This window comes from Diabrotica undecimpunctata, chromosome 10 (genome assembly GCF_040954645.1).
Source record: "Diabrotica undecimpunctata isolate CICGRU chromosome 10, icDiaUnde3, whole genome shotgun sequence".
Taxonomy (NCBI): Eukaryota; Metazoa; Arthropoda; class Insecta; order Coleoptera; family Chrysomelidae; genus Diabrotica; species Diabrotica undecimpunctata.
In genome coordinates, this window is record NC_092812.1 from 25,975,424 (window position 1) to 26,047,512 (window position 72,089).

The window sequence follows — 72,089 nt, forward strand, 5'->3', positions numbered from 1 at the left end:
TATAAGCGGCCTTTAAGTGGAAGTTTTAAATTTGTCGAAGAATATTCCAATACATTTTTGATTAAGGTAGAAGGATTCATGTACACTGCTTTCTAGGTCTATAATATTGTCTAAATTGATCTATTGTTGATATATATTGTATAGTTGATCTATTTTGTCGGAAACCACTTTGTTCTGGAATTATAATATTTCGATCTTCAAGTGTCCAGAGGAGACGACGGTTGACATGTTTGCATGCAGTACATGTGAGTGCAATTGGTCTATAAGACTCAGGATCTGTTTTGGGACATTTTGGTTTTATTATTTTTATTATAATAGAATCTCTCCACGCTGTTGGAAATTTCTGTTCTGTCCAAATGATATTAAATATGTTAAGAAGATGATTGTGTGCATTCTCAGGTAAATGCTTAAGAAAAACCGTTGTAATATTATCTGGACCCTCACTAGTCTCTTTAAATTAGTTTAATGCATCTTTGTATTCATTTATATTAAATTTGGAGTTTAAATCATATGTGTCATCTACAAACGGTAAAATTACATTGCATTCTTCGTTCTGTTTAAAGTCGATAAAATTATTATTATAATTGCATGTTTTAGATCTATTTTTATACGTATAAGCAAATTCTTCTACTACTTCTAGGTCATCTGTGATTATTCTATTATCTTTCTTTAGTTGAGTGATTTTGTTATAAGCCGGTATTCCAGATATTTTTTTGACATTTTTCCACATTTCAGACATAGGGGTGTTACTGTTTATACTGGACACAAATTGAACCCACGAATTTCTTTTTGAAGTTTTTATTGTTAACTGATCTTTAGCTTTAAGTTTTTGAAATCCTATTTTATTGATGTGTTTAAGCTTTGATCGATGTCTTACATTGTTCATTTCACCAAGGAACTGGTTTATGTTTTGTAACAAGTGCAGTTTTTAATGGTTACCTCGGCTGCATCTAAGATGATCCTAAAGAAGGTTTCGATATCTGTGTCAATATTTTTGGATATTTAACAGTTTGTGACATGTTTTTTTATAATATCTTCAAATAATGTCCAATTTGCTACCTTCCTTTTCCACTTAGAGATGTGCTTTCTATTTTTGGGCTTGAACAAGTTACTGGTGATTATTATTGGGTAATGATCACTGTTATAAGTGTAGTCTAATCTGTTCCATGTCATTAATGTAGAGAAGTTATTATCCGCTATCATTAAGTCCAAGTGCGTTGATTCGCCTATTTGTATATTGAATCTTGTAGGGCGTCCATCATTCAACAGTGATAAGTTATACTGATCTATTAATTCTTCAATAATAAGACCTCTTTTGTTATCATATGTTGAACCCCAAATACTGTTGTAAGCATTAAAATTACCTATTAAAATACGCGGAGAAAGTATTTGTCTCACGAGGTTAAAAAGGTCCTGTTTATCAATTAGTTGTCCTGGGGGTGAGTAAATCGTGCAAATATTTATTTGTGTGGTTCCTTCTAGGGAAATAGCTACAGCCTCTAAATGTGTTTGTCGGTAGAAGAAAGTTCATCATTTAGGTTTTGTGATTTTTTTTAAGTTTGGTACATTTGGTTTTAAGAGATCTATCTGTTATGTGAACATATTAGTTACTAATCATTCATCAATAGTAATATAGTAAAATCGTGTGTATAATTAGTTATAGTGGTGATAATATTTGGAAAACCTGGTGCGTTTTCTAACAGATCTATAAATTGGTCGTGATTAAGGATATATGGTGGTGAATGTTCATTTATTATTGTTTTTAGGTCAGTATCAGAACTATTTTTAAGTTTTTTGTTGGGTTTTTGTGTAGGTTTCCCAAAGTTTATTTCTGTTTGTTTGTCTTTTTCTGACAGAGCTGGTGTATATGTTGGTGAAGGTGATAGAATTTCATCTACGTCATGTTTACGGCTTGTCTGTTAAGTGATATAGCGCTGTTATTTTCTGGAGGTGTAATGGTATTGGTAACTGAGGATTCTTTTGGTTCGATATGTTCAGGATTTGTATTGTTTGTAACGGAAGTAGATTTCTGATTGGGAAGTTTTTCTATGGTGTCCATTTGTGAAGGAGTGTTTAACGATGTTGAAATAGTTGAAGTTGTGGGTGTTTGTTGAGAGTTTGTGGGATTTTTACAATTATTAGCATTAAGTCCTTGCTGTTTGCAGTTAAAGCATAACTGATTATCTTGGGATAAGAAAATTCGATAAGATTTGTTAACTTAATTAATCAAAAAAGATTCTGGTAAAGGATTTATAACAGGGTTGATAAAAACTTGTCTTCTAAAATTGTAAATATAATTGAATTCCGGTAGGGTAGAGCTAATACGAAGAAAGGTCATTTATGACATTATCTTGAGCCCCAGGTTTTTTAATTCGTGAATAAGAATATCATGGGGAATTGAGGGGCATACATTTGATCGAACTAACCAATCCGCTGGAGTAATATATTTTCTAGCTTGAACTAGTCCCATCATTTATTAGTATTACACCATCATGTACCTGCATAAAGTTATCCACAATTTCTTTGCTCGCTAAATACATGCATACTCGATTATTGGACAGCCTTGAAGAAAATAAGATGTTTTTGGGCTGTATAAGTGCTCCTAGTGGTATGAGGTAGTCCTGTAGACGTAATCTATCCTTTGAAGAGAAAACGATCGCTTGTTTAGGATTAGGGTATGTATGTTGGCTTAGAACTTTTGAGTAGGATTTAACTGTGTTGGTATGTTGTGGTACAGAACTAATTACGTTGGAACTTCAATCTGATGTTACGGACATGATGAATCCTATATATGCAATCTTAACAGGACATTATTTTATATATAGATTAAATCAGATAAAGTCCGACTCTGTTTATTTTAAAATTAGTTGGTCGGTGTGGTAATTACCAAATTAGCTGAATAACGATAAGAGTACTAGTTTTTTGGTTAATTTGTAACTACAATTATTGATGAGAATATTTGTTTTTTGATGCTTTCTTCTTCTTTAGGTGCCGTCTTCTTAGCGAAGGTTGGCGATGACCTCTGCAAAGTCTTCCCTATTTTGGGCTTTCCTTATTAAACTTTGAAAGTCTAAACCTGTCCAATCTTTGATGTTGCGCAGCCAGGTCATTTTTAGTCTACCCGGGCCACGTCTGCCTTCTATTTTCCCTTCTATAATAAGCTGAAATTGCTGAATTGATTCTTAAAAGTGATATTCCTAATTAAACTATGATTAATTGGAAAGAAGTACTTACGGCACTTAACAAACCACAGTAAACTTCTTTACTCACAAAAATCTTATTTCAGAACAGATGATGTAAAACACATTAATCACTTAAATATTGTTAAATCCAACTTACAATCTTTTACATCTTTATTTACGCCTAAATTTTTATTTTTAAAGTATTTTTACACTATGTCTGAATTACTGTTCACATGATCTAAATTTAATAAAAAGATTTATTAATAATTGTAATATAACTCCGGTTTAATACTGTAAAAATTTGAATTACTTAAAATTCTTGAAATTATTTGGTGTATCGAATGGCCTTATTTTTTCTTATTAAAAAAAAACATCGACGACTTTATCATCACACGATGTAGCGAATCAAAAGAAAATCTGAGAGAACGAGCGTTTGGAATTAAAAATCGATGTGTTTTTAACGGCACTCGACGAGATACGACGTAGTTTATTTCTTTTATTTGCACCATCTTAATACGATCCTGTGTATTAGAAAAAAGATTTCGTCCTAACTCTTAACTCCTAGCTCCAATAAATATAAATAAAATTTATGAGCCAGCTGTTCCTTTTCCTAATGAACCGTGTGTTCTGCGTAAATTAATAAATAAAAACCAACCGCCTTTTTATGTTCTTGTTCATTCTTTTTAGTGGCATATTCTGGAAGTATTAATGTTTCTGTCAAAACAATTCAGGAATTTACGTCGTGTAAATATTTGGTAAATTCGTTAGTTGATGGCAAATGGACAAAATAAGACAGACATAAAATTTTTATCTGACGATTCTTTAATTTTACCAGTGCTTTTGCCCGTCGAGTGCGACGAGAAATCCAATCAAGTGCCTTCTGCAGTCACTCAATAATTTTATATATATATATATATATATATATATATATATATATATATATATATATATATATATATATATATATTGGTAGTAATTGTTTGTTCCCGTGTAGATGACTTTTGATTTAAAACGATATCGAGATACGCTAATTAAAAAAAATTACGAAATTCTGTTTAAATTTGGTGCCAGTCAAAAATATTAAAACCGGTATGCAAAGCAGTATGAATATTTTACTGTACGGCCGCCAAGGGGTCCTTTCCATAAAAAATGAAAATTGAATAAAAAGAGTTTTATTTAAAATATTTTATGGGGTTTAAGGGATACCGCAGTGTAAGACAGCGACTGTAGAAGGTTTGATAAATTAAAAGTTTGAACAAAAAGTTACAGCCATAAAAATTTTCAACTCTCGTAAAACCGATTCTCAAGTCCTCTTTTATCTTAAAAAATAATACAATGACAACGAATAAGGGTGCTTTCAGTCTTCGGCACAAGCTTTAAAGCTTATTAAATAAGTTGTCGCCGCAGTGTCTGCTTATAAATATTGGCTTTTTAGAAAAATCAGTTTTTTACAGCTTTTTATTATAATTAACGAATGTTCAGACTATATGTACAAGGTGAATTACCAAAACATTCGTAGTATTTTATAGCTAAACATTAATTGGTCTCTGGATTTTTTAAAGTGAGCAGTTATGTAGATTGCTTAGACTATTGATGCTACAATATGTTGTGTCTACAGAGTGCTTTCAAAATGTCTTACCAAACAGGTGAGACAGGCTTTTAAACTACTGGTGAATGTTGCAATTTTCAAAATATATTAAAACAAAGAAAAGTAAATAAATAGCTAGTGTCTATATTTAATCAAATAATTTTTCTAAACATTACTGGAAATACACTCTAGACCAAAAGTAACCGGCCACCTTTAAAATGGGTAATTTTAGATTTCTTATATCTCCTAAACCTGTTGTCCAATTTAAGTGATTTTTTTAATATATTATAGCCTTATTCCTTGTCAATATCTTTATAATAATATTGTTGCTAAACAGGTGGAATGGAAACAGGCTCGTTTAAAGAATTAAAGGCAGAAGGACCACCAGCCCAGGGGCTGGAATGAAAAACAGATTAAACACTAACTTATCTTTAATGCTAAGATTAAATAGTAATTTCTGATAACCGTCCGAAAACACTGTGATATGGGATATCTCACTACACTTTTCACTGACGCTATTTTCACTATTATATATAATTACAAATAGAATTGCTTAGCGGAATGTCGTTTCTATGTTTAAAGCGAACTACTGGCAACTCTGCTAGTTTGAATAGATCAACTGTTTATATAAAAACTATAACTGCGGATTCAAAAAACACTGGTTACTATAAATGAGTTACTTGATAATTTCTATGAATAATGCGATGCGAGTGTAACTACTTAGTTACAAATACATATGATATATAAGCGAAGAGAGTATTTGCGAGCTATATATAGCGAGTTTTGCTTACGAGATTTTGCGACCGACTTTGGTAATAGCTTGTTATGAACTGACTGGTAATATCCAAATTATGTAGGCAGGTAGTGCAGGGCTCGTACCCCTAAAAGTACCGTTAAATATCTTTCTTTATTCCTTCTAAGAATTTCAATATCGTCATGGTTAAACATTAATATCAAGTGGAATGGAATTTCACCATTCTGGGGGGCGGCGGCGAACAAATAGGCTAACAACTAAATATTTAACTAAACCTAAGTTATATACAAGAACAGTCTATTGTCTAACAACTAACTTTATCGCCTATAGGTAAAACGATAACTTTGGTGATAGAACGCGTATATTCTCCATCAGCAATTTTTAATCGTACAACTCTTACTTTACCGGGTATAGTGGCAATCACTCGTCCAGGAGGCCAGCGCAATGGGATTGTGTCCTCACTCTTCACTAAGACTAAATCATTAACCTGAATATTAGGCAATGAACGTAGCCATTTAGGACGATTTTGCAAATTATTTAGATAATCGACTGACCAACGCTTCCAAAAGGATTGTTGGATTTGCTGACATTGTTGCCAAGCAGTTAGTCGATTGGTATTTGTACACGTTAAATCAAAATCAGGATATGCAGTCAAAGAACTGCCTATTAAAAAATGTCCTGGGGTTAGCGGCTGCAGATCATTAGGATCATTTGACAGCGGATATAGTGGGCGAGAATTTAACACAGCTTCTATCTGAGTTAGAATAGTATACATCTCTTCGAATGTGAACCGTGAGTTTCCAACCAAGCGAACTAAATGATATTTAGCACTCTTAATAGCAGATTTCCACAATCCACCCCAATGGGGAGAGCGGGGTGGAATAAACTTCCAACGTATTTCGTTTGGATCTAAATAGGAGCGTATGTTATCAAAATTTGACTGAGACTTAAAAAAATCATATAAGTCACGAAGCTGATTATTAGCGCCAACGAAATTGGTTCCGTTATCACTAAAAATTATTTGCGGATTTCCTCGCCGTGAAATAAACCGTTTTAGAGATGCTATATAATAAGGCAATATAACATTTTAAATTTGGAGCTTTGCGTAAGCGGGAAGAACGAATATACACGGGTCCAGCAAAGTCTACACCGGTTTTACTAAAAACACGAGTATTCTGTACCCTATCTATAGGAAGCGGAGCCATAATTTGAGAAGCAGTATGTGCGTTAAAGCGGTAGCACGTTAAACACTGCTTTATAATTCTTTTAACTTGTTTTAGGCCGCTGAGCGGCCAGTATCGTAGTCTTAAATTACCGAGAACATTTTGGGGACCAGTATGTCCCAGTCGGCAATGTTCTCTTTTTATTAAGAGAGAAACTACATGATTATTAGCGGGCAAGAGAATTGAAAATTTTTGACTGTCATCAATCGTTGCATTCTGAAGTCTACCACCTACTCTTAAGATACCAGTTTGGTCGATGAAGGGATTAAGCGATAGCAATTGTTTGTTATCTATAGGTTTATTGCTTGTCAAAAGTAAAAATTCTTTAGAAAAGTTTTCTGACTGAACTTGGCGTACAATGAACATATGCGCATGCGAGAGTTCATCGACCGTTAAAGGACCTAACATTTTTGTTTGTTTATTTTTTAAATTGTAAATGGACCGAAAAACATAAGCTACTGAATGTTGTAGCTTGGAAAATTTGGAAAAGCGTGCGAACATTATTGTCCACGAGTTCTCCACCTTATCTGAGATTACAAGAGAAATCTTTTTGATTTCGGGAAGATTTTCTTTTTGAAAAAAAGTCATTTGTTACAGTAAAAATCTAATAAATAAAATCTTCGAAGAAAATTCAAATTAACAATATTTTGGAAATCAAAGTCGAATTAAAAAAATTGGGTATCAATAATGGGTGTTGCCGCCTCTAACCCTTAGGACTTCTTGGAAGCGGTTTGGCAATCCAGTCATGATATCCTGGATATCAGATTGGAGGATATTGTGCCACTCCTCTACCGCAGGTGTCTTCAGCTCTTCAAAAGATGCAGGGGCTGGTACTCTTGCTCTTACCCATCTTTTGAGGTTGTCCCAGATATGCTCAATTGGGTTAAGATCGGGACTGTGTGCTGGCCATGGTAGAACTTGAATCCCGACCTCATTAAGGTACTCACGGGTAGATCTTGCTGTATGGCAACGTGCATTGTCATGCATTAGTCTGAAGTTATCACCAATGAATAGTGCAAAAGGCATGACATGGTCTTGGGGAACTTCTTGGGCGTATATTTGGGCATTCACACTGCCTCTGCCGAGGCAATTTTTTGACTGGCACCAAATGATGCCTAATGATTATCACGAGATTCAGAAATTTACTAAGGTACATGCGAACTGATGGTATTAATACAAGGCATGATAGAGTTAGTTTGGATAAATTAACGCCGATAAGAGATCGAAACGAAAATCAGAAAAAATGTTTCTCTCATTCGCAATACGTAACCGTGGACGAAAAGTTGGAGGCTTTTAGAGGTGCTCGTTCCGCCAGTACATACCAAGCAAACCCAATAGACACAGTATAAAAATATTTCCACTATTAAAAATCAAGTGGGTGGTCCATACTATCTAGACACTAGTACCAAGGCAGTGACGAGACGGGCCTCTCAACATATCTACGGATCTAAGAGAAATGTTACCACCGACAATTGGTACACCAGCTTTGATCATAGTATAAGCTTGAAGGAAAATGGTTTAACTCTCTTGGGAAGAATAAAAGTAAATAGAAGAGAAATTCCTGCATATTTCTCTAAAAATCAAGGACGACCTATTGGTTCTAGTACATTTAGGTTTGGTTCAAGAGGAACACTAAATTCATATAAACCAAAAAAAAATACAAAAACGTTCTGTTATTTTTTACTATACACCATGGGGACGGCGTTGACCCTGTAACTGGAAAACCGGAAATCATTTAAAATCATTTAAATCGTTTAAATACAAAAAAGTAGATAAAAGACAGATACTTATGGAATCCAATCATTTACGGATATGGCGAATGGAATATTTAAACAAAATTAAACAGTATCGTCGAGAGAATCGACCTATTATTTATTTAGATGAAACGTGGTTTGATACTCACGATACGCCATCTAAAGGTTGGGTAGAGTAGTATCTAGTATAGTAGTAGTAGGGTAGTCAATCTTGTTTAACAAAAGCGCCTTCTAATAGAGGAAAAAGAATAACAATATTCCATGCTGGATCAGTCGATGGATGGGTTCCAAATGCCTTATCTCTATCAGCTAAAAACATCAGTGATTCATGTCTCGATTACCATGACAACACAACTTCAGATATATTTGAAGACTGGTTCAAAAATAAGTTAATACCCAACATAACCCCTAATAGTGTTATAGTTATGAACAATGCAACATATCATAGCAGGCAATTAAATAAAATTCCCAGTTCAAGCGATATGAAAATAACAATAAAGAATTACTTGTATGACAAAGATATTTATTTTCACATAGGTAATACTAAGAAGGATTTATTGGACATTTTAAAAAGTTTCGCATTGAAAAAAGAATACTTTTGTGATAATTATGCCGAAAATATGGGTCATACGATTTTAAGACTTCCATCATATTACTGTGTATTTAACCTAATCGAACATAATGTGGCATCAACTCAGAAGTACTCAGAATTAATGCGAATAGTTGGAAAAATGCAGTCTCACATATCATGAAAGATGAGAATTCATGTTTTCCTACATATAATATACAAAATATTATCATCAATTTAAAAGACGACAGTGATAGTGACACAGATTTAACATAATATCTATGTGATGTAATATTTATACTCGTTTTGTGTGTGTGTGTGTGTTTTGTGTTTTATTGGCACTGGTTTTCACAACCAACTGGCCAGTCAATTTCATAATGATTTTTTTAGACTATAACTTATCACTAACTTAGGGGAGTAATATGTAGTGTCTGTGTTAATTAAATGTCTTGTTACTTTAGTAAAGTCGACGTCATTGTCTTTACAAAGAGACGCTAATTGTATCCGAACGTCTGCGGTCCCTCAGGTGAGTACCGATTTACCCGTTTTAAAAGGTTCATATTCATGTTGACTCGTTATGTTTAACTTTTCCGTTTTATTTCTGAAAAAGTTGGCAAAAAATGATAAATTTATTTATTAATAATTGCACGAAAAAAAATTATTCTTCACTAAAGGTTGTGCATCACATAAAATTATTAATCAATAATCTTATAAAATATTAAGTGGTAGATAGAGAAAATTATAATTATTAATTAATACTGAAAAAGAAAGTGATTTTAAATTTAGATATACAAGAAAATGTTATTTTAAAATGTTTGTAGGTATTAAAAATTATGTCCAAGTTGGCCTTCTAATAATTAAATAATACATTTAAAGTAAAAAGTAAATAAAAAAATACTTTTGCATTTGTTGATTTTGTATATTGAATAAGTTATCCTTGTATGTATTTTCCCTTAATTATCTAGATATTTATTTAAATTAAATATGTAATGTAAATGCCAAATAAAATATAAAATTCGTTAAGCCGGCCCTTTTTACTATTTACCTGAAGAGGCAAATCTCTTTATGGCGTCGGCTTTATCAGCGGAATACTTTTAAATTCTGCATAACTCAGTTCTTATAATTGTGAATGAAGTTTACCAATTTTTTAAATCTCAACCAAGCTCGTGTTACGTAGTCAGTTTGATAAAGGATTATGCAATCTTTCACCACTTCTTATGAGGTTGGCTTTTGATGTGTGAACAAATTCCCCTTCGTTGGCTCAGTGAAGTTCGTTCAGTTGTAATGGAAACATCAAATAATAGTAGCAGAGTATATTGTTGAGACGTACACTATAGGTGTTGACCAGGGATTACTTTGAGTAGAGACTGATGAAGTTGATCGTTGAAGACTATCAAGTTTGTTGAGTGAATATTGATTGAATGCTTCTCTAGGCAAGAGATCTTAGTTTTATATAAGTTTTAATTGGGTCAATATATTCGCGAACGTCGCGTGATATGTGTATTTAATTTATGTAAATTGTTTAACTTTGTCAGCACTTTTGACTGATGTCCAAATTATATTATTGATAATTGACCAAATGTGTATGTAACCTAATTAACTACGTGTGTGTATTTAATAACAAATAGATTCATTCGGTCTACTGGGTGATAAAATTCTACTGTCCAATTTCGGATATGAATTCTGAAGATTTGATATTGGACAATGTGTCATCTCTACTGGAAGGGTTTAAACAGATACCTTATAATTTCTTTCCATCAGTACAATGCGACATCAAGAATATTTAAATATATCTCTGGTGGGTGAGTCAAATAAGTTATATAATAATGAGTTGCTCTACATTTTACTATAATTTTTTAAATAAAAACTACCTTGAGCATACAAGAATTGTACAGGGAGATCTAAAAACTAAAGTAAATCAACCAATAAAGAAAGAGCTTAAAATTATAACCCTAGTAGTTGTGTAGTAGAAAATGAAATAAGAGAGAAAAGTAATCAAACTGAAATATTTTAACATTGCTAGAATATCTAAAAAAAATGACAATCAAATAGATAAATTTGACGCAGATAAATACAAAGATTTTGTAACATTTTTGATTAGTGCATTTGACGAAATTAGCTTTAATGACAAAATACAAGAGATAACAAAAAGGGAAACGGGAATAATAAGCTTTTATGACTCTATAACAAAAGACGAAATCCCTAAAATAGGTGCTAAAAATACCAAAGCTGCTGACTTAAATGATTTACCATTAGAAATAACCAGAACATAACCGAGAAATAACAGATAATAAGCGAGTGTATTATTAGGAAATGAGTCTAACACAAGTGAAGTCGTTTGGGTTTACGAGCGGACTAGGGAGAAAGATGATATATTATCAAAATAGACTGAAGTTAATAAAAATGATACAAGTTATAATAAATCCTTTTATTGATATTAAAGTGTACATGTATAGTATTAGTAATATAATTTTAAACTGTATTTAATTGTAATTTTCGTTAAATTTCTGTCGAAGTACTAGGTACACAGATAATCTCTAATTGGCATACATATCAATAACCATAATGTGACTAAGAATGAAAAAGATAAAGACAAAAAGGATTTTTACGACAAAGCCGAAAAAATATAGGAAAAGATCTTCAAAAACGACTACTAATAATTATTCTAGATCATTTTAAGCCAATGATAGGAGATTGGTCAATGAGTACACGATAAAAACTTAAAAAAGAACATTCTGCCCTCATAAGCTAAAAAGCCCTATCTCCAAAGAACAAAATTTTACAGGAGACAAGTAAAACCAATTTTTTCTCCAAATCACATTTTTATATTTTTAAATGAATTTAGTTATGCGCTCTGTTTACGCGCTCCCGCATTCACAGCGAGTTGACCGTGCGCGTCAGAGCGCGTTATTAAAAGTTCCATATCATGGTCAAAAATTAACATAGAAACATTTTCCAAAGCTTAAAATATTTATTTTGAGTTTTTCTATAACTTCCATTAGCCAGATTTTCAAAGTTTAAATATAAATTTTGTTTAAATCTCTTATAAACAAATTTATTCACAACTGTTTAGTGAAATTTTTAAAGTTTAATTGTTGTTACTTTTATATTAATAAAAATAAAGTAATTTTGCAAAGCTTTTTTTAAAGCTAAAACAATTACTTCTAAAAAGAGAGGTTTTAAAATTTAATCGCACCTATAAAAGCTTATACTTGGAAAAACCCTATTTTGTTTATTGTTTTAATGCGAATAATTTGCATTTTAGTAAAATTAAATATCTCTAATATTTTAGGAGATATGATAATTTAAAATACGATAAAATATAAATTTATATTTATATATTATATATTATATTATAACAAAAAACATAAAAAAAAACATCAAGATACCGAGGGGGCATAAAAGTGAATACCCAATTATCCCACTAGCTCCTAGACTATTAAGTTATATCTACTGCAACAGTAATACTCCAAATATTTTAAATTAACTTTTCTGTTAAACAACACAATTTTAACCGTCCTGTATATTTTTAACATATATATATATATATATATATATATATATATATATATATATATATATATATATATATATATATATGAATGAACCAGAAGTATTTGCTGACAACGTAAGGAAGTAAACGTTAAATAGTGGGTTTGCAGCAATAAAAAATGAAACGTATACTCTTTTAAATTTTTATTCCAAGCTTTCGGACATTGGTTATGTCCTTCATCAGGGAGCTACAAATGTAATTAATAAATTGTTGGCGTTGGTATAATTAATTAAAAATTGTTTCTAATTACAAACTTAATGAGGTTGTATCAAAGAAGATGTATTATGTTGATAAAATTTATCATAGTCTCTCATCTTTTTTAATATATAAAAACTATTTTTATGTTTAAAAATTTTAAAAAAATTACTGTAAATCCAAAAACACTTAATTATTCTAAATATATATATATATATATATATATATATATATATATATATATATATATATATATATATATATATATATATATATATATATATATATATTTAGAATATATATATATATATATATATATATATATATATATATATATATTAGAAGTGATCGACCAAAAAATAATTTATAAATATGTTCAAATTATCGGGTAAAGTGGTCTGTAATAAAAATCTTTCTTTTTTCTAAATTACTTAATATTTCGCCATTTATTTAAAAGCTTCCTCAGGAGTAAACTAAAAACAATTTGAATTTTACAAAATTGCGTACAAATACATTTTAAAACACTCACAGAATTTAAAAGATTTCGCAAATAAAAACTGACATTGAAGTATTTGAAATATTGAATGTCAAGATTAAATTGTCTTAAGCACGTTCGTTACAGCTATACGATAAAAAATTAAAATTATTTCAAATGTAAAAATAAAAATAAAAATAAAAGAAAAGTTAGAAGAATAATATTTATTTGATGAATTATTAAGGTTAGTTGTTATTAAGATGAATGTTGGCTATTTTTAATATTTATAAATTTTGTTCAATATGTTACAATATAATATGTTACTTAACTGTCCAGTGTCCGTTTTATAATTTAAAGTGTTTTTATTTTTGTTAATGTAATACATTTCAAGAAATAATCTACTTTTGTAGTTATCAGTCTGTGCCAAAATATGAGCTTTGTTATAGTCTAGCATATGACCAGTGTTTTCATAGTGCTCAACCACTGTATTTTTTCTCAAGCAGCAATCACTTTTATGTTGTGTGATGCGTTGTTTTAGCCATTGTGATGTTTGACCAATATAGCTATTTTGACATCCTAAACACGGTATTTCATAAACGACATTACTTTTATATAAGGTTGGTACTGGGTCTTTGATTTTTGAAAATAGTTGTTTGCTGTTCATGGTATTATATTTAGCTATACTAATATTAGGAACATTTTTGAATATGGATATGACACAATGAGTTAGACCATTAATAAAGGGAAGTTTTTTTATATTTGATTGATTTGTTATTAGAATCATGGACGGGACCGTCATAGAAATTAGTGCTGTAAATCAGTTTTTTTAAAATTTATTTAGGATATCCGTTGTTACGAAAAATTTTTTATATTATATTTTATGTTATAAAAATTACTATTCAAACCATACCAACGGTCAAAAATATAATACCGTACTAGGTATGAAAAACAGGATAATGTCCATTGTTGATGACAACTTTTTACAAAAAAATCTGATTGCCGCTTGAGAAAAAATACTTGCGCAGTGGTTGAGCACTATGAAAACACTGGTCATATGCTAGACTATAACAAAGCTCATATTTTGGCACAGACTGATAACTACAAAAGTAGATTATTTCTTGAAATGTATTACATTAACAAAAATAAAAACACTTTAAATTATAAAACGGACACTGGACAGTTAAGTAACATATTATATTGTAACATATTGAACAAAATTTATAAATATTAAAAATAGCCAACATTCATCTTAATAACAACTAACCTTAATAATTCATCAAATAAATATTATTCTTCTAACTTTTCTTTTATTGTTATTTTTATTTTTACATTTGAAATAATTTTAATTTTTTATCGTATAGCTGTAACGAACGTGCTTAAGACAATTTAATCTTGACATTCAATATTTCAAATACTTCAATGTCAGTTTTTATTTGCGAAATCTTTTAAATTCTGTAAGTGTTTTAAAATTTTTTGTAATGTTCAAATTGTTTTTAGTTTACTCCTGAGGAAGCTTTTAAATAAATGGCGAAATATTGAGTAATTTAGAAAAAATAAAGATTTTTATTACAGACCACTTTACCCGATAATTTGAACGTATTTAAATATATATATATATATATATATATATATATATATATATATATATATATATATATATATATATATATATATATATATGTATACCCTAATAGCACACGTACGTCCAGTGGACGTCCATAGTATGTCCCTCACGGACTTTAAGGACGTCCCTCGAACGTCCGCTTTGGTCCCAAGTACGTCCATTTAACGTCCTATATTGGTCCGAATGTCGCTGCGCCGAACGTCCTAAGGACGTCCATTTTACGTCCGGAGAGGACGTAAAATGTAACATCTCGATAAGATTCCCCAGAATTCTCGTTACAACCATATTATTTAGACCCTTCTTCAGTTTCATTGAAAGAAGAGCTTTGTAAATAATCACCAGAATGGTCGTCCACGTGGTAATTTGGATTATTTTAGGTACTTAACATGTTAATAAAAAGTTTAAATCGGAAGTATTGTAACCTGAACTATTTGAACTGAAACTCTCGTCAAAATGATCAGTTAGGGATTCCGAAGAAAGGTTTGAAGAAGATGGAATATCGGAGCAAAAACCAAACTCGGAAGTAACCTAACAAGTGGTACCAAACCTTTAACGATATACCAAAGAATATAGACGCTTAATATTCTTTGGATATACTATAACCAAAGCAAGCATCAAAAAAGGTTGCTAATTCACACCATTTGCACTTTATACTGCTTAAATAGAATTCTTTTAAGCATTAATAATATTATAATTAAACTGTGCCATTTGTTTAAATAGGTATGACATGACAATGACCATTAATATAAAATATAATCACCATTCATTACTTTGCCCAGCTAGAGTATATACCACCCACTTGTTCATATTTTCAAATATGATTTCAGGATTCATTTTGTTGATAAAAATCATATTTTTACTCATTAGCATTAGCAAACATATATCATCGTGATAACTAGAATAATAAAACAATTGTAACGAATTATCTAGAAATAAAAGATTTTTAATTTACCTAAAAACAAAAATATGTTTTGGATATATTAAACTATACAATTTTTAATTAACCATGAGTTATTCATTCATTTTCACTTTTAATTATTTTATTAAAGTAAATAATTTTTTATTCTATTGAAATATTTGTCATTTAATCCCATAATTGGTAAATGTCGGACGACCAGAAAACGTCCGAGTTCGGACGTCCAGGAAACGTCCGAGTACGGACGTCCAGAGAACGTCCATATTTAGTCCACCCAAAGTACGTCCCACTTCGTACGTCCAAAGTACGTCCATTTTACGTCCAGGGACGTCCGGACCAAAACTGGACGTATATTGGACGTTCATAGGACGTCGTGTGTTACTAGGGTATATACCTTGTTTTATTTTGTGTTAAATGTGTTACTTGCGAACCTCCACTGAGACAAAGACTCCTTTTCAATTACTTTGCAAAGGTCTCTGTTAACCACTTAAATCCTGCTGCCAATCTTGTGGCCATACACAATTTGTGTCCATAGAAAAACCTAGGTCGGTATGCCCAATTGACCATCAATTGCACCAGTTAATTGACAAAATATATAGATTTCTCAAATATGACTCCTATTTATTTATATCTCTCATACACCGCCTTGGACCAGAAAGCTGCCTACTTTTAATACTAGTCTATGTAACTATGATAAAAAGGAATCTCCCACCCTTCTACTTAGACAAAAATTCGATAAAATGATAGATATGGAAAAGTTTGACACAATATTCTACACTGAAGCCAGTAAGGATGAATATGGTAAACGCTGCGCAGATACTGGAACAAAACAAACAATAGCACCATTTCGTCTTCCTACAATCTCTTCAAAACAAAAATTAAAGAAAAAGGCGCCTATATAGGCAAAGATTTTTATTAAAAAAGGCAGAAATATTAACATTTAGGCAAAATATAGGCAATAAAGGAATATAACTTATTTTTTATTGTACAAAGTGAATTAACGTAATATTAATTTAATGCAGATATATTTACACATCATAATCATAACATTAGTATAAATATAAACTAAATGTTTTTCAATATTTTCGGTCTTAAACTATGTCTTCGATCACTTAAAATTAATTTGTACATTGAAAACGAACTTTCGACATCGACAGATGTAATTGGAGCATATTTCAGAGCGGATAATAAATCTGGCATAATTTGAAATTCCTCAGAAAATGTCCCATTCAAAACTTTAGCAACATTAGATAAAAACAAAAAACCTTCATTCTTGTCGAAAACATATTTCATTTTTTTTTTTTAATTAATTGACCGTTACTTCCAGGTGCCGATTTAATTTTCGTCTTTAAATTATCTATTAATTTTACTGACTCACATAAATTTATCTCGTTTTTCTAATAAGGTAATTGTGGTAACTATTAATTTATAGTTGTCATTGATATAAGCGAGTTCCTGTTTCAATTTGGGATTTTTTAATATTTTTTTTGCTTCTCGAATGGCTTCGGAAATATCATCATCAAATTCTGACGTAACTAATTCTATTTCATTGCAGTGTTCAAAGTAAAAAAACTGCTTCGAGCCAGGTTCCCCACCTTGTAATTAGTGGTTTAGGTGGCAAAGGGACACCGAGAAGTCCTTCTTTATATATTTGCACCCTCAACGGAGCCATTGCAAAAACTTTTTTCATAAAATTTATAAAATTATTTACCAACGGAAACAGATTTCTTATTTTTTCAGCAATTCTATTTACCCCGTGGGCTACACAAGTGCAATGAATTAAATTAGGATAAAAAATCTTTAAATTAACAGCAGCTTTTAACCTATATGCCGCAGCATCTGAAAGCATTAAAACTATTTTATTCACTGGTATAGCGTTGGTTAAAAAGAGGTTTGTTAAACTATCTTGTATAAATCGACTTATTGTTAAATTGTTTGTTTTTTCCAATTCTTTAACGGCAACTAAATAATGTTTTCTCGCAAAGTTTTCGTTCAAAATACCAATCATTAAATTAGCTATATACCTGCCGCATACACCTGTCGTTTCATCCACGATAATATACAAAAAATTGCCCTCTAACGCCCTCTATGTTTTCTCAATGTACTCTCGTCCGGTAAGGATTTATTAAGATATTTTTCGAAAAAGCATTTAAAACTAGGGTTATTAACTTTATATAGAGGAATGTTGGATGCAATCATCATTTGGCATAAATCAAATTTAAATGCGTCTTCCTCCTTTTTTTTTGAACTGCTTCAACTATCCCGCAGAGATATTTGGGCTAACTTAGAGGAATTTAATTTTTCCAAATTACGTTTATGAAGTGGGGTTCCACAATGCTGGTCAATAAAGTACTTTTTTCTACTTGAAATCTGAGAATTAAAAAAATAATAATAAGAATTCTAAAGCCGCTTTAGAATTTAGTTATGTTGTGGGACGAGAAAAAAAGAGAAAAAATAAAACTTACCGATTTGCTGCATGGTTTACAAAATGCTCCATCTCCTTCTAGAGAAAGTTCTGAATAAGATGCGATCCATAGCCTTAATTTAGAGAAAAGTCATCTTTTCACACAAATGTCTAAAACGTTTTAAAACGTGTTCTTTGCTTTTCGGTATACGCAATAAAACTAAACTAGGATATAGCAATTTTTGACTAAACTCTGATACAGTAACCGACTGTACAACTGATAATAAACTAAGAAAGCTTAGGGATTTCCAAATAGTTAACCCTCAAGTCTCGATCAGGTACATTTTCCTAGAAATCTGTTATATAAACAAACCATTGATATTTTATTATTGACCCAAAATTTTATTATAGAATGGTTTAGTAATAGAATAATATCATGGGTAGTACCATGAAATTTTAAAAAAGGCACAAATAGGTGGAATTTACGAAAAAAGGCAAAAAGTGCAAATTAGAATAGGCAAAAAAGGCATTTTGCCTATAATCCGAGCTTTACACATAGCCATATGCTCCGACTTACTGTCATCGATTCACTCCCTTGGGTTGGATATTTTTTTAATTGAATTTTTTTGGGTCAAAAAAATATTTTAGAATAAGTTTTTGTACTTAAAATGTGCTATAATATAAATAAAAACAACTTATGCATATTAAAATATTTATTTCATCATTAAACAACATTGGATACCTTCTCCAAAATTAGGAAACTATTTTTAAATACAAAAATCACACACGTAAGTTTTTTTGTCACTACCAGCACACTCTTCATGTGACCATCTAAAGCAACTTGAACACTGTACCCACTTTTCTCCATGTTGGTCCTTTGATAATGTTCAGTGTAGAAAATACACTCTGCGTCACTTTCTTGATTCCATATCTGAATCATCATCACAAGGGACGTTTGAGGGATCTGAGGATTCACTTTCTTTATGTACTTCAGTACTTTTAGTTTCATCCGACGACAGCATAATATAAGTGGTACCCTTAGTGATATTTATACTTAATTCATCCGGTTTATTGAACTCTTTAATTAGTTTTTTGAGAGACCATACCTTATATAATTTAATGTAAGATGTGAAAATTTTAACTTATGTTGTAAAAATTGTGTTTAGTTCCCGTGTCAATGACCATTAGTTGTCGAGACACGTTAATTTAAATTAAAAAATTTGGTACTTTTTTTTTGGTCTGTGTGTTTTTATTAACAAATAATTATATACCTCAGTGATATTGTGATTACTATTTTTAATGAACGTGCAAATGTTTGAAGACATTTTACTCCAAGTCTTCTGAGGATGCTAACAAATAATTAGCGAAAGATTGAGCAATAAAGATTTTCCAAATATCAGACCGCATACCTGATATTCCACTACAATAATTGTAACAACATTTGTCACAGACATTCTGTAAATATTTTTACAATTGAAATTGCTCTGTTAATCCCCCAGAATATTTATTAAGGACTATTTTTCCAGTTTTCCGTACGTATGCATTGACTTTTATAAAACATACTTACCTTAAATATCATCTACCAAACAATGGAAAGTTTTATCGTTATACCAAATAATTTGAATAGCAATAGTCGTTCCGCGACGGTAAACATAGTTGAGTGACTAGCTGTTGATAAGACCAAAGGGTTATTGAGGAAACGTAATTGGAAGAGTAGAAGAGAATAGCATATAACTGGAGACAAATGTTTTTGTATCTACCATTTCGCCGTAAGCCTTTTCTTGTCTTTATCTATACCTACTATCTTTTGATCGTATCACCGATAAAATTTGCCTGTGTTTCTGTTCGCCGGTGTAAGCAGTAGCTGTTTGACAAAACACCTCATCTCGCGTCGCTCTGCCTGACTTTTCCGCCTGCCGTTAGAATATCGATGAGGCAATAATTTATAAATTGTTATCGAGTTCGTTTAGTCGATAATGAAAAGCAAATATGCCGAAAAATGCTTCACCACCTTTATAGTAGACCAGGGAAGAGAAAAAAAATTCGCACAATTTTTAAAAAGATGTTTGAGATCTATGATAAATTAATATATTTATATATTTTCAAAACCCCTTATACCATACAGTGGTGTAGGGCGACTATACATTATAACACAAATACAATTCAATATTAATATCATACTTAATGGTATTTGTTCACTTTACTATATTCTATTCTATATTTACATTATGTATAAATTTGACCCATTCCCTCTTATGTCTGGCCAGCGTCCTGGCTTCTGTCTATGTTTTTCCCTTTTTTGATAATGTTTCCCTAGGATTCTTATCCATTTTTATCGTGGTCTACCTTTCTTCTTTCTTCTTTGGGTTTTTACCTGCCAAATTTCTTTTACCGGTTTTGTATTCTCCATTTTCTGAAGATGACCCCATCAACTGAGTTACCTTCTTTCTATATATTCTAATGTTAACTATTAATATTCAAAATAATGTTGTTCACGCTATGTATCTGCCAGGCGCAGAAGCATCTAACCTATTCCAAGAATCAAACTGTAGTCCTAATGGTTCAGAACTTGGTCGCTACAAAATTGGAGCGTTCGTAAACTCTTCGTCATTCATATCCCTTTCTCTCGTTGTACGTTCAATAAACATGACGAACATTTTGTTTGAGTGTCCTCTTGACGAGGTAAGCCGAAAGATTCCTTTTCTCTTATATATTTTCAAATAAGTATTAATTTTAGATCCTTACCGGAAGCCCTAATAGTTGCTAGAATTAGAAACGAACAATTCGAAGATTATCTCGTTTGCTTAGTCGCCCCATCTTATATATTTTTATGGCGGATATTATGTTTCTGTTGCCGATAGATTCAACGTTTCTGCCAGTCTGAGTAGCTAGTTGGTAAAAATAATTATATCATTTTCTATAAGCCACACAAGCATTTGGATAATTCAGGTTGTACCCATTTTGTATTTCTTATTGAACAGTCAAGATTATCTATGAACTAAATAACAGTCAAGTAATTTATTACTGATCTTTTAATTACAATAAATATCTACATTCTACCTAATATACACATATATTTTTTATGTGTACAAATTTTCGAAATTTGGGCTAAAGTAGAATTTTATTTTCATATATTTCTCATTCATAATTTTGTAACGGCTGTTCATATTAAGACCAGCGCGTTAAGCAGCACCACACTGCTGAAAGAAACGAGGGGAGAAATTCTTCGAATATCCCTAAGGATATTCAAGAGAAAAACGCCCACCATTCCATCCATCAGAATGGTGCTCTGCTCGACTGCTCAGCCCTGGGTTCGTTCCCTGTTTATTCTCTACCCACACCAATCCCAGAAAGGTACAGCAAATAAAAAGAACTTACAAAGTCATAGTAAAGGTATATATATTTATTAAATAATAATGAACAGACTCCATATTATTATGAATGTGAATTAAAAATAAATTTTTAAACTGAGACTCAAAGATTCTGCCGGTTGCCGGTATACAATAATTTAAGTATAAAAAAGTACTCAGCTTTAGTTCGTTCTGAAGGAGTCATTCACTCCAGGAACGGTTCCGATGTTTGTTCCATGTTGGGAAATGGGTTTCAAATTATATTCTGATGCATCAGTGAATTTAAGGTAGTATGGGTGGTTGCTGATTGTTTCCCCAAGGTAGTGTGGTTGGCTATTGCTTGCTCCCCACGGTAGTGGCCGTGTATACGGCTAAGACACTAACTAATTGGTGTGACTAGAGTTTCATTGTAGAATGATTGTAGTGATATGATTGAAAAAAGCTCGAATAAAAATTTGTATCGGCTTATATAGGATGGAATGGCTACTAAAAATATTTATAATTTAGTGAGGTCGCTTTGGAATAGTATAGTACGGGGGACAAGTACCAAACGGAGCTTGATGTCACGTTCAATTGGTTGATTGAAACGTTACAATCTAATGCCAAGATATAAAATGTTTTCTTACGATTTGATTTTAATTTTAGTTTTGTATAAGCACTCTTATTTTTAATTTAATACCTTAAACACAGATTTGTTTATTTTTTCTGGGAGGACGTAACTTTTTTACGTATAATATTTTAATAACTTTTTGTTCGTTACAAAATAATAAAAGGTTAGTTTTGTTTTAAATTTTTTATTTCATTTCTTTGTCTGAGCTCCTATGTGAGATACTTTTTGTGAATGCGGCCGATATCTAGGTGGCTAGATATCGGCCGTGCATTTGGGTGCGTTTCGTTCGCGGTCTAATGATAAAGTTTTTATTTCTTGAGATGGTTAGAAACCCTCTGGCCACGCTTCGAGGTGGTCCGTAGGGCGAGGGTATACCAATAAATCACTCTATTGTATTGCAATTTTGAATGGCAATAATTTTAACTACATGGTCACAGAAATATGATACTGTACAACAGTTTCTGTGTTTGCGACAAAAATAACAAAAGAGAAAGTCAAATTCTCTAAACTAGGGATGGGAAAAACCTACCGGTTTTAACCGAAAACCGGTTTTTTTACTTCGCAATAACCGGTTTTATCGGTTGTTTATTTGTCCCGGTTATAACCGGTTTTTTATTTTTAAAGTAAAAACCGGTTATTAGGTTTTTATGGTGATTAGGATTAGGTTAGGTATTATTTTGGATCCCAATTATAATTATTATTCTCAAGTAATTATTCCAAACAAAACTATAATTCAAATTTTACTTTATTTTATAAATACAAAAGCAAACTAAAAGTGCAAACTTGTAACTTATTGGAATAAAAAAAACCGAAAACCGGTTTTTGGAAAAACCGGTTTTTTTGGCCGGTTATAACCGCCAGGTTAAACTGTAAGCAAAAAAACCGGTATAACCGAAAACCGGTGTTTTGTCAAAAACCGCCATCCCTACTCTAAACTGACTAAATGTGTTCAAGCCAGTTTAACTGATTTTACTGAAAAACAGAAAACACTATATTTTAAAGCAAATAAGTTGAAATATACCATTAAATTCGATCATATTGTAGTACAGTAAAAGAAAGTAAAAGTATGTAAAATATAAAAATAAATACTACATACTTTCCCAAACATATATACATATATATATATATATATATATATATATATATATATATATATATATATATATATATATATATATATATATATATATATTTATGTATATATATATATATATATATATATATATATATATATAAAATAGAAAGGAAAAATTGTGTTGAAATAAATTTTGATTATAATAAAATGTTAATTCTTAATTATTACTTTTTAATGAAAAATTCCTTTAAATCGATGTAATTTTATAGAAAGCTAACGAAGAAGGAGGAGAAAAGACAAAAAGTTTGAATAGTAATGAGACCGTTTCTAGTTTTATGTTTTAATACGGTCCAGAAGCGAGAAAAAGGGTTGCGGAAATTGTAAAGAAGTTCGTAATGAAGTTGCGGATATTGCAACATCTGGTCTAAATGGACCATCACAGACATATATAAAATTACAGAATCCCAACAGTTTACACACTAACAAGAGGACATTAAAGTGTTTTTAAGAGGTTATTTCGAGGGTGTTTTAGCTTAAAGGTGTGTTTAAAGTTTTGTTATTATAGGAGAAACAGGGTTTGTTTCAAAAATACATCAATGATTATATTTTTGCGATATACCACTTTTAGTGCATAGGCAACAAAAGTGTGGTTTTGCTTTTGTGTTTGATTTTTTAATTTAGATTTTAGGATAAAATCATTGATGAACTTGCTTTCGGTTTTCTATCTTAGAAAGTACGTTTACTAAAAGAATATATGAAAAATGTTACCCTTGCTAGAGGAAATTTAACTTTTTTCATCGATATCTTTTTCTTGTTATCAATTACTCCCCTTTTTAACCCATATCTACGATTTTTTCTTTTTATTTGCCTTTTAGCAATTAGTACCGTACCAGAAATCTCATCCCAATTTCTATTACTTGTTTTATTATGTTTATATACATTTTCTGCAATGGGCATAAAGAAAATCTCGAAACTATACTCGCTTACTGTTCTAACAAACCATAGCTTAATGTGGTGTTTGGCATTTCAGTCTCCTGCTACTATGAATTTTGATTCAAGAGTTTGTATGAAATCATGATACTCTTCGCTTTAAATAGGATATCTCGGTGGGCTGTAGACTGATGATACACTGAGAGAGGTGTTTGTTTCGATTTAAATGGATGCATGTTTACCGTAATACAAGGTTGGACTGCACAGTGTTTAATTTTTGATTTAATAATAATGACAGAGTCTGCATGTGCCCCTCCGTCTGGATGGTTTGCATAATACATAGTGTAGTAAGTGACCTTCATATCCGTTTTTTGTGTGGCATGTCTTTCAGATGTTGATAGAATGTCTATATGAGCAGAATTTCTAGAACCCAAAACCGGTCGTCTCAGTAAACATTATGGGACCCAGGAACATGTGACAAGGCTGTCATGGGAGTAATCCATAATATCTGGTTTATGTTAGTTTTAAAATTAATAACCGACTCAAGAGAAGGAAGGTTAGTTTAATATAGTTTATAATAAATATTATTTTAAGAATCCACGTTTGTGTCCCTTCTAACCTAAATATAATTGATCAATTAGACTACCCTAGGATAATGTTCCATAGGAAACAAGATTCCCTTTTTTTACATAATATGTAATTTTTTTACATAATATATATCATATTATGAGTGCTCCCATTTTAGTAATTAATTTTTGTACATGAAAGTTATAAACCCAAATATTTTGTAATAAAAATTTCATCTCGCAAATTCGCGATTTCTCTATAATATTATTGCCTGATTGAATTACTGAGCTTTATAATTTTCGTAAACTTCTAAACTTACTTTTCACAAGCAAAAAGTTATTTTTATATATTTTTCGCTAAAAATTTCTACTTTTTAAGACATCTTCTATTTGACGACCATGTCTAAAAGTTTTTTAGACTGGTCGCTTTTAGTGCTCCGTAATACAAACCCGAAATTGTGTCTTATCTAGAGTATCTATCCAACACGTGAAGTTTAAGCAAAGTTTTCTCATTAGTGATATTTTACAATTTTTAAAAACACCGCAAAAACTATTATGTAGTTGTTATTACATTATTAATAGTTGTAATATATAATTGGACGATAGAAGCTCCAATAGCTTTTGGTTTATTAATTTTTAAAAAGAAAAAAGAGAAAAATCCTGTATTTAATAATTGGGTGGATGAGAGTTTAATTTCTTTCTGAAAGAATTGGACGTTCATCACGCTACTGATTTTTAATTTAAATCCGGGATATAACGGTATATTACTAAGATGTCGTCGGCTGAATTAACAGACAAAAGAAAAAGAGAAATACATAGAAGTTAGGAGAAAGAAGATAGCCCCATCAAGAGAAGTCGGAGAATCTGGAAAACCCCAATGAAAACGAGAGGATAAAAAAAAGAAAGAATGATGAATACTTTAACTATTGGACTGGGGTGTAAAAGATATAAAAAGAGACACAAAATATACGATTAAGGTCTGAAATTTGAGATGGCCAGTCCATTTTTGTAATACCAACATTTTCAAGATGCTGTGTTAAAATACTTGCCATGTGTGGTGTTGCATTATTTCGTCGCATGATGTAGGATCTCTGTTACGTATCTGTGTTCAGTTCATGCGCCCCTCTCAATCAACAGGAGATCCGTGTTTGCTTTAAAAGAATTCCCCACCCAAAACATTACTGAGCCACCACCAAAAGCAACCCTGTGCCTTATATACCATTGTATAACGTTCTTTAGTCCTTCTATAGACCTTATTTTGATCATCTTTATTATAACTTGATATTGTTTGCTTTTCTGTGAGCAATACTTTTTTCCAATCGTCTATTGTCCAATTGACGTGTTCACGGACAAACGCAAGTTTGCCTCTTTTGTGAGCAGCGGTAAGTAATGGCCCCGTTGTTGGATTACAAGCTGTCAAACCCTATTCTCCTAACTTTGTCGAACAGTAGAAATGCTGACCACTAGTACTTAGGCTTACTGAATGGCTTTGGAGCATTCTAGTAGTTTGCCTCTGGTCTCGCAATAGTATTGACGCGATCTTTTCTGACTGTCTTCCTTTTGGCACCCAAACCGGGTCGTTATTGGGGAGATCCAGCCTCAAAAAATCGTTGGTAAGTTCTCTGCACAGTTGAACGACTAACACTCAATGGTCTTGCCAGATCCCTTGGACTTGCTCCATTTTCCAGGAATGTACGAATCTGATCAGACTTTTGATATTTTTTCATCATTATGATGAAATATCCATTGTTACACTAAGATATTTCAGAAACTCTTTAGAATACTACAATAGTTCACACAGTTCTGAAAACAATAAATTTCGCCAAGCTTTTTTGATTCTGACTTCTGAGAATTTTGTGGTTAAAACATTTTAACTGCCAACGTTCCCATTTTGGGAACACCTATTAAAATATTTTTTTAGAATTATTTATCCACTTATTTTTATAAGTCATATGACATATTGTTCTATAAAGCTAAGGTGCTTGCTAGTTTATCAAAAAAATTTTACTTTTACTAGATTTGGGTTCATTTTCTTAAAAAAAAAATAAAAAGCGCAAAAAATCAATTTTATGATTCGTGTTACATTTCTTGTCAGCAATTCCGTAAAAATTATTCTATTGCCAATATATTTGAAAGTAAGGTAGCCAATTAACTACTCTAGGAAATAGTTTATACTATACTTGAATTCTTTCATTACTTTTTGAAAAAAAAATTGTCGGAATTAGCCACGTCCCAAAATGGTAACGTTGGCAGCATTGGATATTAACCTAATATACCATGTTATAATGTCGTGATAGAACTAGCCAGTTCTATTTTTACACTAAAATCAAATCCACCAAAAAAATATCAATGAAAAGGTGTAGTGAACCTCAGATTAATGCTTTTAGTTAATTTTTATCGATTCTTTGTATTTACATTTAACACAAATTGTATTCTTATTTAGTACCAGACACTCTTGTTCGTCATACGATCTTCGTCGTTTTTGCGTATAGCTATTAACACAGCTATAAACAGATTCCACATGGCAGGAGATAAAACTCACCCTGTGGATAGCCTCTGGCTACCCGTGCTGATAATATATATCTCAGTAACATCGTGTACATCACATGACTTTCAGCATGCAGGCTGTTAACTTGCAGCTTGTTTTGTGTACTATTTTCAGCCGAATTGCCCTTGTGTTAACCTCTTAGATAGTGATATCAAATGCTTGTTTTATATCAAAAAATATATCCAGGATCACTTTTTGGTTTTTGAAATGTAGATTCTTCCAAACGTACATTTAATCAAGGGGATTCTTCATTGAATTAGACTGAAAATTGATTTTTAAACACTGATATAGCAGGGATGCAGAGGTTCCGAACTGGTAGTAGGCGACCATTATGTGGGTGGGATTCTTATGTGACGATTAGATGATCAGTTAAAATCAAAACTCTAGGTTTCTAGTTGCTCCTGGAACCCAGGAGGCATAAGGACCAACCAGAATATACTGGACGAACTGGTCAATAGATATGAAATGGACGTCGTGGCAATACAGGAAACAAAGCTCACGAACAACATCAACATCAAGTTTCCAGGCTACGACATATACAGGAACGACAACACAGCAAGATCAGGTGGCACAGCAATATTAGTGAAAAAAGGCATAGGTCACATCAGAATTCTAACACCACAACTAAATACTATGCAAGCAACAACAATAAGAGTACAAATGAGGCAAGGAGAAGTCAGAATTACCTCCGCCTACGTAAGACCACAAGATCTACTGATTGAAGACGACTTAAATATGTTCCTAAACAACGAACCCTCAATCATAATAGGAGACCTAAACGCAAGATCCCCAAACTGGAACGACAGAGCTACGAACAGAAACGGAAGACTACTAAACATATACATAGAAAATAATGACGACGTTATGGCAATGGGCCCCACAGACCCAACGCATTACCCAGGAAACGGACTTCCTACACACATAGACATTGTAGTAGCAAGAAACCTAGGACTACAAACAGAAACACAAACATTAAACGAAGGCACAACGGACCACAACCCCATCCTATTAGAACTAGGAACGTGGGAAGAAGAAAGTACAATCAAAAGAGTTAAAAAGAAAACAAAGTGGACAAACTTTAAAAGACTCGTGAGCACTGGAATTAACATAGTTCCAGTGATAGACAACCCACGAGAAATAGAAGACAGAGTCCTAGAGTTGGAAAACATCATCCAACAAGCACTCAGAAACAGCACTACAGAAGAGGAAGTAGAAATGCACACGGGAAGATTTAAGGATATACCACAAGCAATAAAAGACTTAATAAGGGAAAAGAACAGAGCAAAGCAGACAGCGAGAAGGACAAGGAACCAGGCAGACAAAAATAGAGCAAATAGGCTAAACAGAGAGGTCAAAACAGCACTACAACAACACCGTAGTGAAAGCTGGGAAAACCACATAAGAGACATGGAGGAGCAAGGACCAAATATGCAAAATATTTGGAGGCTCCAGAGAATACTGAGAAACGACAGAAAGCAAATCCCTCCATTACATGGAGAAAACGGAATAGTCTACACCACAGAGGAAAAAGCAGAAGTAATGAGGAGTACTCTCGAAAGAGAGTGTACATTAAATTACCACCCAGATGAGGACATCGACTTCATAGAAGAAGTCGAAAGACAAAGAGGAAGACCCGAAAACCCGAACGAAATCATCCCTCCTACATCACCGGAGGAGATAAACGAGCTAATTAAAAATAGCTCGCCGAAAAAAGCACCTGGTCCTGATCAAATAACGAACAGGGCTCTAAAATACTTACCAGCGAGAGCCATAGTATATCTAACAAATATTATCAACGCGATGCTAAGATTCAAGAAATTCCCAAACAGATGGAAAGAGGCTCATGTCATAATATTACCAAAGCCCGGAAAAAACAGCACATTCCCGCAAAACTACAGGCCAATAAGCTTACTACCTGCAATCAGCAAGATTGTAGAGAGAATAATACTCGTCAGACTCCAAGCTGAAACAGATAGATTAGATATAATACCCGAAGCCCAATTCGGTTTTAGATCAGAACACTCCAGTGAGCTACAAGTACTCAGATTAACAGAGTACATAGCAGCTGGATTTAATGACAAACAATTCACAGGAGCTGTCTTCCTAGATGTAAGCAAAGCTTTCGACAGAGTCTGGCATAAAGAACTTATCTACAAAATGAGACGATACGGCTACAGCGGAGCAATGACAAGACTAATCTCTTCGTACTTAAGCAATCGTAGTTTCAGAGTCCGGATAGGACAAGTCCTATCCGAACTCGGGAACCCGGAGGCTGGAGTGCCACAGGGAGCGGTACTGTCACCTCTACTGTATACGATATACACAGCAGACATACCTAGAACACCAGGTACACTACTAAGCCTCTATGCCGACGACACAGCGATAGCGGCCAAACACAGAAATGTAGACATAGCGGTAAACAACTTACAAACAGCGCTAGATGACATAGAAGAATGGAGTTTAAAATGGAAAATCGCTATAAACTCCGAAAAGACACAGGCTGTACTTTTCAAAAAGAGGCACCAACAACCAGAAGAACAGGTAACTGTGCAAGACAATCCTATCGAGTGGAAAAGTGAAGCAAAATACCTCGGAGTAATCATGGACAAAGGCTTAACATTTAGCAAACATGTAGAAGCTACAGTACAAAAAGCCAACATGGCAAGAGCATCAATAAGAGGCCTAGCAGGAAGAAAAAGCAAACTTAGATTGAAAACAAAAATAAGATTAATAAATTGTATAATTCTTCCTATACTAACATATGCATCTCTCGCATGGGGACACATATGCAATACATCAAAAAAGAAAATACAAGCGGCACATAATAACAGCCTAAGAGAAGCAGTCAACGTACCGAGATACGTAGCAGAAAGATTTCTCTTTAGAGAACTACAACAAATCAGAGTGACCGACACAATGAAAGAAAAAGCTAGGACAAAGTTCGCGGAGATAGAGAACCACCCCAACCACATATTGCGAGAGATATTGAGGTATGACGCTTTCCACAGATGGAAGCACAAAAGACCCAAACAACAAATAGTAGAATAAAATCATAATACTAGAGAGAAAATCAACAATCACACCAGAGAGAAAACAAAACACCAGAGAGAAAACACTTCAAAAAACAACAACAACGCACAATGAAGATAGTTCGTAGCTCATAACCCTTGTGGACAATCGCAACGTACAGCGTGGACCCAGTAAATTTTATGTAGATAATTTATTATATAAATATGCACTAATTCTGATTTTATGTTTCAGGCATCCTACAAAAAAAATCCAAAAAACAACAAAAAAACGGCTTCGGCCACCAAAAAAATCAAAAAACTACTAACAAAATCCGGCGCAAGCCACAAAAAAATATTAACAAAAACCACTAAAAACTCGGGCATGTAGGGCCCAACCCCTTGAGCACCAAGTCGCCGAACTGAGCCTAGCTCAGAGCGGAGACTTGAGGCCCAAGTAAGCAATTTTAGTTCGCGGATAAGCCACATTAAGATAACAGGAATATAGCGATAATGCGCTGTCCTGAGTTTTGAATTCGGTTAGGAAACCATGTTGGGGTTCTATTACCCAGGATCTCCACATGAAGAGCATTTGGCTGATAGTTGTGCCCCTATCGCGCATCAGAGTGCTATAGGGGGGAAAGGGATGGTCTGGAGCATTCGAGCGCGGTGGAGTGACTCCTGTTTTTACTCGAGTTAATACACCTCGCTCCAATGAATTGTTACACCCGAACGTAATTCTTAGGGGTGAACATTTCTCACAGGCTGGGTTTAATTAAATTGCTTGCTTGCTTGCTTGGTTTCTAGTTGGGGTCATACTATGAACAGTCCTTTTAGATGTATTGTATTTTCTTTAGTAAACGCATAACGTGAAATGAGTTTGTAAAACCACAGAAAGTCAGCTTTCTCAGTCATTTGTGTTATTAATTTCGGTATTATTAAGCACTGATTTTAAGGGCTTCGATTTTTCAATGGAGCTATTGGCCGACGGAGGTCAGCCAAGTTCTAGGGAGGGGCGAATTGTAGAGTTACCTGAATAGAAGACGTGTCCATAGAGCTATGGCAAGACCATTTAGAGGGAAAACTATATTAACAAACAATTCTTTTATGAGAAGGAATTATAGAGACAGCTTATAATAAACACATTTATTTTCAATCAATATTCTCGTAACATTTTATTAATAATATTTTTTCTTTCTAGGTAAGCATTCAACGTCATGATTGATAATGTAATATAGTAAGTATCCTAGATATTTTCATAAATGATACTGAAATAAGCGTTTTACGATGTTTTTGTTGACACAACAAATTGTTGTATTTATAATTTAAAAAATTATTAGCCGAGAAATATATAAATATTAAATATTTATTATCAAATAACCTTCTTTTGGAAGGACATAACTCTCTCAACAACTTTGACTGTTATACTCTTCTCACGCAATTGTCAAATAGTTTCTTTTGAAAACGATTTTTGAATTGAAAGTTGACGTCAAATATTAGTTGTAAAAATGTAATTTTCAATACAGCCAAAGATCTTTGAAACTGTAGCATGTTAAAAATTCTTAGTGAATTTAGTTTCTGGTATAGTTTGTTTCACGAAAAATGGTTGTGCTTAATGGTTACCTGAGTTGATCCTATTGTGTATACAAGAGTCTCTCAATAAACTACCGAAGTACACAGGGTCGCACTTCAGAAAGTTTGTTATTTAATATATTTCATTGGTAGCTGTGTAATACACGATTATAAAAATTTATTAAATTATTTCATATGGTATTTTCAGGTTGTTCAAGTGAATATAATTGATAATTAAACAATTTTTAACGTGAAGAAAATAGTTTTTTGTTCTACGTGAATAATTGTAGTATATGGATCTAAATTCAGAAAGATACTTTCCTTCACACTTTTTACCGGCTTAGGACTGTCAGCAAAAAACTGGCGTGTTTAAAAGGTTTTGCTCTTCCTAATCGGATATCGCTAAAAATGTACAGTAATAATAGTTCTATTTAAAGTATATACATATAAACGAATACATAATGTACAAAAAATAGATGAATTGAAAAAAATATATAGAAAAATATATACTAAGTTACTATTTACAAAAAAAAATACCCAAAATAACCAAAATATATTTATGAATTCCTAAATACCTAATTCTGTTTCGCTGTCGCTATTCTCTTCAAGATTAATAACAATTGGTTTAATTATGTGATTCAAAGTAACATATGAATTTTCTACGTTCATTACATGGCGTACTGAATTTTTCCTACTTTCTGGGGAGATATTATCAACACATTTTCTTATTAATTCGACTACACTACCACTTAAAGTCGGAGAAACATTTTGTGACCTAACATTTGACTCTAGTTGGTGCCACATATCCTCTATGGGATTAAATAAACAATAGTAGGGCAGAAGCCGTAATACTGTATGTCCCATGTCCTCGGCCAATGCGTCACAAACATATACTTTTTTAATAGAAAATGATTTTAACACTTCTAACAGTTCATTTTTTAAACAACTTTCTTCAAAATATATATCGGTTTCTAACAGGTAGTTTTGAATTTAAATTTTTGTGTTATTTGCACTTGGAGACTTATGTAATTGACGACTGTAGTAACTTGCATTATCCATTACTATCACACTATTTTGAGGAAGGTAAGGTATAAGACAATTCCTAAACCATTGCTCAAAAAGCTCTGTCGTTGCATCCTCATGGTAGTCCACGTAGGAGTCTTTAATGTTCTTTGCAGAAAGCCATAAGGCATTTGGGACCCAACCATTTTCTGATCCTGCATGTAAAATTGTTATTCTTTTCCATTTGTTTGATGGAGCTTTTGTTTTACACCTGTTGGAAGAATCGGACCATCCTTTGGATAGTGTTTCATGAGTGTCAAACCATGTCTCGTCCAGATAAATTATTGGTCGATCTTCTGTACGGTACTTTCTTATGGAAGTTATATATTCAGTACGCCACTTTTGTAAACGATGGGACTTCATAAGCACTTGCCTTTTGTCAATTGTACGATATCTGAAGCCCATTTTAGACAAAATCCTCCAAAGACTAATGCGGCTACAGTTTATTTGTGTATCATCATTAGTAAGCCGTTGTTTTAAAGCATCTAATGTAGGTATCCGTTGCTCTTCGTACATTGTGTAAATTTTTCGTCTTATTAAGTCCTTATCACTTTCGTGAATACATTTGGTAGAACCGGCATCCTTACACTTCCTTCTTGACTTAATGGGATTTGATGTAATTCTTTTCACTGTGGTTAGAGGTATTTTCGTTAAATCAGATATTTCACTGGCAGCAGTATTAGCAGTAAGTCCTCTTGTAAGTAAAGAACTATATATTGTTTTTACGGTTTCTCTAGCGTCAGCAGATAAATGCTTTTTCTTTGCTGGAACACTGGAAGAAGCACTATCAATGGTTTTCCACGTACGCCACATAATGCTGTTTTATAGGTATAAATAGGTATAACACTGGTAACACTTGTAACACTTTCAACTAAATGAAACAAAATGTATATTTAAAAATTTCTCATCGGTTTTATATACTTTTACAAATTATACAGAATAGAGGGAACTTGTATAATTATTCCAGGAAATACTTAACGATCAACAAATTTATTGTGGTCATTAAAAGATCAACCATTGATAGTGAAACTGACTGTTAAAATGTTTACAACTTTATCAAATAAAATGTATTCTAATCGTTTTTATAATTTTATACGATTTTTTAGTCGTTTTTGTATTACCAGGAATTTATTATACAAACAAGATAACGACACTCCACAGTAGCTTCAATTTTACGTGAATACTTACGTGCTCTACTAATGTTGACTAAGCTGGGGTACTTGCGGTCGGGTTTTATTGCAATCATTAAGCACTCAACCATTTTTCGTGAAATAAACTATACTCGAAACCAAGTAAAGAACTAAAACAGAAAGACTGTATTAGATTCAAGACCATAAGCACAGTGGTAAAGATTTGAATTTAGTTTCGCTAAGTAGGAAATCTTAGGACTCCTAGTGTTATTATTCTATTATTGTTTATTTAATATTAAGCTATATTCCTAATAACTGATTTTAATTGTCTTGTGTTCTGATGCCTAGAATGTTTTTGTATACTTTTATTGGAAAAGAATACAATCGTGATTTTCAGATCAAAGGTTTTGTTATCAATTTGAGTATTGTATTTTATAAAATTCTCATCTATACTTCAATTTTTTTTGATCATACGAATCAAAAATTTTTTCAATTTTTGTGGGTTATATTATTATGTTTGAATAGAAATTTATTGTATAAATATATTGGCGAAACGAGTTTCAAAATGTTGGAGGTAAATTTTTATCTGTTCTATTCCTGGAGATATTTTAACCTTTAGGGTTGCTTATTTTAAATTTCCTTTGTGTACGTTATTGATTGATTTGGTAATTTTCCTGAGCATAGGGTATTTTTTAAAAATCGATAGGCTTCTTTTAGCTTACTTTAACACATTAAGCATCTGTCAGAAGGAAGGGAGCGATAATTATGAAAAATGAGGAGTACCTATTTCATTTTCAAGAAATAAATCTGCTGTCTATCTGATTTAAGCTTTAAAGAAAAATGACTGGAGATTTTACAAAGGCCATTCAATTTTTATGGGGGTGAAAACCTAAAATATTATTTAATTTTAAGGTGAGATAAATTTATTAGCCACCTTAAAGGGATAAAATAATATATTTATAGTATTTTATATTTATTATACACATGGTAAATGTCACAAATTTGAATAGACCAGTTATACATAAAAAGATTTTATATTTGTGTTGTGTGTAATTTGGTTTTTTACTTTATTTTTCATTCTTTCTCACTTTCTATACCGCATTTAGCTATTTTATATCCTGGTCAAGTTCCAAAAATAGTTGTAATGTTACAAAAATTCGCATAGAGCTAAAAATTGGTAAGAATGTTCGAAATACCATTATAAATGAAAATCTGCTCATCAATTCCAGCGAAAAAAGATATTTAAGGTCAAATGTCAGAAATACAGATTTTTTCATTTTTTAGTCAAATGGTAAGTTATCTGCAGAAATTATTTCTATACTTTTTCTCCAAGAGTCACCGTTTCGGAGATTTAACGATTAGAACAGTTAAAACTTCCATGTTCATAATATGTATTAGTGTGTAGGATGCATACAGTCCATCTAATTTACAAACCGTTGCACGTCATTATCTACGTCAGAAATCGAAGTTGACATAGTTGCCAAAGTATAAAAAAATCCTGAATCCATTTTAAATCAAATAGGTCACATAATTATTATTATACTCTTTACAAAGACTATTTAAATTCTTACGAGACATTTTTGAAGTAAAACACACTAATTTTGTTCTAAAAAGAACAGATTTTATTAAATAGGTAAAAATATAAAACAAGAGGTATTCACTTTAAAATTTAAAATAATAAAGTACAAAAAGTGTCAACACCGCAACTGTCAAATAAGTGTTACCAATTTATGCCAAAATTTCACCTTCGTTCGATTACAGTTACAGTGTGTTCCGAACAAATGTTCTTCATAAAAACGCTTTATAATGCATTTATACAAATTAAATGAAACATATTGTTGTCTATTTGTTTAAGTGAACATCAATAGAAATCTTTAAATATTAGTTCTACGCGTATATAATAAAATATGTCTAGTGGCTGTAATGCCAGTGTACTCGACAAAGTGATTCTAAAAAAGAACACACCTACCGCCTAAATATTTCGTGTTGGTATCATGTGACGTCACGGGCTATGACGCCGATGACGTGCAACGGTTTGTAAATTAGATGGACTATACATCACTGGAGCTTAATGACAAGTAAAAATATTAGGTTTTGTATAGGGGAGAGTTGGCTAAAACAGGATAGTCTGGTAAAACGGGATACCGACAATAATTTAAAAATAAGCGGTGCCATCTAACGACCGTGGATGTTAATCACTACAGATACCGTCTATTTGAATGTAGCAGGAGGTAACTCTGATTAATTGTTGATCTGTGGCTTGTGGCAAATGCTAGTTTGAAAAAGTAAGGTTATGCTAATTAGTTTCATCCGTAGTTAGTTAAGAATTATTAAGTTTAAATCAATAAATTAAATACCGGTGAGTATTTTTTATGTTTCTCTAAGTAATATGAGTGTGTTTTGCGATATTTGTGATTATGATAACTGCTTTTTTTTATTAAAAAATTTCAAAACATTATTCAGTGTTTAGTTGAGTAAAATGGGATATCGAGTGGTTGGGTAAAACTGGATAGTATCCCGTTTTGTCCAACCAAAACGTAGATACTTTTTAACGAGCATATTAAATTTAATTTTTTTAGGGTTATTAAAAGATGAGAAATAATAAAAAAAAGTGATCGGCAATCTTGGAATGAGGAAAGTATGCGCCAAGCAGTGGAAGAGGTTCTTGGCGGAAGAATAGGTTATCTTAAGGCTTCTAAAGAATTTGGGTACCTTAAACAACCCATTTTTTTTGTAATTTCCTACCAACTATATACATTTTAGACAAATTGGTGCAGTTTCAAAAATTTGCCAGTAACTGGAGTAAATAGGGTTACTGTAGTATTTGATTACTGTACTGATTTTACGAAAAAAATTAAACATGCAGAACAACGTCAACAAAATACAACATCTTTATCTTCTAATATAATATTAGATAAATTTATGACAATTATAATTACTCAAAAAGTGCTACAGTAGGTGGTACTGTAGACTAGCGTGAAGCTTCATAATATGTTTTATGTATTTTTTAATTTCAAGTAAAATTTTTAAAATTGAGTAAAGTACCTTTACATGTTCTATAAAAAACTCCTTTCGTGGATTGCTACCACCAGTTATTGAAGTAGTTTTAGATCCTGTAGTGAAAGAGGAATCACGTAGAGACGAATCGACACATCATATAAGATTTAAATTTTCAGCATTTGATGGAAAGTCTTCTTGTTCCATATACCTTAAACAATTTGAAGTTAGTGCGACAGACAATCATTGGACAGAACCAGAAAACGATATTTCTTTAACCGCAGCTTTACGAGGTGATGCTGCGGATATCCTAAGATCGATTCCTAAAGACCAAGAAAAATGTTACCAGACCTTGTTCACTCTACTAGACAAACGTTACAGAGATGCCCATATACATTAAGTCTACAAGGCACAAATAAGAAGTAGAATGTAACGAGAAAGTGAAAATTTGTAAGAGTTTGAAGCAGACGTTGCTCATATAGTGCGGTTGGCTTATCCGGAGGTACCAGACAACATTTTGGAAGAAATTGCTGTAGATACCTTCGTCAATGGATTGAAATAAGGTAAATTATACAAAGCTTGACCACTAGCAAGACCGAAAGTTCTAGATGAAGCGCTTATCATGGCCTTGTGACACGAAACAGTCAAGCTTCACGGAGCTATCGAGTACGGACCTCTGAAGAAATTGACGAACAAAACGATAAACGTCTAGAGAAAATCATACAGAAAATTATTCGTAACACGATCACAAAGAGACGTGAGCTCAGATGTTGGAATTGTAACGACGTACGTCAAATTTACTGTAAATTGAAAGAAAATAATACAACAGTCAGAAAGCTTAAACAGACCGAACACTGGGCTGGAAAAAGTCATTCAAATGCTTACGATCTGTCAAGACGGCCATACAGTGCAAATTGTAATCACTGTCTTAAATTAAAAGAACGACTTTGCTCAGTGAGACGAACCACCACCGTCATTAATGATCAATGGCAGCCTCAACAGCTACAAGATGCTCAAGCAGATGATGCATGTATAAAAAGAGTGTTGGATTGGATGCGTCGTAGTGAAAGACCTTCTTGGCAAGACATTAGTGCATGTAGTTTAGAAGTTAAGTCTTACTGGAGCAAATGGAACTGCCTAATACTAAAAGATGATCTTCTGTATAGAACCTTTGAGAACGATGATGGTGCAGAATCTAAGCTTCAGTTGATTGTACCTAAAAGTAAAGTATCAGAAGTATTGCGTCAATTGTATGACGGTGCATCAGGTGGACACTTTGATATTACAAAGACTCCTCAAAAGGTTCGAGAACGGTTCTATTGGGTGAACTGTAAAGATGATGTAAGAAGATGGTGCCGGAAATGTTAATTGTGTGTAGCCAGCAATGTTCCAGTTGGTAAATAGAGAAAACCCATGAAACAATGTACAATGTTGGTAGTTCTAGGGTAACAGCAGCAATCGATATTTCAGGTTAATTTCCAGAAACGGATGATGGAAATACATATATTCTGGTAGCCATGTATGATTATACAAAAACTCTCATGTCCTTTCTAGAGAAATGCTATTAATCCTGATGTCAAAAAATTGACATCTGCCCTTTTTATTTCAAGCCACATTTAATCTAAAAATATTTTGGGTACGCATCTGGTGTATAGAAATGTATTTCCTTGTATTTATAAGCGAAATAAAACATTATTCATGTAGTAAATAACATTGTAGTTTTGTTGTTTGCCAGATTTTCATAAAGCAATATGTGTCCATTAATTTGTGGCATTGACGTTTCGTTACCATTTCGTTAAATGCAGTAATTGCAGTTTGCAAACTTGTTAATTTGTTTGCGGGCCAGCTCTCCCAAAATGCAACAGAGCTTTGTTTTGTAATTTCCGTCATGAAAAGCACATTTATTTGGTTATTATTACAACTGCTTTATTTAAATTAAGAACAATGTGAGATAGAATTGGGGAAGAATGGGACATACAGAATTTCCCGCGAAATACAGCGCTCTGCCTCCATAATTACGAAAGCCAAAACAGTGTTCATTTCAAGCCAACACATTTTTAATATTCTAATAAAAAGCAATAGTTACATTCATAATAACGAGACAGAACCGAATAAAATTGAAAACGTTTATGCATGTGAAAGGAATTAAAAATATTTTACAAATGTATCAATAAAATAACTGTTTGTTTTTAAACTAGCTACAAGTAGAGAGTATAGTACATTGCACGAATTTGTGATTATTTTGGATTAGGGATTAAAGCTGTGACTTAAACGGTCGGCTGGGCTAAGAAAGTTTAGTAAATTCCCACCATATCTGAAGCACTGTAGAAGTCAAGCAAAAATACGTTTATACCATAGAAATATACAGGAGAGGTTGGGGCACTTGAGGCTGGGAAAATCTTTCTGACCGTGGGAAAAAGCGGCATCCTTTGATGCCAGGTGTGGCACGTGGCGAGTGTGACAGATGAGCGTGAAAACTGTTTTCTCGTCGTCTTTTCGGGCCGCTGTCAATTCATCTTTTTTTATTTGTCATGGCGTGTGTCATATCAATTCGTCTTCTTTTCGTATGGCAACTGTCAATTCGTCTTCTCGTCGGGTAGCTATCACGTCATTTTTTCGACTATACTTTCGGCAAAAAGACACTATGACGGATCGTATTTCCGTCTATTACTTTTTGTTATATACAGGGTGTAGCCAAAAAGTCAGAACAATTCATGTTATATAGAGGATAGTTGCGAGGTGTCGCTGAAAAGGATTTTAGTAAATAGAATAAAACGATATAGAAAAATCAGCGGGCATTATATCATAAAGCAGCAATATTAGGGATGGGATAAGCAACATTATTAGAGATGGGGGATAAGCTACATTAGGGATGGGGATAACCAACATTCTTAGGGATAGGGATAAGTAGGGATGGGTCACTGCACTTTAGCAAAAAAATATAATTATTGGCATAGAAAAAGCGTTTAACATAGTATATTGTCGATGTAAAAGCATAAGATTAATTATGTACAAAATAAAAGAAAACTACAAATTATGTTGTTTCTAAATGGTAGTGGTAAGTATTTACTGATTAACCTTCGGAGTACCCAGACTGGGTCAAGCGTGACCCGAAATTCACTTATTTCTTAATATTTCCTGAAATAATTTTTTTACAAATCCTATTGATCGTAAGTGCTCCTTATCTGTTTCAATCTATTTTTTCGTGTATCATTCGTGAACATTCAAATTACAGTTTTTCCTCTACGTAAAATCTATGATGCCGGGTCAGTCCTGACCCGTTCTTGGGATTTCGAAGGATTTTTCAATATGTTTGTAGGTACACGTAAAACGCAGCCTCTCTGTTTACCAGTGAACGTATTCAAGGCCAAATGATTATGTTTGTAGAAATATTAGTCGATAGAAGTTAACCTTGGGAGTAAATGTAGTGTCTAATAGGCATATTCTACAAGAAAGTCCGAGACGAGAGGTCCAACTTTGGTGTAAAGCGGTATTTCACGTTTGTTTATAAATTTAAATCAAGCATCGATCTTGAAGTGTGCAGTATTATATCAAAATGTGGAAAAAGAATAAACCTTTGGATGAAGCTGAGTTGTATGCCTTACTCCTATCACTTAGTGAAGAAGATGGCCTTGCAGAGCTTGATGAAAGCAATAGTGAAGCGAGTGATAATGACGGTTGTGAGCCAGAAGCACATGAAGGTAATTTATCAATTACTGAACTCGAGAACGAGGAAGTTTGAGCGACAACTTCTGAAAATATAGATAGTGAAAGATCTAACGTATCTGATGTTTTGTGCAAAGGACGAACATGGCGTTATTTAGCTCCAAAAAAGGGTAAGACATTGGCATGTAATTTATTACAGAAAAACGTAGGTCTAACTAAGAAAAGTCAAAATATTGAGACATGCATGGATGCCTTTAATTTATTTTTTTCTGATAGTATTATGTCAATGATTCTCGAGTATACCAATAAGAGAGCTATTGAGTTCATAGCTGCGTATAACATTAAGAACGAGGAAAACATGAAGGATTAGATTGAAGTTGATCTAGTCGAACTGCGTGCTTTCTTTGGTATACTTATGTGGAAGGTTCAGAGAGTCCCATGAGAAAGTGCAGAATTTATGGTCCAATACAAATAATGCATTTACGCGTCCATTTATAAAACATCTCTAAGCCGGAATAGATTTTTAAGTATTTTGAAGTATATTCGGTTTGATAATTTGGATACGAGAGCAGAAAGAAGAGAACGAGATAAATTAGCTCCTATTCGAGAAATCGCTGATCTATTTGTCCAAAATTGTAGGGAATCATATGAACCATCTGCTTTTGGTACTATCGACGAGCAGCTTATTGATTTTACGGGACGTTGTCCATTTCGGATTTATATACCAAGTAAACCGAAGAAATATGGTATAAAGGCTTGGACCCTATGTGACGCTGAAAATTTTTATTGCTGTAACTTTGAGATATATACTGGAAAGATTGGTGATCAATGTGAACGTAACCAAGGCCCAAGAGTTGTCAAAACACTTGCAGAACATTGGTATAGGTCTGGTCGAAATATTACAACTGATAATTTTTTTACCGGCATTGCTTTATCTGAAGAACTCTTATCCAAAAATTTAACTCTTTTGGGTACTATCAGAAAAAATAGGAAGAGTTTACCCAAATCATTGCTTGAAATGACAGATCGCTCACTGTATTCTTCAAAATTTTTGTTCACTAAAAACATTACCTTAGTTTCATATGTAACCAAGCCTAACAAGTTTGTTGTATTGTTATCGACCTTACACAATGAACATGAAATTTCTAATGAAAACCAAAAGTTTAAACCAAGGATTATTTTGGATTACAACAAAACCAAAAGTGGAGTCGATATTTTAGATAAATTGATTCGAGAGTACACATGTAAAAGAACAACAAGAAGATGGCCCTTACGTATATTTTTCAACTTTTTGGATATTGCGTGCTACAATGCTTTCGTTCTATGGAATACGAAAAATCCTGAATGGAATAACCAAGTAAATATAAAACATCGCAGAAAACTATTTCTGGAGGAGCTTGGAAAACAATTAACCTCACCCAATATAAAACAAAGAGCGGAAGCAATACAAGAAGAATCCACCGGATACCATAAATCCGTAATCGCTGCAATAGAGACCACCTGTGTTAGTGTAAAAAAGCAAATAGAAGTGCCGCAATCTGCAACAAAACGAGGTCGTTGTTATTCTTGTAGGGGTAGTGACAATAAATATTCAAAACGGTGTGACATGTGTAAAAGATTTATTTGTAATACTCATTCAAAACGCGAAGAAGTACATATTGTCAAAATTAAATGCAACTACTGCCAAAAAGACCAGGATGGTGAACCACCTTAAAAATTTAGATACAAAAATTTAGTATTATAATTATTTTGTTTCTTTGTTTTTTGTTAAATTAAAGATACTGTATAACAATACTGACTATTTAAAACATCCTTATAAATAAAATGAGAATGGGTCACGCTTGACCCACCATGGTAATCTAAGTAAGTCAAATAATCTTGGTACTCCGAAGGTTAAATAATAACAATAAATAAACTTTTCTTAATGTCCAATTGTAACGATCCAAAAATTCTGTAAGTCCTAGTCTAAGTATTTCAGTTATTTTTTTTATTGAATTTAGTTCAAATTGCATTTGCTTTTGTTGAACCCAGTATAAGGTGTCCTCTTATTATATATTCGAAGTAATGATGTTTATAAACATCTCAAAATCTGCTAATCGGACCATTTTAGTTCATTGACAATAAAATAAATAAAATTTAACAGTGTATTCAATCCAAATTGTCTTGGGTAATAGTTTCTCTATAATATCTGATAAGTTTCTATACACTTTACGAACTACTGCGTTTTGAAATTCCGAAAGCAAAAACAAACTCTAATTATTTATTTACACAAACAAAATCGTAGTTTTATATTAGGTCCAATGTGAGAATCTGAGTAATGAGCGGTTGATTAAAGATTGGTATTTATGTGGAACACTTTTACGTTGATGGTGGGAATTGAGATTTAGTAGTTAGTACCGACCAAGCTTCCGAATGGGATAGTAGTACTGGTATTCTTTTACCTTATAAGGGCTTTGAGTCCTTAGAACCAAACAATTTCCAGTTTAGTGAATTAACAGTTGAGTAAAAATTTCTTCTTCGTTTGCTTGCCGAAGTATGGTAAGGAAAAGAAGAAAGAAGTTTTTTTTTATTTTTGATTGCCGAGAAACATGTTTTGGTTATTATTAGGAAAGCTCCTTCGTCCACCTTGCCTTTTCGCTATCATTCGTCTATTCTCTCCGCAACTCTACTATCGTTCTTTCTCTCTCATTCTCATCTATATTTTCATCCATCCTCCTCGCATATACCCTTGCTCACTCTTTGCACATTAAAATGATCGGTATCACTGCTCCAATGACATATAGAGCCTCATTTGAAACCGTCCTATATGCGCTAGATACTCTGAGGAGCATTCGCCTTTGCGTAGTCTCCATCAGCTTAGCATATTTCGTAGTATTCAGTACACTACACCACACGGGGGCAGCGTAGGTTACCGCCGACTGGAAAACTCCAATAAGCACCTTTATTTTGGTGCTACCTGGGTCTCCAATGTTTGGCATCAGCCGTATCAACGCCTCCAGATTTCTATTCGCCTTTTCTACCATCTTTTGGATGTGTAGTCCGAACAATATTCCTTCCGACAACCAGACTCTTAATAGATAACTATTAGATAGTATCTTAATTCCCAGATACTTAATGGATTTAACCAGTGCAATCTTCACACCTTTCACTATAAAGCGAAGAGAGGATTTTTCCCGGCTCCCTTTGAGAACTAACACCTCAGTTTTCTGCCATTAGCCATGTCCGTTTTCTGACTCGCCTTCGCAACCAGTGCGAGATCATCGGCATAAGCTACAAGAGTGCATCCCCTTGACATATGTAGCCTCATCTTTATTATATTTAAAGAATCAGCAAATCTACAGCGGAACAAAGAATTCACAGTAAGTTTTTTATAATTTTTTTTTATTAAGTATATTTCAATATGAATCATAGTCACCAAAAGTCATATTTTGTCATAGGAGAGAAATCATTATTTCAAGCAAGAATTGGGGTGCCACCATGAGCTGAACTTGAATGATCATACCTAGCAATTGTGGTATATTTTTCTACAAAATAAGGCTCGTTGACTTCAAGCCAGTGCTTGGTAACCACAACTATCGGGGGAAATCCTAGTTCCTCTAGAAACAAAAATAATTCATCTGTTTTATATCTCATACAATGAATATTAATCAGAACTATGCTAAAGTTGTCATCACTAAAATAATTTGAGGTTTTAAGTCCCATGGAATAATTCTTTCTGAAATGAGAAATGACCTAAAAGCAGCAAGATCAGCGTCCACCGCAGACTTCTTAAATTCAAAGAAAACAAAGTATTAATAATGCTAGATCCGACGCAATAAAAAAAGAAGAAAGAGGAATGAAAACAAATGTTTAAACTGAAGAAGAATTTAAGTAAGAAACATAGACAGGCTCATAAATTCTCTCTCTGCTTATAAATTAAATTAAACGTATAGTGAATGGACCACTCAGAGATTGCTAAGAAATGTAACGAACTGGACACCTATATGGCCCAGATAGCACTGATGATGGAATATTAATTCCGAAAACGTTCTGTCATATATCCCGATAGGGTTTTTATTATTATACCTTTTATAAAGAAATTTTTAAAGAATATTATAACAACAATATATAACAAGGACTAGGGATGGGAAAAACCTACCGGTTTTTTTACTTCGCAATAACCGGTTTTATCGGTTGTTTTTTTGTCCCGGTTATAACCGGTTTTTTATTTTTAAAGTAAAACCGGTTATTAGGTTTTTACGGTGATTAGGATTAGGTTAGGTATTATTTTGGATCCCAATCATAATTATTATTTTCAAGTAATTATTCCAAACAAAACCATAATTCAAATTTTATTTTATAAATACAGAAGCAAACTGAAAGTGCAAATCTCATCGGCCAGAAACAATTAAGTTTTATTATAATATTTCTTTGAAAAGGTATTTGTAATCATAATATTTACATAAGAAGTGATCTGGTACATCATCTATTTTTCACACTTGACTTTTGACATTGAAAGTGTGTGAATGGCTGTTTCTGATTATCAAAAATAATGTTCTGACTATAAATATCGAATTACCGATTACGAATACGAATCTCCAAGGATTTCCCTACGTTTTCAAAACGATACACCCTACAGGAAGTATTAAATGAGTTAAAATGTACCTATTATACAAATATACAAACGTGTTAAAAGTAATACATATGATAATTTTTTTTGATGGTAGTAAAAATAAAAGATCAATTGCATTATTCAATTTATTTTTAAGTAAAATATTTATGTTTTTTTTTTTTTTAAATCTCATTTGAAAGAGTCTGGGAAATTTTTTATAAGTTGAAATGGTTGGGGTGGGGAATTTTTTGGGTTTGGGAGCAGAGGAAAATTGGTGGGTCTTTTAGAGGATTATATTTTTAAATGGTAAATTAAATTTGCATCCTTAATTGAATACAACAATTGCATATTATATTCTACTCTCATTATATTCATTGACAATAGAACCTGAATTATTTTAGCGCTCTCTATTGAGCAGTAGTATAATAATTTTGGTTTACTGCTCTCTGCATCTGACTAAAACCAGATGGAATTTTGTCTACCATATGCTTAAAAGATTCACACTAATGTCCCCATATATAGCTGCAATATTGGCAGATTCCTCGATTAAAAAAGCACCAAGGATGATTTCTGGTTCAGATATAAAACTAATCACTGAAATTGTAAGCATTTTATCGCCTTTCGATGAGGCCACAAAGGAGATCTCGGGTTCCCAGTCCTAGTACATTACTGCTAGCCTTGTTATCCCCCTTGTGTCTATTATCGAAAGATTTTTAAAAAACCTCAAGCCAAACCTTAGTACAGCTCAAAAGTTATGCCAAAAGCTTATAACTAGCCTTCAAGAGAGGGGCACTAATCTTTTACGAAATCCCCTGCTTTGCCACGCTACAATCACGGACCCGAGGTTCAAAAAACTATATCTAAATCCGTATATAGCGGAGACAGTCACATCCAATTTAGGCTCGAAAGTTAGGACGTACCTTACCGAAATCGGAAAACTTTCTCCTTCCTGCTCCTTCCAGAATGAAGAAGCCAAAGTGAGTTTAAAATAAAACCCTCTTTGGTCTTCACACGCTCTGGAGTTGGTGAACAGTGGTTTCAGTTCAAGTTCTCAGGACACACAGATTCAAAGTTCTTTTTCAAATGAACTGACTCTATATCTGCAGCGGCCTTTGCTGCCAAGTGATCCGTTTTCATTCTGGGATCAGAACAGAACCTGTATGCCAGGCTTGACTTTTATAGCTAAAAAAATACATGTCGTTGGTCGAAAGTTCGGTGGCATCAGAGAGACTGGTGTCATCATTGAATGATATTGTGTCAGATGAGAGAAGCCACTTAACCGACCAAGATATATATGAACGAGTTTTTCTCAATAGGTTTCATGAAAAATACTGGCCAACATAATGCTAAATCCATTTCATATAATATAACCTATTTGTAACCTTCTAACCTATACTTTTTTACTTAAACTATTACTTCATATTCTTTTATTGTATATTATTGCAATATGTATATATTATACTTACGCTATATTATATTTAATAGTAATCACTAAATATGTATTAATAATAAAATAATAAATAAATATAATAATTAATAGAATAAAATGGTTTTATTAAAAATTGTGTTTTATTTATATTGATATTGATGTTCTTTCGATAGTACTAATTTTGATCATATTGATATCGAGTCGAATGAAGTATCGCAAACTAAAGTGTATTGTAAATGTAACTTTGTAACTATTGGATTGAAAAACCGAAAACCGGTTTTTGGAAAAACCGGTTTTTTTTGGCCGGTTATAACCGTCAGGTTAAACCGTAAGCAAAAAAACCGGTATAACCGAAAACCGGTGTTTTGTCAAAAACCGCCATCCCTAACAAGGACTCTAATACTCAATGCAAAGTCAGGAATAAATGAAAAAGCGTTATGATATTAGCAAAAACACAGCACTTTATAAATATTAAAGAGGAATAATCCACCTCTCCTCAGAATAAAATTTTCAAATGCTCTCGCGTTAGCCATAATCCTCAAGAATTGCAAGGCTTTGATGATGACCATGATGTTCAACATATATAAGCCAGTGCATGTTATAATATTATTATTAAAATAGCATGATTTACCAGGCTATTTTAACAACTAGTTGATGGCCGGCAATAAAGGATGTTTCTTAAAAATTCCATGCTTCAGCTAACGTGTTAAATTTTTTAGAAAAGCCTTAATAGACTATTATGCTCTAACTAATCTGTCGGTGACATATTTGCATTTAGAGTTGTCTGCGAGTGATAGTTATTACGGTAAATACGACATAAGAGCTTATTGAGATTAAACCCATTCCAATAAAGCCCAAATATATTATATCTTCAGGCGCTATCATTCAAGAAATTTCCAATTCAACAGATTAAGTTTCCTTCCTTAATTCAATCTAATACAATCTTGAAGTAGACTAAAGCAGAAATCTATGTAGGTCACTGTTGAAAGGGTTACTAGTTCAGCGCTAAGCTAAGAGGGCATCGGCTGTCGGAGAGACCGTAACTAAGCCATGACAGTGATGGGAGTATTAGCTTTATATCGATATAAGACATTTAATGAGTTTCTTTGAAAAATCCTTTAAATTAAAATATCGGATAAACGAAAAGGTGAACTGCATATTGAAAATAACTTTAAGATTAAAATGAGACTCATGTCGATCAAGTTTATTAATCGATTTCGATAATAAAAATTCCAAAACTGGGAAAAGGAAATGACGACAAACAGAATTTACAAGACTCCAAGTCTAAAACTAAAAGGTAGTAATAATTTTTTATAAAAACTGAAAAATAATATAATATAAAAAGATATCAAACCCAGATCAATGAGAAAAGTTGACAAGCTGATGCCAAATATATCGCCTAGTATCTTTTCCGAATTTTAAGTGTAGTAGTGAAAAATAAACTGTAGTATTTAGTGAAAAGTGAGTTTAAAGAACGCATAGAAGGTTTTAGCGAAAATACAACAAGACTACATTTAACATTATCAAAATGTAAAATAATCCTAAACTATAATATAAATAATTAGTATTTAGTATAGTGATAATTGTTTAATATCTAAATAGTCGTTAACCTGATGTAACTTGAACTGGCACGTTGCTTCACTTTTATATATATATATATATATATATATATATATATATATATATATATTATATAAATAGGTACAAGTATGGTCATTGAAGATATACATATTAGAACAGAGTTTCACAACGTTATTGTATATCTAAATTGTTATTTTAAACAACATATATTATAAACAAAACAGTAAACTTTGATACTGAAATAAATACAATTTTAAGATGTAATTAGTGCAAATAATTAAAAACTTTTAACAACAGCATTTCGTTTAATAGTGTATTTCACGAATTTGCCACTGTTTTGAATTATCGCCAGACACTCGATAGCAACTAGTCCACTCTACTGTACCGCATAAGAAGTAATAAAGTAAATTACTCTAAAGTATTTTCCACCTAAGAAGACCGATTTGAAATTAAATGCTGGTAATTTTATTACTAGCGGACCAGATAAGCGGCGATATATTTTACAATAACTTTATGAATAACATTTTACTGCTCGGTTGCTTCAATCAGCACTTCTCAACAAGTTATCGTTTAGTGCTTTTAATATTTTATTGCAATAGTACGAGTACGGAATATTTATTTAAACAGTGAATTTATTACACGTTAAATTTGTTTTAATTTCTTCTGACGTATCGTATAATTTAGGTTTACCCAATAATAAAAGTTATGCCTTTACAAGAGCATATTACTTTAAAAATAAGGACTACCATGTGTCATAATAATTGTAATCTCCTTTATACACACTTTAAAAACTTGTTTAGTAATGTATTTCTTAAATCCACACAATCATTGAAAAATGATTCATGGTATTTAAAAATATCTTTCTGTTAACGACACTGTTATCGACAAAGTAGATCAAATTCAAACTTGTCATCATGGTACACTTCTGTTTATCGTTAATAATAAATTGATGGTCGTGGTTGTATTGGAGGTATTTCATAATTTAGCAAAATATATAATCAGCAAAAATCTAATTTAAAACATGCGAACGGTTTTTGCAATCACAATGCAGTGTTTATGCTTGTTTAGTATTGGCTGTTAAATAATTTGTGTTCGATTGTTTCGTCTGTTGTACAACCCTCGTCCTTTTTGGGATATAGTAGTTGTATATAAGTACCTATTTTTTATAGTAGTGTAGCGAAGCGGTACTTTAAAGTAAAATGATTAATTTAGAAGGAAATAAAATACAGTCGAAACGTAGAGTGTTATCTCCAGAAGAACGGCGTTTAGTTCTAAAAGTAGAAAGTTATTTCAATTTGAAAAAAAATAATATGGGTCCATTGAAATCTGTTATGGCAGTTCAGAAACGCACATGCGATGCTTGCGGTATCTCAGAGAGGACATTCCGAAGAATAAATAACATGAGTGAGGATGAAATAAATAAAGTAAGTAAGAAAAATTGTCGACATCCACAAACTTTAGATTTGCACCAGTCAATTAAACTTGCAATTAAGTTTATTTCTAAAGGAGGGGAGGTTAAACTGGAATAGGAAGGGTTATCAAGAGTTGGACTAAGGTAATGATTGTAAAATTGTGGTAGAAGGATAGTTAATAATACAGCGAAAAAATGACATGATTTTTCGCATGTGAAAAAATTGGACAATTAGTATTTCTCTTAATACGGCTCTTAGATTGCTACTCTTAGTTTCACAAAACATATTAACACATACCTCCTTCATCTACGAGAATAACTTAACTTTTGTAAAAATGTTACATACCTCCTTCATCCACTCAGCCCTTCAACTGTAGAATAGCATTCAATACTATGTTGAATCTTATATGTTCGGTTATTCATGTTCTTTAATATAAGTATCTTTTATATTCATGTACATTTCCTATCTGTATATAAAATAGTCATAACATTTTAAGTTGAATATAAAAAGTGCGCATACATGTCTTGTGAATTATATTTAAATCAACTTGAAACATGTCACCTGTTCAACGGTTGAAATCAAATTCAGATAAATGTACCCACCTCAAAAATAAATTAAACTTGTCAGGTACACTATATGCCGCACTATAAAAATTTAAAATACCATTTTCACAAAACATAAAGTTATACTTGGCTGGTTTATAGGGCCGTATATTTAGAGGTACATCACCAAAATTGCTATCGGTAATCGGGAGCGAAAACAATATAATAAATTTTATTTTACTATACACCAAAACAATATGTGCATAATATTTCATAGATAAAATAATTTTAATTATTATTTTACACTTTTTCCAAAAAATATAACTAAAAAAATTAATAGATATTTGTTTCAACTTCTTTTTCTTCTAGTGCCGTCTCCAGTAATGAATGTTGGCTATAACCATTGCAAATTTTTCTCTATCTTCTGCTTTTCTTAAGAGCGTCTGTATGTTTAAGACCGGTCCAGTCGCGAATGTTTTTCAGCCAAGATATTTTTCGTCTACCAGGACCTCGTTTTCGTTCGATTTTACCCTTCATAATCAGCTGCAACAACTCGTACTTATCATTTCTAAGTATGTGCCTTAAATATGCTGTCTTTCGCCTTTTAATGGTGGTCAAAAGTTTTCTGTCTCTTTCCATTCTGTGCATTTCGTTCGTAATATGATCAGTCCATGGCTTCTTCAAAATTCTCCTAAAAAGCCACATCTCAAAAGCTTCCAGTTTTCTCATTAAATTAATATTAACAGTCTAGGCTTTGACACCATAAAGAAGAATAGAGTAGATATAACATTTTACCATCTGATATCGGATTTGCAGATTGAGTCTTTGGTTACTCAGAAATTTCCTCATCTTCAAAGAGGCTGCTCTTGATTGCTCTATTCTTGAGCGAATTTCTGATTCAGGATTCAGATCTTCCGTAATATAGACTCCTAAGTATTTCATTTTGTCCACTTGCTCAATATCTTCATTTTTTATTTGGATCCTTATAATGACTTTGCCCCTCTTACTGATACCATGGTTTATTTTTCTGTAATTTTATTCTTAAACCAAACTCTTCCCCAGAATCACAACTTGTGTTTAGTAACGTCTGCAGGTGTGTCTCACTTTCAGCGATAATGACTGTATCGTCAGCATAACGGATGATTTATATTTTAACCATTTATCTTGAGCCCTTCTGCACATTTTTCAAGTGCTTGCGTAAATAACTCTTTGGAATATATATTAAATAGTAATAGTAAAAGTACACAGCCCTGTTTCACTCCTATAGTTATCTGTTGCGCATCCGTGCTATTTCCATCTAATTTTACCAGAGCCTGTTGGTTCCAATAGAGATTTCTCACTATGTTAATGTCATTTTTGTCGAGTCCTTTTCTCTTTAGACATCTTTAGACATTCCATGAGAATGTTATGTTTTACTTTGTCAAAAACTTTTTCATAGTCAATATACGCAACGAAAAGGTCTTGTTGTTGGCCTCGACATTTTTGGACAAGAGTTGTGAAACTATACAGAGCTTCCACTGTTCCAAAGCCAAACGGTCTATTACTCATATCGGCTTCGCACTTTCTGAATATTGTTGCATGTATAATCTCTAAAAATATTTTAATAGGTGTGACATTAAGCTGATTAAGCTATAGTCATTACAGTGTTTGGGGTTCTTGGTTTTTGGTAGCGAAACAAAGGTCGACAGCAACCATTTTTGTAGGTATCTCACTAGATTTGTATATGTTGTTAAAGAGTATAGTTATTGCACTTAAATTGTCTTCGTCTATAAGTTTAATCAGCTCCATATGAACTTCATCTGTCCTAGGGGCTCTGCCAGATTTTAAGTCGTTTCTAGCATGTTGGACTTCAGATTTTAATATTATTGGAGCTTCCTCGTTATCAATTTGTGTTGGTTCCGTTCTTGTGTCCATGAAAAGATCTTCAATGTATTTAGTCCATACTTGTCTTATTTTAATTGGGTTATTAATAGGTTTATTGTTTTTGTCAATTAATCGGTTAGATGTATTTGTTCGTGATTTTCCAGATAATTCTTTCACTTTTTTAGGTAAATTATAATGATCATGCTTTTTCTGCAATTCTTCCACTTTGATGCATGTTTTCATCGTCCACTTTTTCTTAGCCTCTTTTAGTTTGTTCCTTATTAATTTATGTTTTTCTCTGTACTTATTTGGGTTTTTGCTTCTATATTTTCTTTTTTGTTCCATGATTTCCAGTATTTTATGGTTCATCCAAGAATTTCGGCTTTCTGTTTTCTTTTGTAGAGTTTCTTTCTATGTTTTTATAACAGAATCTTTGATTTTGCTATACATAATGTTCACAGTCTCATTGTTTTTCATTTCTGATGTTAATTTCTTCATTTCTTGATTGATATGAGTTAAAGCCTCAGCACGGATTTCATTTATCTTGAGTAACTGAGTATTCATTTCAGAACTTTTGGATTTTATTATCTTTTTTACTCTGTTTCATTTTTGAGACAAGGAGGTTATGGTCTGAGGGGACATCTACTTCAGGAAAATTCTTACCGCTTACAATGGAATTTCTAAATCTTAGATTGGTGAGAATAAAGTCGATCTTATTTCTAATGCAATTTTGTTCATTATCCTGTGGTGACCTCTAGGTATACAGTCTACAAGGTGGTAATCGAAACCATGTGTTCATAATAGCCAGGTTTTCTTCTTGACAAAATTGAGCCAATCTGTCGCCTCTAGCATTCTTTATTCCTGGTTTAACAACTCTTCCAAAGTATACTGCTGGATGCAATAATTTTTAAATATATACTATAACTGCCGAACTTTTCTGTAAACTATAATAAATTGTTTTTGGACCTCTTAATTAGATTTAGATAAGTATTGGTATTTACTTTTATTTTTATACAAACTCCTTCGGTATTTTTAACTATTGCAAATTGGTCAATCAGTTATTGACTATAGTATACTTAGGAAGACATCTGAAGTGAAAATAAAAAAACCGAGTATACAGGGGTATAGAATGTGGATCGGATCATTACTGATTGAAATCTCGATCTCAAATTTTCTGTAAACATTTAAATACCATAACATAACAACATAAACAATTAAATACCAACCGAAACAACTGAGTGGGAAACTAAGTTTAATATAAACAGCCTTTACGATGACAGCACACGGAAACTCTATCAAAACAGATTAAATTAGAGACTAAGAGTGGATATTTAGACCACAACACAAATATACTGTATGTCCACATAGTAGAATCGCTACAGGGAGTAGCTGACTATGCAGCCTTGGAAATAGAAGAGCGAACCAACCGACGAAAAAACAAGAGTGGTACTAGAACAACAGAACGTAGCGTATCAGAAATGTGAAAACGTATTGAAAAAAATACATTTTATGTCACCTCAGGTACCCAAACTGAAGTCCCTCAATATTTCTAATCAACAAAACAATTGCCAAAAATTACAGAAGAGAAATGCCATTATGTAGTTATTACCAATTTAACCTCAATTTACACCCCTATACAGGTTGTTCACTTTATTAAAGAGAAGCTGTGTATCAAAAATATATTAGATGTTATCCCCTCCTTCAAGATTGCGATACACAGCGAGTGGTTCCTCATTCAAAATAGGCATAAAATCTAAAACTTCCATTGACTTATTATTATTTAATAAGGAAATTTGGCCACCTGGTGTAAACATTAAATGGTCTACAGAATCTTCATATTCCGTACCAACGCCTTCATCTGAGTCAAATATGCGTCCGAAGAATATCAGAAGCCCCGTTAGCTTTAGAAATCCAATTACCATTTTAAGAAATAACAAAAGTGAAGTGGAAAATACAAAAATAGTCACAGACAAGCAAAACATCGAAATTTACAAATCTAAGAATGCTTTTCATTCTCATATTAACTTCATTAAGAAGGTACTTTGGAACTATCGATAAATCTGGATCCTTTGACCCCACCAGGAGTTAAATTAGCCAATAACTCGAACAGTCGATATCTTCTAGCAAGATTCAGGGAACCAGATTTCTTGAAAGCCATTAAACTACATCTCGCTTTCCTACACGACCAACCTGCTTCAGTATGTTACGAATGATACCAACACAAGCGTTAAACTCTTTTTGGCTTCCGAAGGACTTCCCACTAAGACTGAAGATCTACGAAAAATCCTTCTAGAATTTAATGACGCCTATGGAATTGGTCCAACTAAGGTAGAAGCTGATCCCGCTGCTTTTAGGTCCTTTCTCACTTTGGAAAGAATTATTCACCTACAAAAATCAAAAGAAAGTCACCGAAACTACTATTCCGTTGCCTCTCCAAAACGAAATTATTAAATAATATGACATGACGTGTTCTGTGGGACTAGAAACCTCAAATTATTTTAGTGGTGACAACTTTAGCATGGTTCTGATTAATATTAGTTCTATACGATATAAAACAGAATTTGTAGAATTATTTTATAGAAAAATATACCACAATTGCTAGTTATGATCGTCCAAGTTCAGCTCATGGTAACACCCTAATTCTTTCTACAAATAATGATTTCTCTCCTATAAAAAAATATGACTATCTGTTGAATGAATGCTTTTTTGAGTTTTCATTGGTTTATAATAAGAATCTTAATCTATACATTCTCTGCATTACTCTCATTTAGTCATTACTCTCACTAATTAACCATTCCTTTGAAAAATGTATATTTCCAGAGTGCCTTAAGATAGCCATTATTATTCCTCTTCATAAGGGTGGTGAAAAATCTAATGTCTGCAACTATAGACCTGTTGCCTTACTATTGAGAGACTTATAAAAGCCCGACTTATGTCTTTTCTGGTTGAAAACAACATTTTTTCACAAAGTCAGTTCGGCTTTTTATCTAATAAATGTACCAGCGATGCTACGTTTTCTGTACTACATGAGATCTATCTAGCACTAAACATTAATCTTTATACTGCCACTGTTTTTTGTGACTATGCCAAAGCTTTTGATTGTATAAATCACATTTTAATAAAAAAACCAAATTTCTACGGAATTCGAGGTATTTCTTTGAATTGGTTCCAATCTTACTTAAGGAATAGGAAACAACTAGTTATAGCAAATGATACTGACTCTAGTCACAAAAGCATTGTATGTGAAATACCACAATGTCTAGTACTAGGTCCTCTACTTTTCCTTATCTTTATATATGACATCACTAACTTTAAAATCGGTGGAAAAATTTTTCTTTGTGCTGATGATACCAGTATTACCTGGAAGAACTCTAATATTGCAACTCTTCATGCAATTATAACTTCTGATCTACCTTAAAATAAAAACCTGGTCCCACTCTAATTTTCTCTCTTTTAACGTGGATAGGACAGTAGCATTATCCTACAAAGGAGCTCTTTAAGCCTTGCTTCTTAATAACAGCCAGATCAGTATCGTTGATTCTGTAATATTTCTTTGTATTTTTACGACAGCAACCTTAAATGGTCCCTTCATATCGATTTGTTAAGTAAGAGACTAGCCTCAGCCTGCTATGTAATAAGATCTGTTTCGAATGAAATCAATTTAGCATCTTCCAAAATAACACATTGTTCTTTGTTTGAGTCTCATCTTCGATATGGCCTTCCTTTTTGGGGTTCTAGTACAGCTGCCTAATCTGATGTTATTTTTAAATTACAAAAAAGAGCAATACGGTATCTTTTTGGCCTCAGTAGAATAACACATTGCGGAAACTACTTCAAAAGTCACGGAATTGTAACTCTTCACTCTTTATATATTCTAAAAACTGTTAGCTTAATTCGTAAACACCTACATGCTTTTCCAGCAAGACCTAATCATGACTACTCCACCAGAAATTAAGCTTTGATGTGTATTTACCGATCCCTTCCACTGAGTTAGTAAAGAAATCTATATTGTATTCGGCAAAAAAATTATACAACCATCTCCCTTTGCAACTTAAATCTAAAACTTCTTTCCTTAAGTTCCATAAATTGAAAAGAAAGCCTATCTATCTGAAAGACCATATTATTCGGTGGGAGAGTTTCTTAAAGAATAACTAAGAAATTACAGTACGTTTAGGTACAAGCAAATAAAGTATTTTTATACATATTTAGCTATCACATGCAGCAACTTAAACGTATTCGTAAACTACTATACATAGTTCGTAAGGTTTTATTATGCAATTTGCAATTTAGTGAAATTTTGCAATGGATTGTATATTTTATTATCTTTTATTTTGTGATTCTGTGATATCGACGATTTAAGTAATTTTAGTAAATTTTATACAAAATTATACAAGAGTAAGATTATACAAAAAATGTGAATGGGACATCAGTGACTCCCAGTTCGGGTTTAGGCTAGATTTAGGAACACGAGAAGCAATAGTAGCAACACGGGTGCTGGTCCAAAATTGTTACGATCAGAAGAAGGATATGTTCCTATGCTTTTTAGATTACCAAAAAGCGTTTGATCGTGTCCAACACCACAAGTTAATGCAGATCCTCAAGAAAGTTGATATAGACCAAAAAGACATAAGATGCATTAAAAACTTGTACTGGCATCAAACGGCACAGTTAAAAATAGACAATTCTATATCCAAACCCATACATATAAGAAGGGGCGTTCGACAGGGATGTATGCTTTCCCCTCTTTTATTTAACATTTATTCGGAAGCCATATTTTCAAGAGTCTTTGGAGGATGAAAAGATGGGAAGCAAAGTGAATGGAGTATTGATCAACAACATACGATATGCTGATGATGGTGTCTTAATTTGTGACAACATAGTCGATCTTCAACAACTTGTCACTATAATCGGAGAATACAGTAAGCGAATGGGATTAGGGATTAATACCAAAAAAACCAAATTTATGATCATCTCCAGAAACTTGTATGCACTTGAAAACTCCACCATAACACTGAATACTAAGTCCATTGAAAGAGTGAGTAAATTTAAATACCTGGGATCGTGGCTTTTTGAAGACTGGGCATCAGACAGGGAAGTAAAATGTCGCATTGAGCAAACTCGACAAGCTTTCGTAAAATTCAAGAACGTACTGACTTGTTCAGAGTTCGATCTTCAACTGAGACTAAGGTTTACTAAGTGCTACGTGTGGTCAGTGCTGCTATATGGCGTAGAGGGCTGGACACTCAAAACGAGGGATATAAACAGATTAGAAGCTTTCGAAATGTGGCTCTATCGCCGTATCCTAAAAATACCATGGACAGCGAAAATCACAAATATAGATGTCCTTAAAAGAATAAACCAAGAACGCCAACTTTTCAAGACCATCAAGAAAAGGAAAACGGCGTATCTAGGTCACATCATGCGAAATGAAAAGGCAAGAGAGGAATGGGACGCAAGAAAATTTCCTGGATCCGAAACATAAGGCAATGGACAGGGATTAACGACATACAATCTCTGATACATATTGCAAGAAATAGAGAATTAATGGAAAACGTGATCGCTAACATCCATTAGTGGATTTGCATCTGAAGAAGAAGAAGAAGTAAATTTTAATTGTTATTGTTATTTTTTTTTTTACTTTTTGTAAGCTTTTGTCCATAAAATTATATAATTTTCGATGACAATAAAGCATATTTCTATTCTATACCTCTGAAGAAGTAGAAGACAAAAAGCAATACCGCAATTAACAAAAGAATGGCTATGACATAAAAACTTTATTTAAAAGTCACTACGCAAATAAAATACAAGAGTCCAAACCTAAATATCTCCAACAATCATCCAGAAGATACCAAATTCATGAACCAAAAATAAGTATCGGAGACGACCTGACTGCAGATTTTATTAAAATCATAAAAATAAAAATTTCTATGGACCAGAAGGAATATCTGCTGAACTTGAGTCTCCTGCCCACAGTTCTTTCATGATATTGACTTTGAAAGGATATATTCATTTTCATTTTTGGGAGTTTGGTGAACTGCAGATATTCTTACCTAAAGAGCGAACTAAGACAAGGGAATTTTCGACAACACTCAACATCAGTTTGACAATCATTTTCGCTCATCATCCTTGGCCGTTCAGATCTAGGCAAATTTCTGACGTTTCCGTGTAGTTTTGGAAGTGGAAGTGTAGTGTAGACGATGTTGATAGTCCGTGTAGTTTTGGAATTTAGCGGTAGTAAACTGTCTGACCAAAACTTTACTGGAACCAAACAGCCATTATTAATACCAACAACAGAGAATCAAAGCCAATCAGTATTGAACGAGGCGTAAGACAAGGCTGTATACTATCTCCTACCCTCTTTAACGTGTATTCTGAGAATCTATTTAGGGAAGCTTTAAAAGATCAAAAAGGAATTATCATAGGAGGAGAAATAATTAACAATATACGGTACGCCGACGATACTGTGATTCTAGCTGAAAACATCGACGATCTGCAGGAGCTAATTAATAGAGTTGACATGGAATGCACAAATTGGGAACTGTCGATAAATATCGATAAAACTAAATACATGGTGACCAGTAAAGTGGATATCGGCGCAACCCAACTGATATTAAACCAACAACCGCTGCAGAGAGTTCAGAGATTCAAATACCTTGGATGTTGGATTACCCAAAATCTAGATCCATCCTTCGAAATTCGATGTAGAATTGAACAGGCAAGAAACTCATTTCAAAAATTCAAGCCTCTATTATCCTACCTAGCAGAACCAGAAACGAAGAAGTTCTTCGAAGAATGGGACATCAACGAACTCTATTAAATATTATTAGGAGGCGTAAACTAGAATATCTTGGACATATAATCAGAGGACCAAGATATGAGTTCCTTCGGCTAATTCTCAACGGTAAAATCGAAGGAAAGAAATGGATAGGACGGAAGAAACTCTCTTGGTTGAGGAATTTGCGGCAGTGGACAGGTTTGACAGCGGACCAATTGCTACACGTAGCGCAAGACCGAGATCAGTATAAAAATATTATAAGCATGGTAGTCGCCGACGTTCCGTAGGGATATGGCACTCTAAGAAGAAACTGTCTGAAGTTGAATTTTAAAAGTAGTGCACATAAGTTAAAGTGTTATCCAGTCTGTTTGGTGAATTTGGCTCCAAAAAATTGTATCCAGATCCACGTGTTATTAAATTCATCGTATTGCAAGGTCAGAGATATTTACATTTTATTTAGATTTATTCACTCCCACCATGCCAAGTAATTAAACCTGCGCAAATTGTTCGAAAGCGATCGACGACCGTGAACGATCTGCGCTACAATGCAAGGCCTGCAAACTGCAAAAGAGGAATTCACCTGGCTTGTAACGACCTTCGCGTAGAATAACTAGATGTAAGGTGCGAGGAATTAAAATTATTTGTAACGGCTGCTCAAGCAATATTGAAGCGTTTTCAAATTTAAAATCAATACTTAAGGAATATAATGATGATTTGCAATTAAAAATTAACCAAATACATGTAAAGGTTGCTGAAATTACAACGAAATTCAATGAATTTGAAATTAAATTATCATCTACTGACCAACATTCGTCACCACAATTTGCTGAAAATATCGCCAATGAAGCCATCGATCGTATCAATCGTGCCAAAAATGTTATTGTCAGAGGCGTACCAGAATCTACAGTTGATATTCAAACTAAAAAAGATCAAGACAAACAATTTTTGAAAGAAATTTTACAGACTGTAGAATGTGACGCAACCCCGGTTACTTTCTTTAGAGTAGGCAAAGTGGGTAATAAATATCCTAGAATGATCAAAATGGTCATGAATAATGAGTATGAAGTTAACAAATTCTGCGAAATAAAAAGAAACTCTTAGAAAAAGCGAAAACAAAAAATGTATCCATTGTTGATAATAAGACACCAATGCAAGTTAACCTTTTAAAAGATTTGCGATCTGAGTTAGAGATTAGAAAATAAAATGGCGAACAAAATTTAACAATAAAATATATACGTGGTAAACCAAAAATTACTAATTTTCTACAGTAATATTAAAAAAACTGGCTTTTGCGACTGGCTCTGCTTTTGTACCAATTTGGCTACACTACATTCTAAATTTAATGAACTTTTATGTTACATTCAGGATTTAAAACCTAAAATAATACTAGTAACCGAGACTTGGCTAACACAAAATGATTTTAACAATTTATATACTATAGATGAATACTCTCTTTACAGATTTGATCGCAGCAGTCGAAGAGGGGGAGGAGTGTGCATATACCTGTCTTTAGAAATTTCTGAAACTTTTTCTGTTGCTCATCTGGATATTGTTGTTCCTAAAATTGAATTTTTATGTTTAAAAATTTCTCTTAATTCACTTGTTATTCATTTGGCGTGCCTATATCGTCCAGGTAGTACTGTTCTAGAAGATGACCAAATCTTGATCGAAAAAATGGAACTCCTTTCAAACCTTGAAAACCTTGTCTTATTTGGTGACTTCAATTTTCCTGATATCCCCTGGCCTTTGCCAGTCATAAGCAATCACCTAACAAATACAAGAAACATTTTTAAACTTACTTTGTTAAACTTTGTTCAAAGTTCTAATCTACACCAATTGATTATGAATCGTTTCAGAATAAACAATTTGCCATCAACCTTAGATTTGGTTTTTACAAATGATGACCAATTGCTTATAGAACCGGTGATATGCACTCCTGTGGGTAATTCTGATCATGTAGTTATCACAACAAACATACAGTTTATTACTGAATATAATCGTCTTGGTAAAAATACAGTTATACATGAAATAAAAAAATTTGAAAACCTCTTTCTCCAATTGCCTGATGGTAATTGGCCGTTACTACTGGGAAGTCTAGAACATCTGGAAGAAGTTTGAAATAATTTTATAAGCATCATTGACAATTACAAAAGACGCAATACCACAAAAAAAACTTACTTAGGAACAAACTTAAGCCGTGGATTAACAGTGAATTGATACGACTTATAAGCCACAGAAGAAAATTATGGCGAAAATATAAACGTACAGGTGATACACGTGATTTACAAAGTCACAAAAACTACACAGTAATACTAAAAAAGTATATCAATGAAGCCAGAATGGCATATGAAGAATCTATTGTAAGTTGCAAAGACTCTGTATAGAAGACTCTAAAAATCTGTATAAATATGTTAGGTCTGCTATGTCTTCTAAAGTATCCATTCCATTGTTAAAAAAGAACGATGAAACGATTTGTCAGAATACGTATGAGGTCGCTAATTACAGTTTGAAAATAAAAATCGAGTTTATTTGTGTTTTTCAAACTGTATCAAAAACAAAATTATGAATTTTGTATATATGTATATATTAATATAAAAATACATTGTATATCTCCATGATAAGATATATTATACCTGTGTACAGTAGTTAAACTACCTATGTAAGTGTGTATTGCTGAAACCAAAAGGGAACTGACTCCGAAAACTAATTCGGTATCATATAATGTAGTCAAAAGTGGGCATCACCACCACCGCAAAGGAAAACTGCTTGGATGCATGGCTAGAGAAATTAATTTGGTGACAAAAAGCGATATAGTTCTAACAAGGGATCCAGCCTTCTGTAAACTTTAAAGGAGAGCCGAGAATATAATTATAATGAAGGATTTGAAATTTACGTTGTCATTTTCATTTGGAATATAGCAATGTCTAATTAGTACGAAATGTTCAGGTAGTATGTAGATTGACTTTTTGTTCATATGAACACGTTGCCTGCCGTCTCGGTCTATGTGACCGAGAAAAAAATTGCTCTACACGTCAGCGAGGTCTATTTGACCGAGAATTTTAATGTAACTGTGATGCCGTCTCGATGACTGTGGCGTGAACGGAAAGTATTACAAAATCCTCTACAGCAGGCAACGTGAAGTATTACGATATCACGTCGACATGGCCTTTTTCGTAATAATTTATATTTTAAAAAAACTTATAGAGAACTAGAGAGATAGGCGTATGATGGTATATTTTATTAAAACTATTTAAAATTTATCCAAAACGATTACAAATCTTTAAAACGTTTTTGGTCCAGTCTAAAATATATTTCTAGGTTTCACTGACCATTATCAGTGAAACCTAGAAATATATTTCCAGTTTAAAATGACACAAATATAAGGTAAAATTTAGACTGCTGAATTACTAAACATGTAAAAAATACTTCCATTTTAAAAATAGTTGAAACTAGCTGTGAATAGATGTGAAAATCTGTGTATTGCATGACAATTACGATAGAGCATGGCCTACCCAAAATTTACAAATTCCTTTACGTTTCATTGTCAATGCATACAACGGTCCTACACAACCATTGACCAATTACTTCGCCAAAACAACTTCTCGCCGAAAATGCTTTATCCCTTTGTTAAAAACTCTTTTCATTTCATCGAATTTCTTAAACAATACCCTATCTCACCGTCAGATATTCTAGTACGTTTTGATATCATTTCAATCTTTAATTAATAATCTTTAATATAGGTCTAATTAAATATATTCTTCTTCTTTATATTACAAATTGTCTGATTACAAAATGTAAACCATACAGCTAATTCGAACCACATTTGGGAGACAAATAAGTGTAAGTATAAAATCAAATAAGTATAAAATCAATAATGGCCTTATAAAATTGAACTATGTGGGCTAGTTTTCGAAGGTTAAGTCAAAAGTAAACAATATTATATTAAGCACAATGTATTAGATTTGTAATATAAGCAACATAGGTTTCTGGACACCCTGTATATGTGAGCATATGTATATAATATTCTTGATATAATATTATTGATTTATATAATATTGTTGATATTAAAGGATCAAGCAATCCAAAGCCAAAAAAATTATGTACAGCATTATAATAATAAAAATGAGATAAAAAAGATAGAGGAAGCGATAAAAGGCAAAATGGGGGAGGATCAGGCAGGCTTAACGGCAGGAAGATCATGCATCTTCTTCTTCTGGTTCCTATCCGTTTCGGATGTTGGAAATCATATTGGCAATCATGACCTTGCTCGCTGCGGCTCGAAACAGCTCAGTTGAGATTTTCTTAAACCATGTTCTTAAATTCCGCAGCCATGATATTCTTCTTCTACCAGGTCCTCGCTTACCTTTGACTTTACCTTTCAATATAGACTGCAGCAGGAAGTAACGGTGCTAATTTCTCATAACGTGTCCCAGATATTGAAATTTTATGCGTTTGATCGTAAACACAATCTCTGGTTTCTTCTTCATTTTTTCTAGAACTTCCTTGTTCGTGATCCTTGCTGTCCATGATATTCGCAGCATTCTTCTATAAAGCCACATCTCAAATGCTTCAAGTTTTTTAATAGTGGTGTCTGTAAGCGTCCATGCCTCCGCCCCGTACAACAACACAGAGAAAACATAGCATCTCAAATGTCCCATTTTTGTATCTAGGGATATGTTGTGACTTTTGAAGATGGCGCTCATTTTGTTAAAGACGGTTCTTGCCTTTCCTATGCGGCACTTTATTTCCTGTACATTGCTCCACTGTTCGTTTATAATAGTTCCCAGGTAGCAATACTGTTTTACTCGCTCTATATGAGTCCCATTAATGTATAGATGAGCCCCATTTATATTCTCCTTGCTGATAATCATTTGTTTCGTTTTGTGGGTATTAATGTTTAGTCCGTACTGTTGACTGTACTCGTTTATTCTGTCCATTAGCCTCTGAAGTCCCTCTAAACTATCTGCTATCATTATGGTGTCGTCGGCATATCTAACATTGTTCTACTACTCTTTCACCATTTAGAAGGATGCCTTCGTCTATTCCGTAAAGAGCCTCGTTAAAATTTTCTCTGAGTACATATCAAATATCAACGGCGATAGGATAGATAGATCATGCATAGACCACATATACACACTGGAACAACTGTTGGAAAAGAAGAAAGCAAAAAATAAAGATATACATTTGGCATTTGTGGACCTGACAAAGGCGTATGACTCTGTACTAAGGTCAGAACTATGGGAGGCCATGTACAAATTAGAAATATAGACGGAACTCATAGAAGCTACAAAATCTCTGTATAAAGAAAATAAAGTGTCCAATAAAATGGGAACAAGAATCATAGGAGACTTCACCACAACAAAAGGGCTCCTGCAGGGTTTTTCCACATCTCCAACCCTATATATACTGAGAGAAAGCCTTGACTACATGGAAAAGAAAATGCGAATGCATGGGAGTACCGGTACGGAACGAATACCTATATACGTTAAGCTTTGCAGACGATCAAGTAGTGATTGCACAAGACCAAGACCACCTCAGCTACATAATGAAGAAACTACAAGAAGAATCTGCCAAGGCTGGCCTAGATATTAACCTCGCGAAAACAGAGTACCTATCTACAAGTGAAAAAGACATAGAAGATCTACAGATTGATGACAACGTAACAATCAAAGGAAAGGATAAATTCAAATATTTGGGGTTTTAATCACGAAAAAGGCAACAACAGAGGAAGAAATTACACAAAGATTAGGACACCTAAATATGACGACAAAAACACAGATTTATAAAACATTAGTGCGAAGTATTATGACATATTGGGCTGAAAATTGGATCATAAACAAGAAAAACAGCAGTAAGATAGTAGCAACAGAGATGAAATGCATGCGAAGTTGCTGCGAAGAGTAACAAGAATGGATAGGAAAAGTAATGACGAAATAAAGCAAAGAACATCAATAGAAACAGACATACTAACTTATATAGAACAAAAAAGACTAAAGTGGTATGGACAAGTAAGAAGAACTAGCGACAGCAGTTGGATAAAGAGAATAACCGAATGGAGCCTCATAGGAAGGAAGAAAAGAGGACGACCCCGAAAATCCTGGAGGAACGAAGTAGACGACGCCATGAGTAAGAGAGGCCCAAACGATGGAGAATGGGTCAACAGAGAGAGATGGAAACGGTTGAGCGAGGGAACGCAGTGAATACTGTAGAGTCCCTGAATGTATATAATATAGATAATAAAACTTAATGGGTTAAGTTTTTTGTGTTTGAAAAATGAGTAGGTATCCTGATTTTAGCAGACTTAAATCCAAAAGAAATAAGGCTTACTCCAAGGCTTGCTCCAACTACGTTTTTTTTTTCGAAAGCTAATTATGTTAGTTCTCCATTAGCTGCCGTAAAATGAATGTTGATTCTTCTAACAATGTCTCTTAACAAAATAGTAACACATATAATATAGTGTTTCTCCCAACATTGCCCGTACGTCTCCAAACATATTATCTACTTCAGCTACTTTATCTGTTTTTCTATGTCTCGTAGTTTTTGTTTAAGAAACAATTTGTCAACCATTTTACTGCTCTTTGTTAGTACCAAGATCTCACTGGATTTATCATTAGTAAATATATCAATAATATTTTTTTCTCTTTATTTAAATGTCGTTTTATACTCATTTAAACACTGTCACGTTTGTTAGTATACTTATTCTGTAAAAATACTGTTAAATGTAATTTTATATACTCCCTGTGTTGTTTACTCTCTCCCAAATATTCATTGTATAATCCAAATTGTACTCCCTATCTAAAATAATTAGTGGATTTTGCATCCGAAGAAAATCAGTTGATCAAAATTGTTAATTGAACTACATAATGCTGTAAATCCCCCTAGAAACTCATAACACAATAGGGGATAAAATGAACGCCGGCTCGACAGAGATTGAACTGAATGAATATCCCACATGAGCACTTTCTCTTATCTTTTATCATATTAAATATGTCGGAACGAGCAGTTTTGTAAGATTATATCCGGATTCAGTTAATTGATCTATTTGAAAAGTCACTTAAATCAATTCCGATTTATCTTCACATTATATTCAAAGATAAATGTGAATCTATATAGGTGAAAAATTCTTTAAACTTTGAGCAAATATAAGTTTGAGAAAAATTTGCATTTTTTTTTTAATTAGAAGAATCTAGTTGCATATTAAAACATAGTTTTTAATTCCAAAAAATTTTTTATCCTTTGTTTATTTCACGAAAAATGGTTGAGTGCTTAATGATTGCAATAAAACCCGACCGCAAGTATCCCAGTTTAGTCAACATTAGTTGAGCAGGTAAGTATTCAAGTAAAATTGAAGCTACTGTGGAGTGTCATTATCTTGTTTGTATAATAAATTCCTGGTAATATAAAAACGATTAAAATCGTATAAAATTATAAAAACGATTAGAATACATTTTATTTCATAAAGTTGTGAACATTTTAACAGTGAGTTTCACTATCAATGGTTGATCTTTTAATGACCACAATAAATTTGTTGATCGTTAAGTATTTCCTGGAATAATTATACAGGTTCCCTCTATTCTGTATACTTTGTAAAAGTATATAAAACCGATGAGAAATTTTTAAATATACATTTTGTTTCATTTAGTTGAAAGTGTTACAAGTGTTACCAGTGTTATACCTATTTATACCTATAAAACAGCATTATGTGGCGTCTGTGGAAAAACATTGATGGTGCTTCTTCCAGTGTTCCAGCAAAGAAAAAGCATTTATCTGCTGACGCTAGAGAAATCGTAAAAACAATATATAGTTCTTTACTTACAAGAGGACTTACTGCTAATACTGCTGCCAGTGAAATATCTGATTTAACGAAAATACCTGTAACCACACTGAAAAGAATTACATCAGATCCCATTAAGTCAAGAAGGAAGCGTAAGGATGCCGGTCCTACCAAATGTATTGACGAAAGTGATAAGGACTTAATAAGACGAAAAATTTACACAATGTACGAAGAGCTACGGATACCTACATTAGATGCTTTAAAACGACGGCTTACTAATGATGATACACAAATAAACTGTAGCCTTACATACTTTATTAAGGTATAACTTTTTTCGTAAAATTAATAATAAAAAAGTTTCTCATACATATATGGTCAACTTAAGTAGATACGCTGTATATTGATATTATGATAAAATTTGAAAGACTCAGTTTTCTAGTTATTTTTCGTATGCGAAAATAGGTCAATATCGACCATAAAATATTTTTATTTCTATGAATACTCATATTGCTTAAAAACTTCCAACAGAGTCTCGTAAAATTTGGCGGAAAAATTTAGTATTAATAAATATGGAGCAATCCTCACAGCAAGTCCTATTTGTATATAAATCGTATCCTGTAGTATACTGAAGGTGTAAAAAACTTCCTAAATCTTACACCGTCGCCAATAAACGCAAAACACTTTATTAAAGTTATGTTTTGAGTCGTAAAACTTTCTAATCTTTCTAAATCACAAATGTCGCTAAACTAACAGAATGTATAGCAACCATGTTGCTATACATTCTAAAATACACTACATTTAAAACAATAAAATACATTACATAAATACATTTAAAAAGGCACTTGAGAGACAACCATATGGAATAAAAATCAACGGGGAACTACTTACTGTGATTAGATATGCAGACGATACAGTAATTCTGTCTGATAATATTGAAGATCTCCAAATTCTGCTTGATCGTATACACGAGATAGGAGAGGAAATGGGCATAAAAATAAACTCCAACAAAACCAAATTTTTAGTGTTTAGTCGTGACCCACATCCCGATGCAAAGCTTCAATTAAACGGAGTCCAAGTTGAGAAAGTCCACAAAATGACATATTTGGTAACTGTGATAACGGACCAACTAGATCCAGATATAGAAATAAATCGTAGAATAGCAATGACTAAAACTACCTTTATGAAAATGAAGTCATTTCTTTGCAATAATCATCTCAGTTTAGAACTAAGACAAAGAATGGTTAAGTTTTATGTTTGGTCCGTACTTTTGCATAGTGCAGAAGTGTGGACGCTAAAAGTATCGATCATGAACAAATTGAAGCATTGGAAATGTGGGTTCACATTTGCTGAAGATACCTTGAACAGCAAGGAAAACTAATGAAGAAGTACTAAGGAGCGTCAACAAAGATAGAGAAAGACTGTTAAACATCGAAAAATGTCTTATCTGGGACATATAGTAAGGGGAAGTCGATATAAAATATTACAACTGATCCTTAAAGGTAAAATAGAGGGCCGTAGAGGTGTAGGAAGAAAACAAGTTTCTTGGTTAAAAACATTCGTGAATGGACACAGATATCAAATGCAGGACAATTATTCCATATTGCAGAAGATTGAAAAGCCTTCGCAATGGTGATCGCCAACGTCTTATAATTCTGATATGGCACGCGAAGAAGAATAGTAACCATGTGAAGCTAGATATCTATAAGTTTTTAGGATCCTAGCTGCTTTGGAAAACAGCCACTAGTATTTTTACCTGTATGAGGCTTTTGGTTTCAATAATATAAGAGGACTTCGCATCGAGACAGCAAGGTGAACAGACATATTTAATACGAGTTCCTAAGCTATCGATTTTAAAAAAGTAAAACACATAAAGTATTTAGTTAATTTGTTTTTATTTAATAAAAACGGTGTGATAATCAAGTTCATCTAAGATCAACGGTTGAATCTGCAAAAATTAGTAAATAAACAAAGTTTATTTACATATATTTAAGCATTGGTTGTCAATAGAAAAACGCATATCATTTTTCGAAGCTTTGATAAGTTGAGATAAGTTCTTCAGGTGAGCAGGACCGCACTCACCCACAACTTGAATTATAATGTGGCGTTCAAATAATGGATAAAAAAATCCAGAGGACCATGACCCTAACCCTCCTCTGAACCTTTCTATACCTAGTAATTCAATCCAATACAATTCTTAATCAAACGCGACATTATCCCAATTCCCTGATAAACAGCAAGTCATCTTATTTACTTCCTTTGACGACGTAAAATTTGAAGATTATTTAATAGCCTTGGGCAGTATTGTAAATCCTAAAGATATTATTTTTTTCTCACAAATTTCACAAAATAGAATATACATTTACTTTTTCTCAAAAGAACTGGTAGATAATTGTTTAAAAAATTATGATTCGATGAAACCATCAAATTCTCACTGCACGCAAATTATTCACCCCAAGTCAAAGAATTATTTTCTATAATGTATGCCCCAGCATACCACATTCTATTTTAGAAGCAGAGCTAATAAAACTAGATCTTAATCTATTATCTCCTATCAACTTTCTTAAAATATACGCGTGTCTCGCCCAGAATTTGCAATGCAACATTAGCAACTTCTTTCCATAATTGATTTCGACAATATACGAGTATCATACAGAATTTTCTTTGCAACCGACAACCTTGAATGCTTTACTTGTAAACAATCAGGTCACATAGCTGCAGAATGCCCACTTCTACCACATAACGAGCCAACTTCATTAGAGAATTTCACCCAATGTACAGAAGCCGCCATCACTCTAGTGTCTAATGATAAATCTTCTCAAAACATTAGCGCAGCTTCAGTTAACCAAAATGTCAATGCAAATTCCAAAGGATAAAATAAAGGTAATACGGAATCAATGAAAACATCTGAAACGGTAGCCCAAGAAACTCCAACGGTTTTCATTAAACGACAAATATCAGAATCTACACTGCCAGATGAAGACCTCCAAAAAATACACTCATTTCAAAATCCCAAACTTAAGAAAATAAAACCGGAAAAATCCATTTATGATGAAATACAACCATTATAACAAATGTTTGAAGACAATAAAAACAATTTTACACTGAACTATAACCAGACTTTAAATTTCTTTGAATCAGCCGAACACAACGCAGACATATTGAATCTTCTTAAAACTTATAGAAACTGTACCAGGTGTTCTTAAGGTTCTGGACTCTCAAAGCTCAAAAAAGTTGAAGACAAAAATCACAAACATTAAAATAAAACTACAGCATCAACTTTAACAATTCAGAACATCTGCAACAATGGACAGCGAACTCTCATCCTCTCAAGAAACCTAAACTACTTAACATTTAGATCTAAAATACAATGGAACTTTAACGGATGCTATACCCGTTGCGAAATGTTACAAAAGCTATTGGCTCAAAAAACGCTATCACTACAATGCGCTCAAGAAACTCATTTCAAAGGTTCTTAATATGCTAGGTTAAAAGATTTTAAATGCTTTTATAAAAACAGGTCCAATAGAGATAAAGCAAGTGGTGGAAAAGCAATCTATATCAACCAAATGTACTAGAAGAACTAATACCTTAAAATACATCTTTAGAAGCTGTTGCAATTACAATTAATAGTGATATTAAAATCTCAATATGCACTAAAAATTTTCAACTGCCATAATTGAGGAACAGATCCCATTTCTCCGTATACTCTTAAGAGATTTTAAGTCATAGCCCTACTGAGGATCCAAATTTCGATCATTAAAAGAAAAAGTGCTAGAACAATCACTTGACGGTAACAATATAAACATCTTGAATACAGGGGAACCCACAAGATTTAATATACAAACAGGAGAATCCTCAGTTAATGACCTGAGCATGTGCGATGCGATATTACAAACATCTTTAAATTGGAAAGTCCGTCCCTACTTGTACGGTAGTGATCACTTTCCACTTCTTATAATCCGTCCTTTTAAAACCGCCTTAACCACTTCTCTTAAAATGGAAATTAGAGCAGGCAAATTGGACACTCTTCTCAGACCAAGCAGACCAAAAACTTTCATACCTCCCTGATTCTAGTACCTCAAATATATCTTTAATTTATCTACAATTCTATGAGGTACTATAAGAAGCAGAGCATGAAACAGTCGGAAAAACCAAAACTCTAAACACTCACACGCCAGTACCGTGGTGGAATAGCAAATGTGACGAAGCCATCAAAACATATAAGCGAGGTTTTAACAAATTCAGACGATGTGCTACTACACAAAATCAAACAGAATATAAAAAACTAAGAGCTGAATCTCGATATCTTTCGTGGCATTAATAAACAACTCTACTCCCCTGTCTGTATTATGGGGAAAAATTCGTCAACTATCTGGAAAACAGCAAAACGCCCAAATTAGTTTCTTAAAACATAATGATCAATTAATTACCTCAACATGAGAAATTACAGAAATTTTTGCTGGCCTTTACAAACAAAATTTCAGCAATAACAACTGCTCTCCAAGTTTTCTTAATTAAATTTAGAAATGAAAATAAGGAGATAGTGATCACAGAGAACAAAGATGACTACATAAACTCTCCAACTTCACCAGAAAAACTGGACGATGCATTGTTCATAAAAAAACTCTTCTCCGGTTCCAGATGATCTACTAATAATTTTTTTCCAGAAACTAAGCAAAAACGCTAGAACATACCTCCTTAATGTTTTGAACCAAATGTGGATACAGCAGTGCTTTCCATAGTAATGGATTCGACTGTTACTTGATGGAAATTTATTTTATCTAACAATAAAACATTGTAAACTTTTGTTTTTAACACTTCCACAAAATTTATTTTAAATTATTATCACTACAGCTGTTTTGACCAGAGTGCCTTTCTCAAGTGATCTATTTTTGGTATGCGTTTACACTTTATAGTCTTTAATGAAATAGTTTGAGGAGGGGAGAACTGTTTGTCTCAAGTTGGTCATTCAGAATTATATCTGTGTTTTTTAATTTGTTAATTTCCATAGATTCTTACAAAGATAGCTTAAGGCCTTAATTTTGAATGTCAAGAACTTGAAATTCGTCATTAAAAGAATGATAATGGTCTAGAGAGTGAAGTGTACATAGAGTCTGTTTTTCGATTATTGCAAACCCTTTTATGTGCTGCTATATGTTTGATAAAATTTCTACCAGTTTGACCGATGTAAGTTTTTGGGCAGTCGCCACAGTGTGCAGTTTAGACATTGCATAGAATACTAAGTGAGAACGCATTCGGAAGAAAAGAGATGCATAATGCGCTGTCTTACATCTCGCCTCGTTGGTACACTCTGATCAGCTTAGTTTGTAAAGAATCTTCTGAAATAGAAATTTATATCATTTTAAGCTATATAC